The following is a 72,089-nucleotide window of genomic DNA, read 5'->3' on the forward strand; positions in this document are numbered from 1 at the left end:
GCTAATCATCACATTGATTGCTCCTCTATTTTTGCTTACCTGCCTCTCTGAAGCCTCATAACATGTACCTTTTAACTTTAACACCCATTGTTTCTCAATAATACTATCCTATTCTTTTATTTTCTGTCTCCTGAGACTGACTCAATGGTGCCACTTCCTAATGTAAGATGTATATCAGGATATTATTTTCTCCTCTTTCTCTCCATCACTTGGGGTCACACAGTCTTACTTGGGAGATGGGATGAAAATTCCTTGATTTATATTGGAAACATAATAGAAATAGAAGGAAATTTAGATTTTTGTGTATGCCACACACACCCAAACTCTGAGAGAACTTTGAAAATTTTCCTAATACCTTACCAACAGGACTATGACAGTGCTCTTTTTGCAGAGCCTAAAACAATACAACACTATGGCTTGCCAGGATCTCTGGCATAAAGAATCTGTGCTTTGTATACGTAAAGCATGAAGTTCATAGCTCCCAGCTCTAACACTTCCATAGAAGATGGCAGAGTTTTGGTACTCTGCTCACTTGATACTTGGTTCCTGGATAGCTGCACCCAACTCAAACCAGTAAGCAGCACAGAGTGGCCCAAGATATCTTGTCCTGCTGATACAAAGCCAAAGTCATCCTCACATCTGAGCACTCTCTCAGCAAGCATCTGTGGGTATTAAACTCCTCCATCCATCATTAGTGCAACTCTTGCAATTCTGCATCTGGATATTGGCCAACAGTCTCTAAATGCACTCAGATCCTAGATCAAGCACTCACCTCACAGTTCCAGTTGATTTGATATACTGGCTGGGAATCTATCTGCCAGGCACACCCACAACACCAGTAAGGTCTGCTCCCAATACCTAGGAAGCTCATTATAGCAGTCCTGCCCTCAAGAGATGGCTGCAGACCTGCATAACAGGAGTCTCAGTGACTACACTGAGCCACAGGGAAAATGCAGATTCCTGCTATGGCTATGTCAACAATAACAAATAAAAGCATAGGGAGAGTACACCACAAAATCTAACTGAAACTAAATATAAAGCACCCCACCAAACCAATATGTGGAGAAATATCTCCAGAAGTAAAGCTGGCAATGAATAACCCAGACATTCAAAAATCAATGTAGAAATATAGGAAGCATGAACAAGGAAGTCAATACAACACCCAAAAGGAACACAATAATGCATTAATATTGGACCATGAAAAAAGTGAGATAACCAATATGCTTGAAAATAATTCAAAAGACAGAGAAACAATTAAAGGAAATCAGGAATCAATACATGATGCTGATAGATTTACTAGAGGCAGATTTATTGAAAAGAACTAAACATAAATATTAGAAATGAAGTGTATTGAATAACTCAAATAAAAAATACAGTTGAAAGCCTTAAAAGACTAGATGAGGCAGAAGAAAGAATATCTGATCCATGAGATAGGTCTTTTGAAATATTTCAGTGAGACAAAGAAAACAAAAAGAGTTTTCAAGATCTATGGGATACCATCAAATGATCAAATATATCAAATATAAAAGTCTCAAAAATTTCTGAAGAAAGGGGGAAAAGAAAGGCTTGGAAAATCTATTGATAACAGTAGAAGATTTCTGTATTTTGGAGAAATATATAGATATCCAAATACAGTAAATGCATAGAACCTCAAATAGATACAATAAGGAAAGACCCCTGCCCTGACACATTAGAGTCAAATTTTCAAAAGTGAAACATAAGAGGAATATCTTAAAATTTGTAGAGCAAAATGCCAGGCAGCAAGTGTGTAACCTGTGTTACTGACATTACATATGGACATGGGTTTGAGTCTCAACTGCTCCACTTCTAATCCAGCTCCCTGCTAATAGGAACTAGGAAAGCAGCAGAAGATGACCCAGCCCAGCCTGGCTATCATGGCCATCTGCAGAGTGAACCAGCAGATGAATGGCTCTCTCTCTCTCTCTCTGCAACTCTGCCTTTCTAATAAATAAAACAAAATCTTTTAAAAATAAAATTAAAAGGTAAAGATTGGGGCAGGCCTTGTGGTATAGTAGATAAAGCCACTGTTTGGGATACTCACAGCCCATGATGTGGTGCCTGTGTCAGTTCCCACTATTCTGTACTCACAATTCAGCTTTTTATGTTTGTGTGGCAAACAGTGGATGCTAAAGAAAGAACTTAGCTACTTATTACTCATGTGGGAGACTCAGATGGACTTTTTTTCCAGGTAAAAATATGATACTTTATTATAATTTTTTAAATTTCAGAACTGCAGGATGAATATCATTAATGACAGACAGACACAGAAACACAAGCACTTGGACTTTTAAAAATGATCTATTTATTTATTTGAAAGGGAGAGTTACAGAGAAAGAGAGGGAGAAAAAGACAGAGAAACAGAACTTTCGTCCGCTGGTTCATTCCCTAAATGACTGCAATGGCAGGAGTTGGGCCAGTCTGAAGCTAGGATCCAGGAGCTCCTTCTGGGTTTCCCATATGGGTTCAGGGGCCCAAGCACTTGGGCTATCTTCACTTCTTTCCCAGGAGCATTAGCAGATTGGAAGAGGAGCAAATGGGACTCAAACTGGTGCCCATATGAGATGCTAGCATTGCAGGCAGTGGTTTAACTCACTATGTCACAACTACAGTCCCACCTTTGTTACTTAAATCCTTATGAAAACCTTTAACTTTTTAAAATAATTTATTTATTTAAAAGAGAGAGAGACATAGGGAGAGAAAGAGAGAAACCTTTATTTTGCTGTTTCTCTTCTCAAATTTGCATATCTATGGCCAAGGCAGGCTGAAGCCAGAAGCTGGAAGGTCCATCCAAGAGGCCAGCACTATGGTATAGTGGGCAAAGTGTTTGGGCCCCTGCTTTCACTTGTGAGACTCAGATGAACTTTTTTGCTTCAGTCTGGCCCAGCTCCAGCAATTACAGTCCTTTGGGAAGTGAACCACCACATGGAATCTCTCTCTCTTCCCCACCCTTTCTCTGTAACCCTGCCTTTCAAATAAATCATATAAGTATCTAAAAAAATTAAAGATCAAACAATACACTGCTTATATGAGAAAAGAAATTTTAAATTAAAAAATACAAAAAGATAAAAATTAAGAGTTAAAAAAGTATACCCATGCCATGACTCGGATAGGAAGCCTAGGAGACATAATGGTGCCATGACTCAGATAGGAAACCTAGGAGGGTAGAAGCGGGAAGAAGTGGGAAAATGCTGGAAAGAGAGACTAGCAAAGAGCCTAGGGAAAAGCTGGACGGAAAAAGTGCCAGAAGAAGTTAGGATTGAGGGCGAAGGTGAAGGCTGGAGGAAACATAGACTCGGATGCTGACTATGGCAGGGAAGCTAGGAGATTAAAAGCGAAAGTGAAAGCTACAAGAAACTTAGACTCGGATACGGACTGTGGGGATAAGCCAGGAGAAATGGGAGAGAAATATTGTTGGAAGAAAGTTAGGAAATATACCGGGTAGAGAAAAATATGTTAGGGAAAATGGAGCCGTGGGAGCAGGCCGAAGTGGAGACATGGGCTAGGTTGGGATTCGTCAAGTCAGCGCGGGGAACAAAAGGCGAAAATCTAAAACCAGAAGCGGAGACGTAAGCTAGGTTGGAATTCATCAGGTTAGCCCGGGGAACTTAGACTGAAAACTGAGAAGCGGAAACATGAGCTAGGCTGTGATTTGCGGAAGCCGCCACGTGCAGAGAAAGTGTGCGGGGCACAAATGGAGAGAGTGCACGGGGTGCCAGTAGATAGGGAATGTGGGGCTGGCGCGGAGGCCTTGGTGCGGGCACGAAGGGTGCAGAGACCGCGGAGCACGCGCGAAGCCGGGAAGCTGCGCAGATAAGAGAAGTGCAGGCTGAAGCTGCGCAGAGCCGGGAAGCTGCCGTGGGGTGAGGCGCCAAGAAGCCGCCTTGGGGTGGGCGCCGGGAAGCCACGGGGATAAGAGAAATAGAAGTTTAGAAGTAAAATGAGAGAGATAGGAATGCTGGCAGATAAAAGTAAAATGGGAGAAATAGGAATGCCTGGAGATAGAGAAATAGAGAAAAATAAGGCCTCCCCACAACATGGCAATGAGAGAGCTCGGATTCGGTCTGCCTGATTAGTAAGACGATAAGCACCTGCAGGCAGTATGCGCCGCATGTCACTGAAGAAAGGCACGAATCAACATCATCAATAAGTCTCCCCACAATACGACAGTGAGAAGGCTCGGATTCGGTTTGCCTGATTGATAGGACTTGTAAGAACCTGCAGGCAGTTCTAGCAGAGCAGAGCAGAGTGTGTGCCACGGGGCACCGAAGACAGGCACCTGTCAACGCCAAAAAATAAAAAGAAAGGGGGAACTGTGGGGAGCAACTCAGACTAGACTAAGTTACTGGAATTAAGACTTATTCTATGCATCTGCTCTCCCACAATATGGCGCTGGGAGAGGAGTAAACAGCTTCTGCACAGCTGCCTCCAGTTCAACCAATAAACTGTAGGACCTGCTCCTGATTGGAGGAGAGCAGCGTACTCGGCATGTGGGTAGCAGAGTTGGGATTGGCAGAGGAGGACTATAAAGGAGGAGAGAGACAACATGCACCAGGAACACCTGAGGAACATCTGAGCAGCCCCCGAGAGAGCCGGCCGGCGGTGTGCCGCTCCCCCGCGGAAGTTGGGAAAGTGGCAGGGGGAACCGCCCCTCCACGGAGGTGGAGGGAAGGCAGCCAACCAGGGAAGAACCAACAGCAAACCCGGGGAGGGCTGAGCAGACAAAAGAACAGCGCAGGGTCCTGTGTCGTTCCTCCACGAAGAGGGGGAGTGACATACCCACATGTAAGAAAGATGGTTATATTGGCTGGCTATCTAAACAATGAACAGAATAATACTTAAACAAAAGATGTTAAATAGAGATAAATGGGGACATTTCACAGTAATGGAGGCTTCAAGCAATCCGGATAAAACAACTGGTTTTATTTATTTATTTATTTATTTATTTATTTATTTATTTATTTATTTATTTTTTGACAGGCAGAGTGGACAGTGAGAGAGAGAGACAGAGAGAAAGGTCTTCCTTTTGCCGTTGGTTCACCCTCCAATGGCCGCCGCGGCCAGCGCGCTGCGGCTGGCGCACCGCGCTGATCCGATGGCAGGAGCCAGGAGCCAGGTGCTTTTCCCGGTCTCCCATGGGATGCAGGGCCCAAGCACCTGGGCCATCCTCCACTGCACTCCCTGGCCACAGCAGAGGGCTGGCCTGGAAGAGGGGCAACCGGGACAGAATCCGGCGCCCCAACCGGGACTAGAACCCGGTGTGCCGGCGCCGCTTGGTGGAGGATTAGCCTAGTGAGCCGTGGCGCCGGCCATAAACAACTGGTTTTAATAGGGAACTGGATCCAGTCCTGGCTGCTCCACTTCCAGTCTAGCTCAATGCTAATGTACCTAGGAAAACAGTGGAAGATAGCCCAAGCACTTGGGTCCCTGCACCCATGTGAGAGACCTGGAAAAATCTCCTGACTAATGAATTCAGCTTAGTGCAATCCCAGCTATTGCAGCCACTTGGGGAATGAATAGGCAGATGAAAGAGCTCTTTCTGTCTCTCCCTCTCTCTCTATAACTCAGCCTTTCAAATAAATAAAATAAATCTTTTAAAAAAGGAATAACACAATTCTTTTAGAACAACAATTATATACATATTATATATAACATATTTGTTTACCATAATGTTTAGTGTTATATAAAAAAGAAAAAGGTATGCATAGACCATTCAACAACAGCACTTGGAGACTTGAAAATCTTTTTGTTTTGTTTTGTTTTGTAATTTTTTAAAACTTTTATTTAGTAAATATAAATTTCCAAAGTACAGTTTATGAATTACAATGGTTTCCCCCCATAATGTCCCTCCAAGCTGCAACCCTCCCATCTCCCGCTCCCTCTCCCATTCTATTCACATCAAGATTAATTTTCAATTATCTTTATATACAGAAGATCGATTTAGTATATATTAAGTAAAGATTTTATCAGTTTGCACCCACACAGAACATAAAGTGTAAAATACTGTTTGAGTACTATTTATAGCATTAATTCACATTGAACAGCATGTTAAGGACAGAGATCCTACATGAGGAGTAAGTACAGAGTGACTCCTGTTGTTAACTTAACAATTTGACACTCTTGTTTATGGTGTCAGAAATTTCCCTAGGCCCTAGTCCTGAGTTGCCAGGGCTATGGAAGCATTTTGAGTTCATTGACTTCCATCTTATTTAGACAAGGTCATAGTCAAAGTGGAAGTTCTCTCCTTCCATCAGAGAAAGGCACCTCCTTTTTTGATGGCCCGTTCTTTCTACTGGGATTTCACTCACAGAGATCTTTCATTTAGGTCCTCTTTTTTTTTTTTTTTTGAAATGGACACTATGTGAAACAGTGACTTGATCAGCCCTTGTCCTGAATGTTGATGTACAATTTAATACTTTATCCCTTTTAGTATTTTTTTTTCTACTTAATACTATTGGTTGAACTCTGTAATTAACACACAATTATTCTTAGGTGTTTAAAGTTAACTGAAAAGTGATCCCTGTTAAATATAAGAGTGGGAATAAGAGAGGGAGGAGATGTACAATTTGGGACATGCTCAATCGAACTTGCCCCAAATGGTGGAGTTAGAAATGTGCCAGGGGATTCCAATACAATCCCATCAAGGTGGCATGTACCAATGCCATCTCACTAATCCAAGTTATCAATTTCAGTTCACAATTGATCACACTGATAGGTCTAAGAATCAATGGGATCACACAAAGAAGACTAGTGTCTGCAAATACTAACTGATAGAATCAAAAAGGGAGAGAACGATCCAACATGGGAAGTGGGACACACAGCAGACTCATAGAATGGCAGATGTCCTAAATAGCACTCTGGTCTCAGAATAAGCCTTTAATCTTTGGATCTGGCTGAAGAACCCATGAGAATATTTTAGGCCTGGAAAGCCAAGACACTTTGTCAAAGATTTACTTACTTTATTTATTTATCTGAAAGGCAAAGTTATAGAGAGGCAGGGGCAGAGAGATAGAGGTCTTTCATCTGCTGGTTCACTTCCCAAATGGCCACAAGGGCCAGAGCTGAGCTGATCTGAAGCCAGGAGCCAGGAGATTCTTTTTGATCTCCCACATGATTACAGGCGCTCAAGCACTTGAGACATCTTCTACCACTTTCCCAGGCCATAGCAGAGAGCTGGGTCAGGAGTGGAGCAGCTGATTCAAAGGCTATCCTAGAGAAGGTTCCATGTACTGCTGAGAAGAATGTATATTTTGCAACTGTGAGATAAAGTGTTCTATATTACTAATTAGGTCAATTTTGTTCATAGCATTGATTAGCTCTGATGTTTCTTTGTTGATTTTCTGTTTAGTTGATCTGTCCATTGATGAAAGTGGGGTGTTAAAGTCCCCCTTTACTACTGTACAGGAGTTTATATCTCTTTTTAGATCCATTAGCATTAAGTGTATACATTAACTGTATATTCATTTACTATAATCATATCTCCTTATTGAATTTATAGCTTAATCACCTAACCCTGTGAAGGTGTAGGATAGATCATAGGCTAGGCCATAATGCAAGTTTCAACAAATTCAAAAAAATTGAAATCATAGCATATATATTTTCTGGCCACAACAGAATGAAGCTGAAATTTGACAACTTAAGAAACTCTAGAGAATATGCAAATACATAGAGACTGAACAACATGCTCCTAAATGAACTGTGGGTCATAGAAGAAATAAAAAGGAAAATAAAAAAATCTGGAAATGAATGGAGATAATAACACAATATATCAAAACTTATGGGATACAGAAAAAGAAGTGTTAAGAGGGAATTTTATAGCTGTTAGTGCCTACATTAAGAAATTGGAGGGGCTGGCATTGTGACTTAACTGGTAAAGCCACAAACTGCAATGCTGGCATCCTGAATGGGCACTGGTTCAAGTCCTGGCCACTCCACTTCAGATACAGCTTCTTGCTAATATGCTTGGGAAGGCAGTGGAAGATGGTTCAAATCTTCAGCCCCTGCACCATATGGGGCACTTGACTTAGATGGGGCACTTGGCTCCTGGCTTCAGCCTGGCCCAGCCCTGGCCTGTGGTCATTTGGGAAGTGAACCAGCTTATGGAAGATCTCTCTCTCTCTCTCTCCATCCCTCTCTTTCTTTCTCTCCCTGTAACTTTGCAATTCAAATAAATAAAATAAATATTGAAAAAAGAAAGAAATCATAAAGGTGAGATGCGATGAAACTCAGACCCAGGTTTCATAGATAATCAACTAAGCATCACATTATCCATTATCCCCCCAGTAACAAATGTGGCACATATGTGGACACTAATCTGAGCACCTGATTTACAAGCAATGTGCAGTATAGATTATGAGCAAAAAAAGAGAAATGTTTTTAGGATTAAGGTGGGAAAATACCTTTAGCATAATTGGTAGTGAGAAGGATTTTAAGAATAGGGCAAAAAAAGCAAGACAATATGAAGAGGATAAGGACTGAGATCTTCTGAAGGCTACTCTGATGATGACTCAAATATGGAAGATCACATGAACAGCTCCCTACTGTCGCTGTATCAGAAAAGAAATCTTGATTCTGTTTCAAGTGTTCCTGAGATGGAGCAAAGAGGAACCACTGATTCAACACCATGGATAACTTCCAAAAGAGGCTGCATTCCTTTGAAAACACCTGCCTGAGAGTATGAGGATATTGTATTGAAAAAACTGAAGATAGAAAGAAAGACCATTTTTTCATGGATCTTTCCATTAAGAAAAGGGTCATGTTTATGTTTGTTCTTTTTCAGTCACCCCAGATTGCCAGTGTATTCTTTCTTTCCCTCCCTCCCTCCCTCCCTCCCTGAAGAAGAAGAAGAAGAAGAAGAAGAAGAAGAAGAAGAAGAAGAAGAAGAAGAAGAAGAGAAGAAGAAAAGAAGAAGAAAAGAAGGAAGAAGACCTTGGCCTGGAGCTGGAAACTTGGTCTGAGTCTGCAATGAGGATGGAAGGAATCCAAACACCTCAGGTATCATCACTCCTGCCCATGGTCCAAATTAGCAGGGAGCTGGGGTCAAGTCCCAAAGCTGAGAAACAACCCCACATACTCCGATGTCAAACATGTGCATGCTTACTAAATTCCCTGTACTAAATTCCCACTCCTGCATGTGACTTTTGCATGTTATTTTTATATTATGCTAAGGAATTATGTTTTATTCATGTTTTCATCTTCAGAGTCTACTACATTTCCTGATACATAGTTTCTGCTGAATTTTGGGACATGGCCACTGCTTTACCAGGGTCTGATATTAATAATAATGACAGTGGAAGGTTGCAGTTGCAGGGAACTGTTTCTAGCACCAAGTTTAAGTGAAAAAAGAACTAGTTTGGAAGATATATATATATATATATATATATATATATATATATGAGTAGTTGTATATAGAGGGAAAAGAACCAGCAAAATTCAGTAGTCCTTATAATCCTAAATGGAATGAACAGCTAACCCCACAGATTTACATTGGAATTTGGGGTTTGGAGTCACCACAGTTTAAAAGCAGATTGTTCATTAGGAAAAGTAAGGATAGATTTCAAACATGCTCTGTTAATACACAATAGAAAACTGAAAAGAGTGATGGATACTGCTTCCACAATGAGTGTTCCAGCAGTACCTTAAAAAAACCCACATTGTCTTCAGACTGCACTAGCACTACTGTTGAAGATCCTCCCATTCAAGAGGTGCTCAGTTCATCAGAAAACAATGAATGTATAGCATCTACCAGTGCACAGTTGGAATATGAAGCTAGAAACATATTATATCCTGAAAAATCTAACTCTGAAAATAGTTTTGCCTTTGACAAATTGAGGCAGCCAGAGGAGTGTGTGGATCTGTACAGTAGTAGTCTAGAAATGCCAACACAGAGAGTTTGCCATCATGGTGGAAAGAAAGGAAAGATCATGATGCTTTTCCTCAGACTACATTTCACAGATACCCTGAGCAGACTGAGAAATGTATTTTAGACACCAAAAGTCATTCTTCCCAAAAGGATCAACCTAAAGGACCATCCTAACAGACACAAGAAAGCATGTCTTTCTGAATTGTCCTAGCCTGGTGGGCATTCTTGTCTTGGAGCTCATTACCAAGACAGTCTAAATCAAGATCCAAAGACCAAAAGAGATGACATCCTGACAGAGAAGGTGAAGCTGCCTCCTGGGACACGGGCATCCCAAATGAGAGCCAGTTTGAGTCTCAGCTGCCCCACTTCAGATCCAGCTCCATGTTGATACCCCTGGGAAAGTGGTGGAAGGAAGCTAAAGGGTTTAAACCTCAGCTACCTTTGTGGAAGACAATGATGGAGTTCCAGGTTCCTATCTTTGGCCTGGCTCAGCCATGGCTATTGTTATGGCTCTGTAGAAACCATCAACAAGCAAAACCTCCCTGACTAAAGCCATCACCTGCCCTGTCTTGGAGGTAAGATACAAAGTAAATTATCTGCAATCCCTTTCCTATCATTTCAATGCCTCCTTATTAAGCATTTCCCGGTAGCTGGTTGTCTAACCCTTGTACAGTGACCATACAAAGATGTCATGTGACCAGACATCTGTGTGCAACAAGAACACCTTGCTACCATATAGTTGTTTTAGCCCAGGGAATTTAGAATCCACCTAGTGATTAATGACCATTTCAGGCTTATTCAGAGCAAAAGTCTTTTGCAATTGAAGTTGGTCTTTAAATTGTACTTAAAATTAAAAGATCAGAGCATCTTCTGATTTGTATAACTTTCTCCAATGTAATTTTCTCCTATGTACTCAAGGACTGGTCTGGATCATTGCCATCTATTCCCACAGTTTCTCTATGAAGGAAGAGCCACTACTCTTACCCCATCTTACACATGGGGAAACAAAGGCACCAAGAGATCTAGCCACTTGTAAATCACACAGTCAGCAAGCAGCAGTGGTAGAGCCAGGGCTCTAACCCCACAGACCACACCAATCACTATTTTAATTTTACTAATTTTAAAGGTAGAAACAGGCAGGGAGATGTCTCCCATTCAGTGGTTCACTCCCAAAATGCCTGCAATGACCAGGGCTGAGCCAGAACACAGCCAGGATGTGGAGTGCATTCTGCCTCTCCCAAATGAGTGGCAGGGGCCTGATATCTTAAGCCATCACCCACTGCCTGTAAGGATGTGTATTAGCAGAAAGCTGAGGCTCAGAGGCACTCACTCTAGATAAGAGATGTGGGTGTCCCTAGGGGCAACTTAACAACAGCACCATATGCTCACCCTGAAGTAATTTTACTAATATTATGACATTCTGGAAAGCTTCATATGCTTGAGTGAGGTAAATGATTCCCTCAGACACATTGAAAGTTCAGTTTTTCATTTCCATTTTGAAGCTCTACTTACTTAACTAAAATTGATAGAGGAACAGAACTTAGGATAGTTAATCAAGGAAAGTGTACTGGTTTATTGGAAACCATACTGCAGCAGCAAAATTAGCCTTTTCTGTCTCAGATGTTTGGTTTGGATGTTGTTCTCTAAACTCTGCATTGGACACCTCTAGCATTTTCCAGTATCCCAGTTCTGCTTCTTTTTGGATATAGCTGCCTCTTGATCTTTTCATCTCACCATTGCTTCTCCCTGCCACCTTTCTGTTAGCAGGAGAGTCATGGGTTGGAAGTGACAAGCAAGCTGAGAACAGTGAAAGAACTGTGACACTAAATCCTTACACACTTGGGAAAACTGAAACATCCCTGCAGTTCTTCAAGGGGAAGTGAACTCAATGATGATGATGAAGTGAGAAGCCACACCCAGGGCAGGAAGCCACATATCCTGAGGCTGTCATTGCAAAAGGCAAAGAGCTGCAGTCTGGTGGTCATGGCATGGGAATCCCTCCCCATCCCATCCCATCCCATCTCATTCAGAACCTGAATGGCAGGTCATCACTGCCACCACCGCTGCTTGTGTCACACTGTTGCCCTGTGCAGAAACTGCCATTTCTTCCCTCTCCGAAGGATGAGTATTTACTGGTTCTGGGGACACCCAGGTGTAGCAATCCAAGGAGGTAAATGTGATGTTCAGCCACTGTCTGCTGTTCAGACAACAGCAACAGCAAAGAGGAAAGCCTGGGTGGATGGAAACTTGGAAAGATTGCTAAAGAATCTGAAGTGGATAAAGAAGGAATGCAGGGATGTGTTGGAGATAGGTGGTACAGGTAGAGGGGACAAGAAGATCCAGAGTGAACATCATGACAAGGTCTCAGAGCAGTGTAGATACAGAGAAGCAAACTGAGAGGATACCCAGTCAGAATGCTTAACAGGGCTCCATGAAGTGGCCTTGAAAGTAGGAGACTTCCAGATGACAGGACCCAAAGAATGACTGCGGGTGACTCAGGCTGATGGAAGAGAAATGTCCCTGATGGAGAGAAGAGGCCAAGGAAGTGGCAAGTCAATCAAGGTCATGAATGGACCATTTACATTGAAGCCTATAGTTAACCAAAGGATAAAATAGGCCTAGGAGCTAGAGTAGGAAAAGAACTATCAATCAAATGGCACAGTAACCATTTTTCTGTGACAACGTATTTATTTATTTAAAATACAAGATACCAGAGAAGAGAGAGACAGAGAGATCTTCCATCCTCTCACTCATTACTCAAATGGTCACAAAAGGCAGTGCTAAGCCTGGCTGCAGCCAGGACCATGAACTCCACCCCAGGACTCCCAGGTGGCAGGAGCCCAATCACTTGGGCCAACTCTGCTGCTTTCCCAGGCACATTGTAGGGAGCTGAATCAGACAAGGAGCCGACATGACTTGAACCTGTGTCCATACAGGATGACCACATTGCAGGTGAAGGTTTAATCTGCTACACCACAACATGGGTCCAGCAATCAACAGGATATATTTTCCCACAATATTTCTATTCACTCATTCTCTCCTGCTTCTCTCTCTGGACGGCTACTTAGATTTATTCAGAAGTCTAAACTATAGAACTTAAATATGTAAGGTTAACTTATATCGTCTCTTCGCAACTCAAAAATAGCTAATTAAAAAATCTGTGTACACAACAGCATTTCTATTTTAATTTTTATTTATTTGACAGATAAAGTTAGACAGTGAGAGGGAGACAGAAAGGTCTTCCTTCCATTGATTCACCCTACAAATGGCCGCTACACCCGGAGCTACGCCGATTCAAAGCCAGGAGCCAGGAGCTTCTTCCTGGTCTCCCACTTGGGCCATCCTCCACTGCCCTCCCGGGCCACAGCAGAGAGCTGGACTGCAAGAGGAGCAACTGGGACTAGAACCCGGCGCCCATATGGGATGCCGGCTCCGCAGGCAGAGGATTAACCAAGTGAGCCACAGCTCCGGCCCCAAGCATTTCTGATAATACTAACAAGTGCTTGTTGAATAAGGAAATTCTTACTACCACATTCATATTTAATGTAGCAGGCATAACTAGTCCACATGGGAAAGAAAACATACCAAGAAAATAAGAACGCAAAGTCTAGAACCCGACAACCACCACCAACCACGGCTAATTACCCGAGGCTTACACAAAACTGCACACTGCATTCTATACAGCCGAGCTGTTTTACTGTGCTCACACCGGAACGAATCTGCTCTTCCAGGCTGTGAGCAGAAGGCCAGCAGCGCAGACATGGTATCACCCCACACACAGAACTGCTTGGCCGACAGGGAGTCAGAAGCCAAATGCAGAAAACCGGCTCCAGGCCTCGATCGGAGGCTGCGTGAGGCCGACCCCACCCCCCTCCCCGGCCCGCGCAGCGTGCGACGCATGCGCACTAACCCGGGCCACGCCTCCCCCTGTGCGCTCGCGCGCACCCCTCCAGGACTGGCGCTCCGCCCTCCCCCTCCGCGCGTCACAGAGCCCGAGTTCCTCCCTCCGCCGGGATTGGCTGCGGCGGAGCTGACCCGCCCTTTGCGCCAGGCCTCAGGGGCCCTCTGCGAGGTCGCCTCCAGGTGGGCGTCGCGGCGGACTTCGGGGATGGCGCTCCCGGAGCCCGGCTTGGTCGCCCACTCTGCAGCGCTGGTGTGAGAAGAACGCGTCCTGAGGCCAGTCCCAGAAGCTCCTCTGTTTCTCGCGGCCAGAGTCTACTGGTTTGTGCAAGCCCGGAGGTTTGGGCTGGGGAGGCGGGCGCGGCAGTTGCTGTGTTCACCTTGGGGTTCACCCCAGGGTGCAGATCTGGGGTCAGCTCCCCGTCTCCTTTCAACAGTTGGAAAAGAGAACTCGGATTTCTCCTCGAGCGTCCCCACTGATTTCAGCGCGGGGCTCGAGGAACCCCTGCCGCCCAGGTCTTTCAGTCGCTTACTATTTAATTTATTCAGCAGCTCCATTGCCGATCTAATACGTGGTGCGGTTCCCCAAGGGCACGGGGGACCGCAGCTGAGCCCGGGCGCCCCGAGCTTGAAAAGTGTAGAGGTAGTGAGGAAATCCGGAGGACTTGATGTTGAGAGACCTTTGTCAGACGGGGAGGGGCTGGGGCGAAATCCCTGCTTTACTGCAGGAGATCGCCACAGTGCATAGGCGATCTGGGGACTTGTGCGGGGACACGGCGTCTTATTCCTACTTTTATCATGCTTGACTTGGTTTAAATGAGAATTTTTATGGACCTAAACGTGTTAAATTGATGATATATTGGTAGGACTCACATGTCAGCTAACCCTACACATTTATTTCAGCGTTTTAAGTGATTTCTTTGCGATATTAGTAGAGAAAATTATTTTTAGTCCTTACTATGAAAAAATCTCTGTTGTGAAGTTTCCTGTGTTATGGCGTACGTATTTCCAGGGACCAACAATCATTGCATCAGTTCACCTTGGTAAGTGGCCAGTAGGTCAGTTCAAGTGGAGGTGTCTCAGCTGCCTACCTCTGCTTCCCAAACCAAATGCTCTGGTTCCCACATGAGTCACTGAAGTCTCAATCCTCCAAGAAGCATTTTTTGTTGTTCTTATTGTTTGAATTAAATGATCTCTCTTAGGTAAGAAAATGAATTATATTTTTATATATAGTAATGAAAAAATTATTTCAGATGGTGTTATAGTACAAAGAAAAAAAACAATAAGAGCTATCAAAACTTACTAAGAAAAGAATGGACATTTGGGCTAGTGGTTAAGTGAATGGTTGAGATGTCCACATTTCTTTTCAGAGTGCCAGGGTGTATTTTAGGGGTCAAAAGTAGGTCCAGGCTGCCCACCACTAGACAGTTCATCAGAGATGAGAGTCAGTGAAAGGAACCAGGTTCCCTTAAGAACCAGGTTTCTTCAAGAAGCCATCATTCTTGGGAAAGAGCATATTTGGCATCCAAGAGGTCTGCTTTTACTCCAAGAATGCTGGTGTCTTAAATAAAGCAGTGCACTTGCATCAGCAATCATCTCTGGTGAACTGGCTGTTCAGAGGTGAGCAGCCTGTGCCACATATTGACTGGTAACAAATGGCAGTCAGCAGTAGGGGTCTAGTCCTCACATGTTACTGGGGAAAGGCAAGCACTGCTTGTGTTCTCCAGGCTGCTCTTGGGGAGCTGACCCCATGGTTGGGATTTCAGGGATATTCCAGAAGCTGCTGAGTCCATTTTTGTGGACACTTTACTTTCTGTTCTTCTGTGACATCAGCTGCCTATAAGCACTTTGTTGGTACAAGGAAATGGTACTGTTTGGAATCCCAGGGCTCAATAACTAAGTTGAACTCAGTGGACACTGGGAATCCTGTTTCTGTGCCATTTGTTTGGGCTTCCTGCCAGTTGGGCCTCACTAAGGTCATGTGTCTTAGTTCTGGTTGATGTGAGACAAGAATCTTAAGACTCTAGTTAGTCCCAGTCCCTCAGCAAGGAGGATTTGGTTTCCATGAGTACACTGTGTGAGAATTAATCTTTGGTAAAATATGGGCAACTTGCCGGCATCGCGGCTCAATAGGCTAATCCTCCGCCTTGCGGTGCCAGCATACTGGGTTCTAGTCCTGATCAGGGTGCCGGATTCTGTCCCGGTTGCCCCTCTTCCAGGCCAGCTCTCTGCTGTGGCCAGGGAGTGCAGTGGAGGATGGCCCAAGTACTTGGGCCCTGCACCCCATGGAGACCAGGAGAAGCACCTGGCTCCTGCCATCGGATCAGCGTGGTGCGCCGGCTGCAGCATGCTGGCCGCGGTGGCCATTGGAGGGTGAACCAACAGCAAAGGAAAACCTTTCTCTCTGTCTCTCTCTGTCACTGTCCACTCTGCCTGTCAAAAAAAAAAAAAAAAATGGGCAACTCAATTCACCTGAAAGTCCTCTGAGATATCCCAGCTGATTTGTGCACCCTGTAATTATTGTTGTATGAGAACAAAACTGGAAATACTGCATGGTCTTATTATGTATGTAGTAGATTCCAAAGACTCAGGTCTAGGACTCCCTTTGTTCTCTTAAAGCCAGTTGGAGCTCCCCACAGAAGCCCCTGGTGCAGTTGCCAGTGGGGAACAAGACCCATAAGAATATGCCATAGAAAACATCTCTCTATTAGAGTGTCAAAGGCTCGGAAATTCAGGTGTAGTATTCATTGCATGAGAAAATGTTCAGCTCCTTTGCTGGGATTAGGGTTTTTTTTTTTTTTTTGACATAAATATTCAAGTTACATTTTTTCCCTCTGCATATTCCTGTTGAGGTGTTGATGTTATAGTTTAAAATCACTTTGTTTTTTAATTAAACACAATTTTTAGTGAAAAATATCATAACTAAGAGAAAGAAATTAATTTTATTAAAAGAAGAAAGTAATAGATTTTTTAAAAAAGATTATTTATTTGAAAGTCAGAGTTACAGAGAGAGAGAGGTCCTCTGCACGGCTGGAATTGCGCCAATCTGAAGCCGAGAGCCAGGAGACTCCTCTGGGTCTCCCATGTGGGTGAACAGGGCCCAAGGACTTGGGCCATCTTCTACTGCTTTCCCAGACCATAGCACAGAACTGGACCAGAAATGGAGCAGCTGGGACTTGCACCAGCACCTGTATGGGATTCTGGCACTGCAAGCGCAAGCGGTGGCCTTACCTGCTGTACCACAGCGCCAGTCTCAGTAATAGTTTTTTTTTTTTAAGTTGCTACAGAACTGCTTGATTTTTCTTGTGATATATGTTATATATATGTTAAATTATAAACATGTTGTATTTTGTGTCTACTTATTAAAAATCCCTTAAAAATCCCTTAAGAGCTGTATTTTGCTTGGTTTACTGATATTACATATTTACATAAATTTAAAACTATTTAAAACATTTAAATTTAAAACATTAAAATTTAAAACATACATATTTACATACATTTAAAACTATTAAATTAAGCTGTGTGGCACAGGACTTCTATAAATCTGATGAATAGCTAAAGTTTGTTGGTAAAATAAAAAAGATTTCTTCAAGTTTGTTAACATATGTTTGCCTGTGTTTATTGGCCAATTAGGATCAAAGTTATATCTGTTAGATGTTTAAGATTATAAAAATATAAATAAATTATGTCAAAATACAATAGTGTTCTGTGTCTCAAGGATAGCAGTTGAACTAGAATATGCTTGTCTGATATTTCAGTTTCCATAACTAAAGTAAAAAAATTTGTTAAATATAAATTAGATGATGGGACTGGCACTGTGGCTCAGCAGGTTAACGCCCTGGCCTGAAGCACCAGCATTCCATATGGGTGCCAGTTCAAGAACTGGCTGCTCCACTTCCCATCCAGCTCTCTGCTATGGTCTGGGAAAGCAGTAGAAGATGGCTCAAGTCCTTGGGCCCCTGCACCCATTTGGGAGACCCAGAAGAAGCTCCTGGCTTCTGGCTTCAGATCAGCGCAGCTCTGGCTGTTGTGGTCATCTGGGGAGGGAACCATCAGATAGAAGACTTCACTCTCTCTCTGACTCTCTCTCTGTGTAGCTGTGACTTTGAAATAAAGTAAAATAAATCTTTAAAAAAATATAAATTAGATGAATGTAAATGTAATAAATATTTTGATATCAGTTTAATGCCTTGGCTTCTTAAATTGTATAAAATAGTATTTTTGGGTCTGTTACCAAGTATGCTTATATACATTGTTGATATACAGCATATGATGAATTATCTGTAGCCTCATGTTTACAGCAGCTCAATTCAAAATAGCTAAGATATGGAATCAACCCAAATATCCATCAGCTTAGGACTGCATAAAGAAATTGTGTTATATACACATGATGAAATATTACCCAGCCATAAAAAATAGCGAAACCCTGATTTCACAACAGAAGTGGATGCAATTGGAGATCATTATGCTCAATGAAATAAGCCAAATGCTGTTTTCTCTGACTTGCATTAATATACAGAATCCAAAAATGTAATTTATATTAATGAAATTTACAGTTTTGGATTTGATGATTGTTTATATTCTTTACTCCTGAGGAACAGTGGTTTTTCTAACTACTTATTGAATTCTTTATTTAGTGGAAAGTTAATCTTGTGATTATAAAATAAATTAGAAATATGTCATTACAGGAACTCAAATAAGGAAGGAAGAGGGAGGGTAAGAGCAGGGAAGCTTATGAGGGTAGGTGGGAAATATTATTTTCTTAAAAATGTGCATAAGAAATACATGAAATTTGTTCCCTTTATATACATTTTAAAAATTTAATTAAAATTATTCATATATGACAAAGAATTCAAGACTGCTTCAAAGTAACGAAAGGCAAAATTTCTATATGTAACAACAAACAAAAAAGAAAAAGTAAAGCAAAAATGAATTTAAAAAAAAACAAAAAAAATGTAAAAGAAAAAGGAAAAATATATAAATTATAATAAAAAAGCTATCATACTTTTGTTAAAAATGTTTTGCTTTTAGATATTTTTAAGGGAATGTTTCAAATTAAATGGAGAGGCCTGTGTTGTGGGTTAAAGCCCTGGCCTGAAGTGCCAGCATCCCATATGGGCACTGGTTCTAATCACAGCTGCTCCTCTTCCAATCCAGCTTTCAGTATGGCCTGGGATAGCAGTAGAAGATTCCCAAGTCCTTGGGCCCCTGCACGTGGGAGACCCAGAAGAAGCTCCTGGCTCCTGGCTTTGCATCGGCACAGCTCCAGCCATTGAAGCCAACTGGGGAGTGAACCAGCGGAAGGAAGACCTCTCTCTCTATCTCTACCTTTCTCTGTAACTCTGTCTTTAATAATAATAAAAGAAAAATTAAATGGAAGCATATAAAATATAAAAGAAAACTAGGTAAGGAGTTTAAAAAAAATTTTTTATATTTTATTTAATGAACATAAATTTCCAAAGTACAGCTTATGGATTACAATAGCTTCTAAAAATGTTTTAAAATTATAAAAATGTGTTTTTCTTAAGTAAAACTATAGGATAAAAGAGACATATTTTCACTAATGATAATAATTATTGTGGGGAGCAGCCCGGACTGGACTGAGTTACTGGAATTAAGACTTATTCTATGCATCTGCTCTCCCACAATATGGTGCTGGGAGAGAAGTAAACAGCTTCCGCACAGCTGCCTCCAGTTCAATCAATAAACTGTAGGACTTGCTCCTGATTGGAGGAGAGCAGCGTACTTGGCGTGTGGGCAGCCGAGTTGGGATTGGCAGAGGAGGACTATAAAGAAGGAGAGAGACGGCATTCACCAGGAACATCTAAGGGGAACATCTAAGGGAACACCTGTGCAGCCCCTGAGAGAGCCGGCCGGCGGTGTGCCACTCCCCTGCGGAAGTGGGGAATGTGGCCAGGGGGAACTGCCCTTCCACGGAGGTGGAAGGGATAGTAGCCAACCTGGGAAGAACCAGCAGCAAACCCGGGGAGGGCCGAGCAGACAAAAGAACAGCGCAGGGTCCTGTGTCGTTCCTCCACGAAGAGGGGGAGTGACATAATGGTGCCGTGACTCGGATTAGGAAACCTAGGACGGATAGAAAACTTAGGAGGGAAGAAACGGGAAGAAATGGGAAAATATCGGAGAGAGAGACTAGCAAACAGCCTAGGGAAAAGCCGGACGAAAAGGGTGCCGGAGGAAGCTGTTGAAAGCCTAGGCATAGACTCGGATACGGACTACGGGGGGAAGCTGGGAGAAATCTCTAAGGTTGAAAGCGAAAGTGAAATCTAGAACAAACAGACTCAGATGCGGACTGTGGGGAGAGGCCAGGAGAAATGAGGGAGGAGTATTGTTGGAGGAAAGCTTGGGGAAACATACCGGGTAGAGAAAAATGTTAGGGAAATTGAAGCCGTGGGGGGCAGGCCGAGGCGGAAACGAAAGCCACTTTGGGATTCTCAAGTTAGCCTGGGAATAGGGGGCGAAAAAACCAGAAGCAGAAACGTAAGCCAGATTGGGATCCGTCTGATTAGCCCGGGGAGCAAAGGACGGGAAGCCAAATCGTGGGGCGGAGACGTGAGCTGGGTTGAATTCGCCAGGTTAGCCCGGGGAACTTAGATTGAATGCTAGTGGCGGAGACGTAGGCTATGCTGTGTGACTCGCGGAGGCTGCCGTGCGCAGAGAGAGCGTGCGGGGCACAAGTAGATAGGGAACGCTGGGCTAAGTGCGAGACCGCGGAGTGTGCGTGCAAAGCCAAGCCGCGCAGATGAGAGAGAGGCGGGCTGAAGCGGCTCAGCCGGAAAGCCGCCGAGAAACAGCCTCGGGGCGGGCGCCGGGAAGCCGCGGGGATAAGAGAAACAGAAGTTTAGAAGTAAAATGAGAGAAATAGGAATGCTGGAAGATAGAAGTAAAATGGGAGAAATAGGAATGCCCGGAGATAGAGAAATAGAGAAATAGAAAGGCCTCCCCACAATGCCGCAATTAGAAGGCTTGGATTCGGTCTGCCCGATTAGTGAGGCGATGAGCACCTGCGGCGGCTAGCAGCTTATGCGCCGCAGGTCACCGAAGACAGGCACGAATTAACATCAATAAGGCCTCCCCACAACACTGCAATGTGAGAGCTTGGATTCGGTCTGCCTGATTAAGTGAGGCGATGAGCACCTGCGGGCAGCTAGCAGCTTGTGCGCCGCAGGTCACCGAAGACAGGCACGAATTAACATCAGTAAGGCCTCCCCACAATACAGCAATTAGGAGGCTTGGATTCGGTCTGCCTGATTAAGGCGGTAAGCACCAGCAGGCGGCTCGATCAGAGTGTGAGCCGCAGGTCACCGAACACAGGCATGCATCAGCGCCTAAAAACCTCCTCACAACATGGCGAAGAGAGGACCCGGATTCGGTTTGCCTGATTGATAGGACTTGTAAGAACCTGTGGCAACTCTAGCAAGTAGAGCAGAGTGTGTGCCGCGGGACACCGAAGACAGGCGCGTATCAATGCCAAAAAATAAAAAGAAAGGGGGATCTGTGGGGAGCAGCCCGGACTGGACTGAGTTACTGGAATTAAGACTTATTCTATGCATCTGCTCTCCCACAATATGGCGCTGGGAGAGAAGTAAACAGCTTCCGCACAGCTGCCTCCAGTTCAATCAATAAACTGTAGGACTTGCTCCTGATTGGAGGAGAGCGGCGTGCTCGGCGTGTGGGCAGCCGAGTTGGGATTGGCAGAGGAGGACTATAAAGAAGGAGAGAGACGGCATTCACCAGGAACATCTAAGGGGAACATCTAAGGGAACACCTGTGCAGCCCCCGAGAGAGCCGGCCGGCGGTGTGCCGCTCCCCTGCGGAAGTGGGGAATGTGGCCAGGGGGAACTGCCCTTCCACGGAGGTGGAAGGGATAGTAGCCAACCTGGGAAGAACCAGCAGCAAACCCGGGGAGGGCCGAGCAGACGAAAGAACAGCGCAGGGTCCTGTGTCGTTCTTCCATGAAGAGGGGGAGCGACAATTATCCTAAAAATAAGGAAAAATATTTTAAAAGTTTGTAAAAAATGAAATCTTTTGAGAGATTGCATTGACAGAGACTAGATTAAAATGATTTATGTTTATAAAACCTAATATTTAGTAGTATACTGCTACTGTGGTATAGCAGGTTAAATCCCTGGCCTGCATCCCATATGGGTACCGGTTCTAGTCCTGGCTGCTTCTCTTCTGATCTGGCTCTCTGTTGTGGCCTGGGAGAGCAGTGGAAGATGGCCCAAGTCCTTCGGCCCCTGCACCCACATCGGAGCCCTGGGGGAAGCTTGGGGAAGCTCCTGGCTCCTGGCTTCAGCTCTGGCCATTGCAGCCAGTGGGGGGTGAACCAGCGGATGGAAGACATCTCTCTCTGTGTCTCTGCCTCTCTCTGTAACTCTGTCTTTCAGATATACAATTTAAAAAAAAAAACCCTAAAATTTAGTCCCCTGCGTGAAAATAACAAGGTTTTCTTAAAACATTGTTAGTAATGGGGTAGTCCTGGTGTAGCAGGCAAAGCTACTGCCTATAATGCTGGCAACCCATATGTGTGCCAGTTTGAATCCCAGCTGCTTCATTTCAGATCCAGTTCCCTGCTAATGGCCTAAGAAACAGCAGATGACTTAAGTGCTAGAACTCTGCCATCCACATGAGAGACCTGGAGGGAGCTCCTGACTCTGTTATGACCAGACCCTAAAAATGCTTATCTTAAAAGCCTCAGATAGTGGCTTGTGCTATGACACAGTGGGTTAAGCTGAGGCTTGGAAGGCTACATTAGCTTCCTGCTAATTCACTTTAACTTCAAGAGTTAAGATTATTAATATGTATTTTGAAAAATTAGTTGTTTCAAATTAAGTCATTTGACTGTGATTTCCAGCTGGAAGCCCAAGGGTCCTCAAAGAATCTATCTGTCATTCAGTAGAGATGATTGCTAATTAGACACCTAGTGATATATATGGAGCATTGCTGAATTGTAGATTCATGCTAAATTTAAAGTTACTTTCACATAGATACATTATTGATGTAAGTATTCTATAGGTTATATGACAATAATGTCTGGTAGTTCTGATACAATGTTATCTTTCATGATTGTTATCTTCTTAATAAAAGACTGGAGTCTGTAAAAATCCTTGGAGTTGCCCCTCCCTTCACAATAGAGACCTCAAAAATTAAATAGTTTTGAAAATACTATTGTGCTTTAAAAATACTAAATATAATATTTTAATACATAAAAATGGAAAATTGAAAAATTTCTAAATCTGAGATTAATCTTGTAAGAAATAAGCTTTTCTTACTGTACTTATACAGACAGCAATAATATGCCTACAATTATATTGCTTGTTGTGTTTAAGATACAATTTGATTTGTAATACTCTTGTTAGTTTGTTGTGTATTCTTGCTTTTGAGCATTTTGCCTGTCACCTATCAGAATTCTGCAAAAGAAAATTCACACTCAGATTATGCTGGCCTAAAAAAACATAAAAGAGTTTGTAAAAACACTTCTGTCTTTATCAAAATCCTATATACAATACATGTAACTATGTCTCCTTGTTTTCCAGTAAATTGTTACTCAAATTTTAATTATGGTGATTTTAAGTTTTTTTTTTTTTTGCCATCAATAGTGCTGTTTCTTTGCTAAAAACATTTACAAACAGAGAAGATTCTATCAAGTATTTATAAATACAGATTTCTGATGAAATGAACAAACTAAAAAATTCTGATTAAAGAAAGCTGACAGATTTATAAAACTGTTACTTTAGATCATACAAAAGAATAAATTCATAGAGACTTGAACTAGTCAAGTTGTAGGTTTCTGTTTCTTTTACTTAGAGCATTGCTTCTCTACTTAAATGTTGTCTCTCAAGTTTAAAGATTTACTGTGATTTCTAGAGTTTATAACACTCTGGTAGACTATGTTTTTATAAACAAAAGTAAAGATATTTACTTTTTCTTCCCACTAAATTCACCCAACATTCAAAAACAACTTAATGAGAAGTTTTGGTTTACATAACAATGTAATTAGTTTCAAAAATTAATTTAAAAATGTGTTTTTGTAATAAAACATAATTTAAACACTGATTAATCTAAAAATAAACAAAAATGCCAGACTTCAAGTACTGGCATTTCAATGAGTAAATGAAATGATCCCTTCTTAATAGATCTTGGGGCAAGCATTGTGGTGTAGCAAGTAAAGCAGCCATCTGTGGTGCCAACTTCCCATATCATTGCCAATTTGAATCCCAGCTGTACAGTTCTGATTCAGCTCCCTGATAATGTGCCTTAGACAGCAGTGGGAGATGGCTCAAGTGCTTAGGTATTGCACCCATGTGGGATACTCGGAAAAAGCTAAAGCTCCTGGCTTCAACCAAGCTCAGCCATGGCCTTTGTGGCCATCTGGGGAGTGAACCTGCAGATGGAAGATCTCTCTCTCTCTCTGCCATTCAGATAAATAATTCATTTAAAATAGAAAAGTAAATTTTTAAAGATTTATTTACTTATTTGGAAGGTAGAATTACAGAGAGATGGTTGCAGAGAGAGATAGATCTTCCATCTACTGGTTCACTCCCCTAATGGCTGCAACAGCTGGAGCTGGGCCAATCTGAAGCCAGAGCCAGAAGCTTCTTTCATGTCTCCCGCATAGGTGCAGGGACCCAAGCACTTGGGCCAGCTTCTTATGTTTTTCCAGGATGGAACAAAGAGCTGGATCAGAAATGGAGCTTTCAGGACTGGAAATAGCATCCATATGGGATGCTGGCACTGTAGTCAGAGGATTTGTGCAATGAGTTGCCTGCCAGTTGTGTAGCTTAACTACCTTCATTGGTAACTATACCCACTGACCACACTGGGCTTGATTATGAAACTACACCTAGACACATCTAGAGACTTTAGCCCAGGAGCAATATAATGGAACCAAATAGTGTTTGTGAGTATTCTACAATATGATAGGAGTCACTGTGCACCTATTCCCTATGTAGGATCTCTGTCCTTAATTTGTTGTACTATGCCAATTAATGCTAAAACTAGTCTTCAAACAGTACTTTATACTTTGTGTGTCTGTGTGGGTACAGTCTGTTGAAATCTTTACTTAGTATATATACTAAGTTGATCTTCTGTATATAAAGATAATTAAAAATGAATCTTAATGAAGAATGGGATGGGAGAGGGAGTAGGGGATGGGATGGTTTGCAGATGGGAGGGAGGTTATGGGGGGAAAACTGCTATAATCCAATAGTTGTACTTTTGAAATTTATATTTATTAAAAGTTTTCTACAAAAAGAAAACAGTTGAAAAGTTAAAAAAAGAAATTGACTGACAGTACTGACACGGATGCTGGCATTGTTGCACCATTACTCTTATTCCACAGAGGGGATTTCAAAAATACATACTTAGGAGTCAGCATTATGGCACAGCAGGTTAAGCTGCCACTTGCAGCACTGGCATCCCATATCAGTGAGTCAGTTAGGATGCAGGCTGGTGTGCCTCTAATCCAGCTTCCTGCTAATGCACCTGGGAAGGCAGCAGCAGTTGGCTCAAGTGCTTGGGCCCCTGACCCTTATCTAGGAGACACAGATAGAGTTCCAGTGTCCTGGCTTTGTTCTGACCAGAACTGATTTGAGCCATTTTGGAAGTAAAACAGTGAATAGAAGATCTCTTTGTCTATCTCCTTCTTTCTTCCATTCTGCTTTTCAAATAAATATTTAAAAAATATATGTATACATATGTATATATGCATGTACAGACATACACAAAAAATTTTTTAAAAAATTTATTTATTTATTTGAAAGGCAGAGTTACAGAGAGGCAGAAGCAGGGAGAGAGAGCACTTCCATCCACTGGTTCACTTCCCAGGTGCCTGCAATGGTCAGAGTTGTGCCAATCCAGAGCCAGGAGCTTCTTCCAGGTCTCCCATATGGATGCAGGGTCCTAAGAACTTGGAGCATTTTCTACTACTTTCCCAGGCAATAGCAGAGAGCTGGATTAGAATTAGAGAAGCCAGGACTTGAAGCAGTGCCCATATGAGTTGCTGGCACTGCAGGCAGAAGCTTTGCCCGCCACAGCTCTGGACCTTACCTTACACAAAACTTTTAAAAAACACTTTACTGTGGTATGATTAATATAAAAATAGGTATTCACAGCTTGCTCTGTTGGTGATAAGCATATACCTGTGACATTGTTACCAGCATTAAGGCCATCATAGGATTATTTTCTTATTTTATTTTTCAGTTTGTTTTTAATGTATAGAAATAGAAATGACTTTTGTGTGCTGATTTTGTATCCTAAAACTTACCGAACTTGTTTGTAAGTTCTAATATATTTTTGATAGAGTCTTTAGAATTTTCTATGTGTGAAACTGTGATATCAGCACACAGAGATAGCAGTTCTCAAGAGAGATTTGATCATTTGAGTTCAGGCTCTGCCTAACTGTTGTATCTCCCCTTCCTGACAATATATGATGATGCCTCCACATCCATGAGCAATGTCTATCCACGATGTACTATGGAGCCACCAGATCCTGTAGCCTCCAACCATAAGCTGAAACAAATCCTTTCTTTCCAAAGAAACTCTTCTCAGGTATTGTAGTTAAAATAATGTAAAGTAGAATAATGCAAACCCCTAGATATTTGGATTTACTTCTGGAACAGAGTTAAATTCGATGGGGAAAAAATCTCCATGCCCACATGAGAGAAACAGGTATATTAGAAGGTAATATGACATTTCATATAAGTTAAAATTAATTTTTCAACAAAATATATTGAAATAACTGGTTGTGTTTGAGAGAAAATGTGGGTAGTTCTTCCAGGCTTTTTCCCACCAAGTTTTAGGAAATTTCACAAAGATCCACATGACTGACATAAGGACATTCCTGGCATTTCTAATATTTTCAGCTTTGAGACTTTAATAAAAGTATTGAATGCAAGATGATTATTTGTTGTCTTCTGTTTTTTTTTTTTTCTGTCCTCTGAAGTTCAGTTTCAAATTCTGTTCCTGCTGTTCCAGCTTACTTCTCTACCTCATCAACCTCTTCTTACCAACTTTTCTTACTGATGCAGGATAAGTAAGAATACATCTCATTTACATCATGCAGTGCAATGTGTTTTAAGAACACACAAATGTGTTCACACAAATGTGAATTGAGTGCTGGAGTAGAATCCCAGCTTTGTGACCCCCTGCAAAGTACTTAATCTGTGCTTCAGTGTCCCTGTCTATGAAGCTGATAAAGCAGTGATCCTGTCACAGGGTTGTTGTGAAGCCTGAACATTCCTTTTATTGAAGGACCAAGAATCTGTGTCTACTGAGTACATAAAATGGAATGGAAATGTAGTCCATTGTACTTCCAAGGACTGAAGATTTGTGGAATAGAGTATCCTGAACAAATGTAAAAACAATGATAGCATTTCAAGGCAGAGATATTTCTGTATTTGTTTACTAATTTTTAAAGATTTACTTATTTGAAAGGCAGAGTTAGAGAGATACAGAGAGACAGAGAAATATCTTTCATCCTCTGGTTCCTTCCCCAAAGGGATGCAAAATCTGGGACTGGGCCATTCTCAAATCTTGATCCTGGAACTCTGTCCAAGTTTCCCATGTAGGTAGCCCAGGCCCAAGAATTTGGACCATCTTCTGCTGCTTTTCCAGGTACATTATCAGCGAGGTGGATCAGAAATGGAGCTGCCAGGACTTGAGTGGATGCTCTTATGAGATCCTAGCATCACAAGCAGAAATTGAACCTATTGAACCACAATGCTGGCCTCTAAAGCACAGATATTTAAAATAGAAATTATTTTTTATTACAGGAACTTTAGAGGGAAAACACAGAAAGGAAGCCTGGTGCCATTAATTTGGTTTTGGCCACTGTGTTTACTAACAGACTATTTGGACTTCATACAGGGTGCTGGTACCTTCAAGGGGAAAGTTAATACTGAAGTACAGATGGCTTCAGAACTAGCCATTGCTGCACTTGGGGAAAAATGGTGGTGTTGTCACTACACCCTCTGACCCAAAACATCTGGGTAAGCTTCATGTCTATTTCTTTTTCTCCTTTCCCTCTTTGTCTCATATTGCCTGATGCTTTTGAATTAGTTGGTGAATAATAATTATTGGTGGTAATTGCTTGGGCTGCATGTATCACATGGGCTAATAATGAGTAGGGCATGTTGCTGACAGATGGACCAAGGCACAAAGAGCCTCTAAACCTCCTCTGTGTTCTCCAGACACTGCCTGAACCACCTCCCACTGAATACCTCATACAGATCTCAAGCCTAACATTTCTGGAGTATCCATTTTTCTATTTCACCTCAATGTGCTCTTGCAGTATTTTCTATCTAAGTCAGCAACAATTCTATATTTCTGGGTATTTTAGCCCAAAATGTGGTGTCCTCTGGACTTTCTTTAAACCCTGCACCCCCTGTGAGTTCTGTCTTCAGACTTTGCTTATGATCCTCCTGCCTCTCTGGGTGCTGCTCTTCCCCACCCTCTTGCCTGAGTGGTGGTGGTACCTTCTAGCTGACCTCTCTGCTGCACTCCTGCTTACAGTGGAGCAACATAGCTCTGGGTTCTTTCTAAGGCATGGACTGCCACTCTTCTGCACAGAACCTCCAGTGGTGTCCATGCCATTCTATGAGGTTGGATGTAATTTGCACCACCCCATCCCCTTCTATGCTTCCTTTGCTTGTGCAGATCTGTCGCTGGCTGCTTCCCCAGCCTTTCTTCACAGGCTGAGCTCCTTCAGGCCTCTGACCCTGCTGTTCCTTCTAAGTGGTGACTTGTCCACCTGTAATCTTTATGGTTCTGAGCCCCATTTTTCCAGGTCTCTGCTTATTAGGGAGATCTTTCCTGACTATGCTAAACAGAAGAGAACACATAGTTGCACAAGCCCACACATGCACACACACACAGTCACTCTGCTCCCCTTGCTCTGTGTGGTGTTTTCCCTGGGCAGCTATCACAAATGGTCTAAGTATGATTTTCCCTGTCTTCTGTTTGTTCTGTGTCTCTAATCTCATGATGATGGGGATCTTTGCTCACTGCTCTATCTCTAGCTTGGAGAGTGTTGTCTAATGTATAGAAGTGACTCACTTAAAATTTGTTGAATGAATGAACTGGGTTTTTATAAGCTACAGACATGAAAATCAATTGCAGCTTGTTGGCTAAATGCTTTTACCAGGATTTGAGTGCTCTTACATTCAAACATGAGTTAAACATTTCCTGATCAAACCACCCAATTGAAAATTCTTTTTTTAAAGATTTATTTATTTAATTGAAAGAGTTACACATATAGAGAAGGAGAGGCAGGGAGGGAGGGAGAGAGAGAGAGAGAGAAAGAAAGTCTTCCATCCACTGGTTCACTCTCCAATTGGTCACAGTGGCCCAAGCTGTGCCGATCTGAAGCCAGGAGCCAGGCGCTTCTTCCAGGTCCCACGCAGGTACAGGGCCCAAGGACTTGGGCCATCATCTGCTTCTTTCCCAGGACATAGCAGAGAGCTAAAGTGGAACATCTGGGATTCAAATCGGTGCCCATATGGGATGCCAGCACTGCAGGCAGTGGCTTTACCTGCTATGCCACAGTGCCAGACCCTGAATTTTTTTTTAAATTCAATATATAAAAGGTAAAATGGATTGTACTCATTTTCTCTGAAAATCAAGAATTTGAGAAAAATAGCTACTATTTCATTTTCTTCATAATTGGAAGCTTTCTAGAAATATTCACCATATGATTCTCATTTCACTCTAATTTATTATAGAGGAGCTATTTATTATAGAGGAGCTCCATCATTTACCAGTTTCAGAGTGAGCTGCCTCAAATACAAAGATGAATGTTTTACTGTAAAACAGTCACAAGCATTTTGGAATGTCTTGCAATATAGAGTATTTTTGAAGTCATTGTCACCACAGTTTGGTAGTGGTGGTTGTGCAGCAGCCAGAAATCACCTGATGTGACTGGGTGGGAGGCCTGGGCAGAATCAGTATCCTCAGAATCTTGGGCTTGGTCCTGCTGGGCAGCTCTGCAGTCATCCTAGGAGGTATTCATTGAAAAGCAATAAAATAAGCCTTACCACAGGCTGACTGTTAAGTTGTAATTTCACATCTGAATAATTTAGTTGGTTGTACTATAGGTTTCTGAGTTATGGAAGAATTTTTTAAAATACATTTATGTGAAAGTGTGACAATGCAGAGATCTCTCGTCCACCGATTCAGTCCCCAAATTGCAGCAACAGCTGGAGCTGGGCCAGGTCGATGAAGCTAGAGGTTGGGAACTCAATCTGGGTCTCCTGCATGGGTGGCAGGGACCTAACCACTTCCATCATCTGCTGCAACTAGGGTCTACAATAGCTACAAGCTGGGATTGGGAGTTAAGTCAGGACTTGAACCCAGGCACACTGATACATGATTCAGGCATCCAAGCTATGTATTAACCACTACACCATAGGTCCACCCTAGAAAAAATGTTTAGGTCACATTTTTCTTCTCTTTCTTAGAGGGCCAATTTCAGAATAAAAAGAGTTATTTATCTTGGGTGAACTTTATGGAAGAAAGTTTATGCCATCTAATTTTTAAATGCTTGGAATAGTCTATTTTTTTTTTTTGAGGTTTTCTACCTATTGTTTTAATGGGAAGATGTTGATATCAGTAAGTCATTGCCTTATTTTTCAGCATTTATGTAGGATTCAGTAGCCAGAAGCACATTTTTCTCAACTTATTGGAGCTTTGGGTGGCTATAATATCCAGTGTATTTTGGACCTGCTGAATTTGGAGTGAGTTAGTGCATGTGGTTTATTTGGTGGTGGTGGAGTGAAGCACACAAGCCATTTAGCAGTAGAAGAAGGATTCCTCTCAGACTACATTATTCCAGTACACTGCACTTCTTTCTATGCTGCCTATTTTCCTTCAAAAATATTTTAAGAGAAAAAGGTGCTCAACTAAAGTATTTCTCAACCTCTTTTCCTAATACTACTTGATAATAATTTCTTGCTGAGTCAAGAACTGAAATACTGGGGCCAGAACTGTCATGTAGTGGGCCCAGTCTGCCTTCAGAGCCAGCATCCCATAAGAGTGCAGCTTTGAGGCCCAGCTACTCCACTTCTGATCTAGATCCTTGCTAATCTGTCTGAGAAAGCACAGGAGGATGACCCAAGTTATATAGCCCCTGCACCCACATAGGAGACACAGAAGAAGCTTCTGGCTCCTGGCTTCAAATCCACTTAGCTCTGGCCTTTGTGGCCATTTGGACAGTGAGCAAGCAGATTGAAGACCTGTTTCTCTGTCTTTCTCTCTCTCTGTTTCTAACTCTGCCTCTTAAATAAATACATCTTTAAAAAAAGAACTGGAATACTGAGTAGCCCTGTTAAGTGAAATAATATAGGATTGCTTATCCAGAGCCTCTGTTGGCTTTTGCTAGTTTTGTTTCTGTAATTACAAGTCTTGACTCCAGAAGACATTTTCCAGTTCTCATTTCTTTGGGTGGCTGTTTCTCATTTACCCTGTGTTGGCATTCTGCTAGAACATGAAATGTGCTAGAGTAACTATCACATGCTTGCATTTAACAGATATTTAGTCAGTGGTTAGTGTTTGTCAGACACTGATGGTCTGGAGAGAGACTAACTTGAGTTGTGAAGCTTTCCAAAACAGATATTATATTTTGGTGAGTGTTAACATTTACCTTACTGAATTATAGGTACTGTGCATGCATGCATGAATTATATAGATTAAATCAGGTAGATTTCATAATGGCCCCATTAATGTAAGTGCTGTTATATTAAGGTTCTCAGTAAGTTCTTTAGTACTACTTTGATTTCTGTGAGCTCTTTAATATTTCCAGTTGTGTGTAAGTTTGCATTATTTAAAGCACAATAAGTAGGCCATCATTGTACTTATAGAGTTATTTATTTGTGTATTAACCTCAACTAAAGACTCTGTAACATTGGTGGTATTTTGTGCATAGGACTTCTCTTACTACTTAAACTTAAGACATTTCAGGTACTTTAAAAAGTTTAAGGCCAAATCAGGATTGGTCAGCATTCCTCTGTTGGTTGCTGTCACTAAGATATCTTCTCCTGCTTTTTGGTTAAGAGAATTCATTTTTATAACTCGCTTTCTCAGAAATAACAACGCTTCTTCATAATTTCCTTTTTTGAATTATTTATTTATTTATTTAAGAGATATAACTACAGAAGAGAGGGGGAGACAGAGAGAGAGGTCTTCCATCTGCTGGTTCACTCCCTAAATGGCCACAATGGCCAGAGCCAGGCCAATCTGAATCCTGGAACCTGGAGCTTCCTCTAGGTTCCCACATAGGGGCATGGGCCCGAGGTCTTGGACCTTTTACTTCTTCAGGGAGCTGGATTGGAAATGGAGCAGCCAGGACTCAAATCTTTGCCCGTAAGGGATGCTTAACGTACTATGCCACAGTTTCAGCCACATTCCTAATTTCTTTTTTTAAAAATTGATTTATTTATTTATTTGAAAGTCAGAGTTACACAGAGAGAGGAGAGGCAGAGAGAGAGAAGTCTTCCATCCTATGGTTCACTCCCCAGATGGCTGCAATTGTTGGAGCTGTGTCAATCTGAAGCCAGGAGTCAGGAGATTCTTCTGGGTCTCCCACATGGGTGCAGGGGCCCAAAGACTTGGGCCATCTTCTACAGCTGGATCAAAAGTGGAGTGGCCAGGTCTTGAACCGGCACCCATATGGGATGCTGGCTCTTCAGGCCAGGGCATTAACCTGCTGCACCTCAGCGCCAGCCCCTACATTCCTAATTTCTAAACTGGTGAGAAAGATAAGATTTAAAAAGAGTTCTTGTGGTAAATGATTTCACCTGCCACCTATTTGTAATACCATGCTTGAGTTTGTGGTCCCTGGTTTTGGCCCAGCCAGTCCTGGCCATTGTGGGCATTTGGTGGGAGAAACATTGGAAAGGCGTACTCTCTCTCCCCTCTCCTTGATCCCAAATGAATAGAAAGTACATGTATTGGTGTAGAATTCTGTGGGCCTAAACCTCCCATATTGGAGTGCTACAAACAGCAAGTTAGATAATAAGCAATAACTTGGTTAGTTCTCAATCTTAGTATGCAAAATGTTCTCATAGTAGTGTGGTGGTAGAGCACCAGAAACTGATAGAATCCTGGCTAGCCTCCTGTCTCCCACTCTCCCAATCTGGAGAAGAGTCTCAGGACCTGAGAAATGTCAACCAACATGGGGACCACTGTTATGGCATAGCAGGTAATTCTGCCACTTGCAACATCAGCACTTTGCTCCTGATTTGGGCCTGGCTCAGCCCTGGCCATTTTGGCCACCTTGGGCATGAACCAGAAGATGGAATGTATCTTTCACTCTGTCTCACCCTTTTTTTCTGTATCTCCTTCAAATAAGGATTAAAAAAAAAAAAAAGTTCAGAACAACTATTTAAAAACATCAATAGCTGGGTGCTGTGAAGGATGTTGATATCTTGTGCTAGTCCTTGTAATCAAGGTTTTTCTGTGGTGTCATAACTGATTTAGATAATGAGAATTCTACACATCTTGGGGGAAAGTTTCACGCATTTTCTGTTGTGTCTGTTGAGTTTCAAGTGGAGCTTTTCCCCAATTAACCAATCAAAACTGTCCTTCTCCCTGACAGTCAAGAACTTCCCATTTTACAACCTATTAAAAAACAGCTAGAAATCACTCATTAATGGCTGTCTTCTACAGGGAATATTTTGATTTTGATTTCTCTGTGTTTTTTCTTTTCTTCCTTTTTAATTTTTAATTTTTTAAAATTTTTATTTAATGAATATATTTTTACATAGATACAACTTTAGGAATATAGTGGTTCTTCCCCCAAGTCCATTCTCATATTACAATTCAACAGGGACAGAGGTCCCACCTGGGGAGCAAGTGCACAGTGACTACTGTTGTTCCTTTAACAATTAACACTCTTTTTTTTTATGATATCAGTGATCATCCTCTTGCCATGGGCTGCCAAGGCTCTGTAAGCCTTTTGTGACCACAGACTATTGGTATTTGGACACTGCCATAAGCAAAGTGGATGTTCACTTCTCCCTTCAGAGAAGACTGTCTCCTTCTTTGATGACCCTTTCTTTCCTCTGAGGTCTCACAGAGATCCTCCACGTAGGGTAATTTTTGTCACAGAGTCTTGTCTTTCCATGCCTGAAATGCTCTGGCAGGCCTTTCAGCCCAACCAGGAAGCCTTTAAGGGTTGATTCTGAGGTCAGAGTGTTATTTACTCAGAAAGTCATTCTAGGAGTCTGCTGTGTGGTCTGCTTCCCATGTTGGTCCTTCCTTCCTTTTTATTTCTATTATTTTTACTGTGTACTTGATGTTATTTATATTATCCCTTTTAAACTTGGACTGAGCTATCTGTTGCCTTTAACATATAATATGATCATTTTAACAGTGAAGATGGTGTTTATACCATCAATTCTTATGGGTTTGGAGCCCCATGACTAGTTCCTAGGCTTTACCCTGAGAGGGAAGTCTATATGTCTGTATGCAGAACTATACAATTTTATAATTTTATACTACTTCCTCCATCTCTTATTCCCTCCCTTATTTTTAACTGGGATCTTTTTCCAATTGCCTTAAAATACATATAATTAACTCTCTGTTACATAGAGAGTTCAGCATTTAGTATGAAGTAGAGAAGTGAGAGAGAAAGAAATAAAACAGAAAAAACTGACAAAACAAAACAAAAAGGATATACACAGTAAAAGTAACAATGGTAAACTGCCTCTCAACAATCAGGTCAAGGGTTCTTGAAGACATTGGTTCTAAAAGGGACAATTTTGCTTCTACAGCTTTCATTTTATCTGCACTATTAATTCTCCCAATTCAGGGAGAACATATGGTGTTTGTCTCTTTGGGACAAAGATCATACTCACTAAGTATGAGGTTTTCCAGCTTGCTCCATTCTGTTGCAAAGGACCGGATTTCATCCTTTTTTACTGCTGTATAGGATTCCACAGTGTACATATCCCACAATTTCTTTACCCAGTCTTCGTTTGATGGACATTTAGGCTGCTTCCATGTCTTAGCTATTGTGAATTGAGCTGCAATAAACATGGAGGTGCAGATAGTACTTTTATTTACTGATTTCATTTCCCTTGGGTAAATTCCCAGGAGTGGGAAGGCTGGGTCATATGGTAGGTCTATATTCAGATTTTTGAGGTATCTCCATACTGTTTTCTACAGTGGCCTTACCAGTTTACCTTCCCACCAACAGTGGGTTAGGGTGCCCTTTTCCCCACATCTTCTCTAGCATTTGTCGTTTGTTGATTTCTGTATGAGGGCCACTCTAACTCAGGTGAGGTGAAATCTCATTGTGCTTTTGATTTGCATTTCCCTGATGGCTAGAGATCCTGAACATTTTTTCATGTGTCTATTGGCCATTTGGACTTCCTCTTTTGAAAAATGCCTGTTAAAATCCTTGGCCCATCATTTTATTGGGTTGTTTTGTTACTGTGGAGTTTCTTGATCATCTTATAGATTCTGGTTATTAATCCTTTTTCAGTTGTATAGTTTGCAAATAATTTGTGTAGTTGCAAATAAAAAACTCTGTTGGTTGCCTCTTCACTTTCCTAACTTTCTTTTGCTGTAAAGAAACTTCCCAATTTGAGGTAATCCATTTGTTCATTTTGGCTTTGACTACCTATGCCTCTGGGGTCTTTTCCAGGAATTCTTTGCCTGTTCCAATGTCTTGAAGTGTTTCCCCTATGATCTCTATTAATTTGATGGTATTGTGGCATAGATTTAGATCTTTAATCCATGTTGAGTGGCTTTCTGTATATGTTGTAAGGTAGGGGTCTTGCTTCATACTTTGACATGTGGAAATCCAGTTTTCCCAGCACTATTTGTTGAAGAGGCTGTCCCTGTTCCAAGGGTTGGTTTTAGCTCCTTTGTTGAATATGAGTTGGTTGTAGATGTTTGAATTGATTTCCAGTGTTTCTATTCTGTTCCATTTGTCTATCCGTCTGTTTTTGTACCAGTAACAGACTGTTTTGCTTAGAATTGCCCTGTAGTGTGTCTTGAAGCCTGGTATTGTCATGCCTCCAGCTTTATATTTATTGTATAGAATTGTTTTAGCTATGTGAGGTCTCTTGTTCCTCCATATGAATTTCAGCATCATTTTTTCTAGGTCTGTGAGGAATGTCTTTGGTATTTTGATTGGTATAGCATTGAACCTGTAAATTGCTTTTGGAAGAATGGATATTTTGATGATATTGATTCTTCCAATCCATGAACATGGCAGATTTTTCCATTTTTTGTGTCTTCTTCTATTTCTTTCTTTAATATCTTGTAATTTTCATCATACAGATCTTTTGACATCTTTGGTTAAATTTATTCCAAGGTACTTGATTGTTTTGTGGCTATTGTGAATGGGATTGATTTTAGAAGTTCTTTCTCAGCCACAGCATTGTCTGCCTATATTAAGGTTGTGGATTTCTGTGCATTGATTTTGTATCCTGCTGCTTTACACTCATATGAGTTCCAACAGTCTCTTAATGGAGTCCTTTGGGTCCTCTAAATATAGAATCATGTCATCTGCAAATAGGGATAGTTTGACTTCCTCCTTTCCCATTTGTATCTCTTTGATTTCTTTTTCTTTCTTAATAGCTTTGTCTAAAACCACTAAGACTATATTGAATATCAATGGTGAGAGTGGGTACCCCTGTCTGGTGCCAGTTTTCAATGGAAATGCCTCTAACTTTTCCCCATTCAATATAATGCTGGCCATGGGTTTGTCATAAATTGCCTTAATTGTGTTGAGGAATGTTCCTTCTAAACCCAATTTTCTTAGAGTTCTCATTATGAAATGGTGTTGTATTTTGTCAAATGCATTCTCTGCACCTATTGAGATAATCATATGACTTTTGTTTCTCAATTTGTTAATGTAATGTATCACGTTGATTGATTTTTGAATGTTGAACCATCCCGGCATACCAGGGATAAACCCCACTTGTTCTGGGTGAATGGTCTTTCTTTTTTTTTAATTTATTTATTTTTTTGACAGGCAAAGTGGACAGTGAGAGAGAGAGACAGAGAGAAAGGTCTTCCTTTTCCATTGGTTCACCCCCCAATGGCCAGTATGGCCAGCACACTGCACTGATCCAAAGCCAGGAGCTATGCAGTCTCCCATGTGGGTGCAGGGTGTAAAGACTTGGGCCATCCTCCACTGCCTTCCTGGGCCACAGCAGAGAACTGGACTGGAAGAGAGGCAACCAGGACAGAATCTGGTGCCCCAACCGGGACTAGAACCTGGTGTGCTGACGCTGCAGGCAGAGGATTAGCCTATTGAGCCATGGCACCGGCAATCTTTCTGATTTGTAATTGGATTCAGTTGGCCAGGATTTTGTTGATTATTTTTGAGTCTATGTTCATCAGGGAGATAGATCTATATTTTTCTTTCTCTGCTGCATCTTTTCTGGGTTTAGGAAATAAAGTGATATTGGCTTCATAGAAAGAATTTTGGAGAACTCCCTCCCTTTCAATTGTTTTGAATAATTTGAGAAGAACTATGATTAATTGTTCTATAAATGTCTGGTAGAATTCAGCAGTGAAGCTGTCTGGTCCTGGGCTCTATTTTTTCAGTAGCACATTTATTACTGATTCAATTTCTTTCATGGTTATGGGTCTGTTTAGGTTTTCTATGTCTTCATGACTCAATTTATATAACTTGTATGTGTCCAGGAATTTATCCATTTCTTCTAGGTTTCCAAATTTGTTGGCATACAGCTCTTTGTAGTGGTTTCTGATGATTATTTTTATTTCTGTTGTGTCTTTTGTTACATTTCCATAACCATTTTTAATTTTACTGCTTTGAGCCTTTTCTCTCCAATTTTTTGGTTAGTTGGGCCAATCGTGTGTTAATTTTTTTTTTCAAAAAACCAGCTCTTCATTTTGCTGATCTTTTGTATTGTTTTTTTGATTTCAATTGTGTTGATTTCTTCTCTTAGCTTGATAATTTCTTCTCTTCTACTAGATTTGGGTTGGTTTGCTGCTGTTTTTCTAGATCCTTGAGGTGCATAGAGAAATCATTTATTTGGTACCTTTCCAATTTCTTGATTTAGGTACCAGTTGTTATAATCTTTCCTCTTAGCACTGCTTTTGCTGTATCCCACAAATTTTGATAAGCTGCATTGTCATTTTCATTTGTTTCTGTGAATCTTTTGATTTCTCTTTTTGTTTCTTTTATGACTAACTGTTCATTCAGAATCAAATTGTTCATTCTCCATGTGTTTGCCTATGATGAAGAGATTCTTAAGTTGTTGATTTCAAGCTTCATTGTATTGTGCTCTGAAAAGATGCATGGTATAATTTCAAAATTTTTTTTGAATTTGCTGAGGCTCCCTTTATGCCCTGCCTGTGGTCAATCCTAGAGAAAGTTCTGTGCACTGGGAAGAAATATGTGTACTCTGTGGCTGTGGGGCGGAATTCTCTGTAGATATCTACTAGGTCTATTTGATCTTAGTGTCAATTAGCTCTGTTGTTTCCTTGTTGGTTTTCTGTCTGGTTGATCTATCCATTGCTTAAAGTGAGCTATTGAAGTTCCCTGTTACTATTATATTTGAGTCTACATCTCCCTTTAAATCCTTTAATAATATTTTCAAATAGCCAGGTGCCCTGTAATTAGGTGCATATACATTTATAAAAGTAATATATTTGTGTTGGATTGATCCTTTAATCATTACCTAGTATCCTTCTTTGTCTCTTATAATAGCTTTTGTGTTAAAGTCTATTTTGTCTGATATTAGGATGACCACACTGTCTCTTTTTTAGTTTCTGTTAGCTTGGAATATCTTTTTCCATCCTTTCACTTTCAGTTTGTGTGCATCTTTGCTGGTGAGGTGTGATTTCTGAAGGCAACAGATAGATGGGTTTTCTTTTTTAATCCATTCAGCTAGTTTGTGTCTTTTGACTGTAGAGTTGAGACCATTTACATTCAGTGTGACTATTCTTAAATACTGTCTTTTTCCTGCCATGTTTCCTTAAGTAGAGCTGTTTATGTATTTTGGTATTTGTATTTTAGCTGGGTCATTTTCTACATTGGTCTTCTTTTGTAGTAAAGTTCCTGTTTCTGTGTTTCTGCATGAAGCACACCTTTGAGCCAGTGTTGTAGGGCTGGATGCAAAGATACAAATTCTTTCAGTTTCTGTTTGTTGTGAAATATCTTTATTTCCCCTTCATTCATAAATGATAGCTTTGCAGGGTTCAGTGTTCTCTGTTGGCAGTGTTTTTTTAAAACTTGCCTGTAAGGTTTGTGATGAGAAGTCCAGGGTGAGTCTGATTAGATTACCTCTGAATGTGATTTTTCATTTTCCTCTGACACATTTTTCTCTGTGTTTTTCAAATAAACTCAGCTTATGCACTACATATTATTCTTTGTTTATACACCTAATTCTTTGTGGTCAGGAAACACAAATCTAAGTATTTAGAACTGCAGATTTCTTCAATAAACCCCCCTGACAAGAGTCACATATTATTTTTCTGTTTTTTTTAAATATTTATTCTCTTTATTTTTTTATTTGAAATGCAGAGTTACAAAGAAAGGAAAAGGAGGAGAGAGAGATCTTCCATTAACTGGTTTACTTTCCATATGGCCACTACAGGAAGGACTGGGCCAGGCTAAAACCAGGAGCCTGAATCTTTTTCCAACTCTCCCATGCGAGTGCAGAGGTACAAGCACTTAAACCATATTCTTCTGTTTTCCAGGTGCATTAGAATGGAGCTACCTCAGAAATGCAGCTGCTGGGTCTCAAATTGGTGCCCATATGGGAGGACAGCATTGCAGGTGGAGGCCTAACCTGCTATGCCAAAATACTGGTCCCAGTTCTTGCTTTTTCTAAATATTTTGACTCTAAGATAGCTCAGAACTCCTGTTTTAGCTACTTTAAAAGTTACCTGTGGATATAGTATGGAAGAAGAGAGATGATAGGATGTGAAGATGGTTGCAAAAATAATGCCACCATACAGCAAAATGTATTTTTAATTTGTGCACCACTGAGTCAGGAGTAGAATTCTTTCTTTTAAAATTATAACCAAGCAGTATCCCCCAAAACTTTCTATCAGTATAAAAGGAGTCATGCTTCTTTGGGAAATTATGTGATATTGAAATATTTATATAGTTAACATAAGGAAATAATGATTGTAAAAAGTAAAACAAAACTTCAAAGAAGATAGATACTGTTCTGAGGTGTCATATTACATCAAAAAATTTCAATGACTTTTTTTTTTTCTGACAGCTTTCTATTGGCATGTTTGAACTATACTTCCTCACCAAAGCCATTTGAAATGAAATCCATTAGGCAAGTTACTCCACCTCTCTTAAATTGTGTAAAGTACCATGGCAATCTTTGCCACCTACAAGGATATACAATATGACCTCTGAATTCTCTCCCAGTAAGTGGTAATGCCTTGATGATAAATATGTTTTCTTCAGCAGAAGAACACTTATTTTACCTTAGCTTATGTGTAGAGAAATAGGCTTCCTCAAATTTTACAATCTTGTTCTGTATCTGGATCTGCAGCAGGGGAACAAACTGGAGAGAGAACAGTTTTAGTGTATCAGAGTGTGTGCCACCATCACCCTGGAGTTACTGCATCCCCTTATTTGTGCTCACCTTTGTGATTCAGTACTTTTGGAGCAGCTAGTATCACCTCTACATGAAAAATTCACTGGTTCACTCTTCAAATGGACCCAATGGCCAGAGCTGGGCCAGTTTGAATCCAGGATCCAGAAGCTTCTTCATGTTCTCCCATGTGAGTGCAGGTGTCCAAGTATTTGGAATGGCTTCCACTGCTTTCCCCAGTGCATTGGCAGAGAGTTGCATTGGAAGTGGCACAGCAAGAACTTGAACCAGAACCCATATGGGATTCTGCCATCACAGACAGTGGCTTTAGCCACAATGCTACTGAAAATTATTTTTTAGAGATAGCTCAATCACCATAATTAACTCCACTTTTTCCATGTGACACACACACACACACACACACACACATAATGTCTTGAACTGTTTTCAATATCATTCTGGCAAATCTGTCCTCCCTGCCTCTTTCATACCTGTTATTAATTTGTTGTCTGACATATAATATCTCTGGCACTGGATTGTCCATTGTTTTCTAGCTTTCTAATTTTGAAGTGCGTAAGAAGTTTTTTAGTTGTCTAACTTGGCATTATCCTAATCTCAAGTGAACATAAAACTTAACATGTAATTCTTGCCCCTTTAAATATCATCATGTGAAGTTGGAGAAAATGTAGTAACCTACAGGCATCAGTGTACTTTTGAGGGCTCCTTTCAATTACTTTCTCTATCTTCATATCTTAATTGCCCATGGATGGTGTCTTCATGACTCCCTGACAGAGGACCTCTCTGATGCTTAGCATAGACTAGATACCATTGTTAAATACATGTTTTAAATGTAAATGGAAAATAACACATTTATTATCTCAGAATATTAACCTCACTTTATAATTATGTTCTCATTTGTGTCAGTATGTGGATTAATACTTCTGAGAACATGTTTGGGATCTAGTAAGGACTCAGTAAGTATTTTCTGGAAATGATATTCTAATCATATAATGAGGGCTATGCCTCTTCCACATGGATTGGACAAGGTAGCTTATAAGTTTGGGGGCCAAAATGAGCAAGAGATAACATAAAAAAGAGATCTCTGACTTGAATAGACCAGTGGTTTCCCAACAACACTGGAGAAATGCCATAATCTGCTATGAATCATGGATAATAAACTCCAGGAGAATGGGATTGGATTGATTACTTTTTCCTTTACTCTTTTCAAATTTCCTTGTAACACAGATATATAGCAATCTAGTTAGTTATGTCAAGTATCTTCTTGGCCTGGAGAATTCAGAAAATGTTAGAGACAAGTGAAGAGACAAAGTAGACCAGTGAGAACTGAAGCAACACAGAGGGAATTGTGAGATGGTAAGCAGAGATTGGGAGCAGCAGAATAGAGAGATCATACAAGGCTGGCACCACGGCTCAATAGGCTAATCCTCCTCCTGTGGCGCCAGCACACTGGGTTCTAGTCCCGGTCAGGGCACCGGATTCTGTCCCGGTTGCCCCTCTTCCAGGCCAGCTCTCTGCTGTGGCCCAGGAGTGCAGTGGAGGATGGCGCAAGTGCTCGGGCCCTGCACCCCATGGGAGACCAGGAGAAGCACCTGGCTCCTGCCTTCGGATCAGTGTGGTGCACCGACTGCGGCGGCCATTGGAGGGTGAACCAACTGCAAAAGGAAGACCTTTCTCTCTGTCTCTCTCTCACTGTCTACTCTGCCTGTCAAAAAAATAAAAAATAAAAATTAAAAAAAAGAGATCATACAGGAGAAGCAGGAGGAGAAACTCATAAATACCTGAGAGGTGCTGAGTTGTCAATAGTCAGGCCATATCGGACCCATGGAGTATTTTATTTGGTTACTAAAAGGAAAGTATTATCCCAGATTATAAAACTCTGGATAAACACATTACACAGTAGCCTGAGAACAATATGCTCAGGAGTGTTATTCCATTATCAGGATCATTATGAGTACAGAGATAACTGCATCAAACTCTCTTCCCATGATGCCACTAAATATTCAAATCACTTAGCAGTTTCCCTTGATCTGACTTTGGCCTCTCTCAGCAAGCTTATGATCATATTGGGATTTGCACATAGGACTATTTATGGCAGTTCACTTCTTTCTGTGAATTATCAGATTGATGTTCTGAATTTATTCATCAAACTCATTCATGCATGCGTCTTAGATTAAACCACTCTCCATTTGTTTCTGGAAACAGTTTCCAAAACCGAGGAGGTGAACTGCTGCCCTTGATGTAGCAAGCCATGCTCTGAGTCCTGAGTGGGGCTTTCTCCATCATCTCCTCTTTCCTACTTGAGTGTTTTTTCTGTTCCTCCACACCTTACACACATAGATTTGTGTTATAGGAAACATTCATTATGAAGAGAAGTATAAACATGGTCTCTTGTTATTGTTTACAATTTATCTAAGAAGAAGAAATGTCACACGAGATCGGGTGCGTTCAGGGTGGTATGGCCGTAGAAAAGTGATCCCTGTTAGGAATTTGGAAAACATTATGCTGAGTGAAATAAGCCAATCCCAAAGGGACAAATACCACATGTTTTCCCTGATAGGTGACAACTAACTGAGCACCAAAAAGGAAACCTGTTAAAGTGAAATGAACACTATGAGAAATGGTGACTTGATCAGCGCTCACCCTGACTGTTGATGGACAACTTAATATGTTATCCCTCTTAGTATTTTTTTTTGTTCTACTTAATACTTTTGGTTGAATACTGTAATCAATACACAATTCTTCTTAATTGCTGAAACTTAACTGAAAAGTGATCACTGTTAAATATAAGAGTGGGAATAAGAGAGGGAAGAGATGTGCAATTTGGGACATGCTCAAGCTGACTTACCTCAAACGGTAGAGTTAGAAACATACCAGGGGATTCCAATTCAATCCCATCAAGGTGGCATGTACCAATGCCATCTCACTAGTCCCAGTGATCAATTTCTGTTCACAATTGATCATAATGATAGGACTAAGAACCAAAGGGATCACAGAAACAAGAATAGTGTCTGCAAATACTAGCTGATAGAATAAAAAAGGGAAAGAACGATCCAACATGGGAAGTGAGATACACAGCAGACCCATAGAATGGTGGATGTCCTAAACAGCACTCTGGCCTCAGAATCAGCCATTAAGGCATGCGGATCTGGCTGAAAAGCCCATGAAAGTATTTCAGGCATGGAAGGCCAAGACACTCTGGGGGAAAAAAAAAAAAAAAACCTAAATGAAAGATCTCCGCGAGTGAGATCCCAGTGGAAAGAATGGGTCATCAAAGGAGGTACCTTTCTCTGAAGGGAGGAGAGAACTTCCACTTTGACCATGGCCTTGTCTAAATATGATCAGAGTTGGTAAACCCAGGGGGCTTCCATAGCCTTGGCAGCTCATGACAAGAGCCTAGGGTGATTACTGATGCCATAAACAAGAGTGTCAATTTGTTAAGTCAACAACAGGAGTCACTGTGCACTTACTCCTCATGTAGGATCTCTGTCCTTAGTGTGCTGTACATTGAGATTTAATGCTACAACTAGTACTCAAACAGTATTTTTCACTTTATGTTTCTGTGTGGGAGCAAACTGTTGAAATCCTTACTTAATGTATACTAAGCTGATCTTCTGTATATAAAGAGCATCGAAAATGAATCTTGATGTGAATGGAAGGGGAGAGGGAGTGAGAAAGGGGAGGGTTGTCAGTGGGAGGGACGTTATGGGTGGGGAAGCCATTGTAATCCATAAGCTGTACTTTGGAAATTTATATTCATTAAATAAAAGTTAAAAAAAAAAGAAGAAGAAATGCCTTCACCAAACCTTTAAAATATTTAATGACTCAAAAATTGGTACTAAGATAAATAAGAAAGAAAAAAATTGCTGAAATAAAATTAAATAAGAAAATAACTATATTTTGTATTCAAAAATTTATGTCAATTCTAGCTAGACAAGCACAAAAGCTGTGTGGAGTAGGTGAGCATTAAATTAAACTTAAAGGATCATAGAGATTTCAGTTAAATGACGTTTTGGGAGGACAGAGCAACAAGGTGAACGAGAACTTGGTGTATTCTGGCCCTGAAAATAAAACAAGACCCTTTGATATATCAATATCATCATTTTAATCAACAATACTTCACCACAGGACCACTTCGACTCATATTATCACATTCTTGATTCAATCAAGAGTTATCATAGCTTGACCACTTTACAGTTTAGTGTCAGTTCTTAGGCATGGAATGCCCTCAAGATTCCCAAGAGGGGCCCACCTCTCATGAAATCCAACCTGTAAGCTCCATGGGGAGCTGTTCATTCTGCTGTGTTCATCCCCATGGACAGTGTCTGGCACAGATTTTGATAAATGTTGAATGAACAAGTAAACACAGGCTTTACAGGATCTAATTTGGACTTTTGAAGTTGTCTCCAAATAAGTTAATATAGATAAGCATCATAAAAATTTAAGCTTTTATTCCATCATTGAACTGCATCTATACATTTTTCCCCCAAAATATTCTATTTTGTGACTAGCATAACTGTACTAAATTACAATTTTTGGTGTTAAATGTGTTATGATGAACAGATGTATTAAAATATATTCAAAGCAAGCATTTGTCACAGTGGTTAAGATGCTCCATGGGATACCTGAATCTTATATCAGCATGCTTGAGTTTGAGTCTTGGCTCTGCTCTAGATTCTGGCTTTCTGCTAAGGTGCTCCTGAGAAGCAGAAAGTGATTCCTTCAGTTTTTAGGTTCCTGATACACATGTGGGAGACCTGGATTGAGCTGCTGCCTCTTGGCTTCATCCTAGTCAGCCTTAGCTATTGTAGGCATTTGGGGAGTGAACCAGCAGTTAGATGAACTCTCTTTAACTAACTTCATCTTTCACTCTTTCTTTGAAATAAAATAAACAAAAATGTTAAAGAAATCATTGGAATTTTTACAATTCTTTTTAAAGTATCTTTAAAATAATTTTTAAATACACTATGAACCTCAGATAAACAGTTTGGGGATGGTATTGACTGGGGGATGTAAACTGGCTTGAGTTACCCCACTCTAAGAAGTGCTTCAAAATGTTCATGGGAAAAAATTAAAAAGTGAGTTCATCTTACTGCATGAATTCTTTTGAAATCCTTGCTTATGAAAGGATTTCAAAAAGTTCCTGGATGGCTTGCGGTGAAAATAACTATGCATAGATTTATATTTTTCTTGTAACAAAATAAACTTATCTTTAAATTTCAGTTTTTCAAAGGCATTTTGAAGGACACTTGTATATATTCAACAAATAGATTGTTCCAGGTGATTAGTTAAGGAAATTTGAAAACAGTCATTTGCTTCTAGCCTCCCCCCATATATATGTGTGTATGAATGTATGTGCATGTGTGTATGTGTGTAGATTTTTTTCATTTATTTGAAAGGCACAGTTAGAGGGAGCAAGAGAGAAAGAGAGTGAGAGAGTGTGTATGTTTGTGAGTGTGAGAGAGATATCTTCCATCCATTCGTTCACTCCCCAAATGACTGTGATGGCCAGAGATGGATCATTCTGAAGCCAGGAGTCAGGAGATTCTTTTGGATCTCCTATGCAAATGCAAGAGCCCAAGAATTTGGGCAATCTTCCACTGCTTTCCAAGGCAAATTAGCAAAGAGCTGGACAGGGAGCAGAGCAGGTGGGACTCCAGCAGGCACTCATAGGGGATTCCAGCCCTGGAGGCAGTAGCTTTAACCACTATGCCTCAGTGCCAGCCCCTTCTAATTATTTTTCATTATTGACATTTTCTTTTCAAGTAAGAATTTATAGATTTTGTCTTAAAGGACATTTAAGGGAAAGCCCAACTTCAGTGAACTAAAGGAGAATTTTATGTCATTTCCAGCCCAACCGTCTATGACTCACTGATTGCTATGTATAACACAAGGAGCTCATAGCACAAGATGCAATTCAAATAGTTTAGCAGTACAGAGCATAAGACCTGGGTTCATTTAAATATGCCAGCTGTGTTGTTGACTAATGTATGATGTCTAGGACACACCTAACCTCTCCACAACCCAGTTTCCTCATCTCAGCAGTAGACAAGATAATGGTCCTTTCTCAGGGTTAGTGTGAATTTAAGGGTGATTTCTGGGCCTGGTACTGTGGCATAGTGAGTATTGCCAGCATTCCATATGGGCACCAGTTTGATTCTCAGCTGCCCCACTTTTGACCCAGCTCCCTGCTGATGTGCCTGGGAAGGCTGCAGAGGATGGCCCAATTACTTGGGCTTGGGCATCCATGTGGGAGACCAGGAAGAAGCTCATGTCTCCTGGATTTAGGCTGACCTATCCTTGGCCATTGCACCCACTTGGAGAATGAACAAGTGGATGGAAGATTCATCTCAGTGTCTCCCTTTCTGCAATTCTGACTTTCAAATAAATAAATAAATCTTACAAAAGAGTGATTCCCAATGAAGGACTCACCCAGTGCATAGTAAGCACTTATTAAATGCTAAGGTAGGAAATAAAAGTGGGTATGATTCTTTTTTCTGTTAATCTTCATTATAATGTTAATAATGCCATTTCTCTTAAATGGATTAAACTAAAAAATTCTCATATATTGATGGCACGTGCATGAATGGTCCCTGTCCAAATCTAAAGTCAAGGACTAGTGTCAAGTGAACTCTCTCTGTTTAACTATCATACACCTGACAAAATGTATTCCAGACCCAGGAGTGCTATAAGAGTTCAGTAAATGAGGGCCATGGAGCAGGCTGTGTGACTAGATTTCAGGTACCATGGTTTTCCTCAGCACCAAGTTTTCCAACTGGATTGGCCATGGCTTCCCTGCTCACACCAGAATTAAGCAATAATACATCATATGTCACCATTTTTAAATCTTATAGTGCCTGGGATTAAATAAATGACAGAAACATTTATCATTTCTAAAAAGACACAGTATCAGACTAGCATGGACTTTAATGCTACATCTGTAACAAACACACAGGATATTTATTTTCTAAAAGTCAGTTTTTCATCCCCAGCTTCACAGATAAACCCTGCAGGCACTGGGTGTCCCTTGCAGGTGAAGGGTGAGGATGATGACTGCATGGTGGAAGAATAGGGGGAATTACACAAGAAAGGAGAATATCATGCAATCATTTCAAAAGAATGGATCTACAAATTTAAAGAGTCAATTCAACAGGTATTCAAGGTTCTTACTTAAAAAGAGAAATATTGACTTTTTTTAAACTTTTATTTAATGAATATAAATTTCCAAAGTACGGCTTATGGATTACAATGGCTTCCCCCCCATAACGTCCCTCCCACCTGCAACCCTCCCCTTTTCCACTCCCTCTCCCCTTCCATTCATATCAAGATTCATTTTCAATTCTCTTTATATACAGAAGATCAGTTTAGCATACATTAAGTAAAGATTTCAACAGTTTGCTCCCACACAGAAACATAAAGTGAAAAATAATAGACGATTTTTTAAATGATGATGAAATCAGATCAGACCTATTGTCATGTTTAATCCCAGTGAGAGTCAAGTTGGGAATTGATAATTTCTTTTTTTTTTTTTACAGAAGATCAGTTTAGTATACATTAAGTAAAGATTTCAACAGTTTTCACCCCCATAGAAACACAAAGTGAAATATACTGTTTGAGTACTCGTTATAGCATTAAATCTCAATGTACAGCACATTAAGGACAGAGATCCTACTTGAGGAGTAACTGCACAGTGACTCCTGTTGTTGACTTTACAAATTGACACTCTTGTTTATGGCATCAGTAACCTCCCTATGCTCCAGTCATGAGTTTCCAAGGCTATGGAAGCCCTCTGAGTTCTCCGACTCTTATCTTGTTTAGACAAGGTCATAGTCAAAGTGGAGGTTATCTCCTCCCTTCAGAGAAAGGTACCGCCTTCTTTGAAGACCTGCTCTTTCCACTGGGATCTCACAGAGATCTTTCATTTAGTTGTGGTGGTGTTTTTTTTTTTTTTTTTTTTTTTTTTTGTTTTTTTTGTTTTTTTTTTTTTTTTTTTTTGCCAGAGTGTTTTGGCTTTCCATGCCTGAAATACTCTCATGGGCTATTCAGCCAGATCCGAATGCCTTTAGGGCTGATTCTGAGGCCAGAGTGCTGTTTAGGACATCTGCCATTCTATGAGTCTGCTGAGTATCTCACTTCCCATGTTGGATCACTCTCCCCTTTATTTATTCTATCGGTAGTATTAGCAGGTACTAGACTTGTTTATGTGCTCCCTTTGACTCTTAGTCCTTTCATTATGATCAATTGTGAACTGAAATTGATCTCTTGGAATAGTGAGATGGCATTGGTACATGCCACCTTGATGGGATTGAATTGGAATCCCCTGGTATGTTTCTAACTCTACCATTTGGGGTAAGTCAGCTTGAACATGTCCCAAATTGTACATCTCTTCCCTCTCTTATTCCCACTCTTATGTTTAACAGGGATCACATTTCAGTTAAATTTCAACACTTAAGAATAACTGTGTATTAATTACAGAATTAAACCAGTCATATTAAGTAGAACAGACAAAAAAAACTACTAAGAAGGATAATGTATTAAGTTGTTCATTAACAGGGCTATGCTGATCAAGTCACCGTTTCTCATAGTGTCCATTTCACTTCAACAGGTTTCCTTTTTGGTGTTCAGTCAGTTGTCACCTATCAGGGAGAACATACGGTATTTGTCCCTTTGGGATTGGCTTATTTCACTCAGCATAATGTTTTCCAAATTCCTCCATTTTGTTGCAAATGACTGGATTTCATTGTTTCTTACTGCAGTATAGTATTCTAAAGAGTACATATCCCATAATTTCTTTATCCAGTCTAACGTTGATGGGCATTTAGGTTGGTTCCAGGTCTTGGCTATTGTGAATTGAGCTGCAATAAACATTAGGGTGCAGACCGCTTTTTTGTTTGCCAATTTAAATTCCTTTGGGTAAATTCCAGGGAGTGGGATGGCTGGGTCGAATGGTAGGGTTATATTCAGGTTTCTAAGGAATCTCCAGACTGACTTCCATAGTGGCTTGACCAGTTTGCATTCCCACCAACAGTGGGTTAGTGTCCCTTTTTCCCCACATCCTCGCCAGCATCTGTTGTTGGTAGATTTCTGTATGTGAGCCATTCTAACCAGGGTGAGGTGAAACCTCATTGTGGTTTTGATTTGCATTTCCCTGATTGCTAGTGACCTTGAACATTTTTCCATTTGCCTGTTGGCCATTTGGATTTCTCTTTTGAAAAATGTCTATTGAGGTCCTTGGCCCATCTCTTAAGTGGGTTGTTTGTTTTGTTTTTGTGGAGTTTCTTGCTCTCTTTGTAGATTCTGGTTATTAACCCTTTATCTGTTGCATAGTTTGCAAATATTTTTCCCATTCTGTCGGTTGTGTCTTCACTCTCCTGTTTCTTTTGCAGCCAAAATTAATAATTGGGATTACATCAAATTGAGAAGTTTCTGTACTTCTAAAGAAACAGTCTGGAAGATGAAGAGGCAACCAACAGAATGGGAGAAAATATTTTCAAATTATGCAAACATAAAGAATTAATAAGGAGATCTACAAAGAGATCAAGAAACTCCACAACAACAAAAGAAACAACCCACTTAAGAGATGGGCCAACTACCTCAATAGGCATTTTTCAAAAGAGGAAATCCAAATGGCCAACAGACACATGAAAAAATGTTCAGGATCACTAGTCATCAGGGAAATGCAAATGAAAACCACAATGAGGTTTCACCTCACCCCGGTTAGAATGGCTCACATTCAGAAATCTACCAACAACAGATGCTGGCGAGGATGTGGGGAAAAAGGGACACTAACCCACTGTTGGTGGGAATGCAAACTGGTAAAGCAACTATGGAAGTCAGTTTGAAGACTGCTCACAAACCTGAATATAGAACTACCACATCACACAGCCATCCCACTTTTTGGAATTTACCCAATGGAAATTAAATTGGCAAATAAAAGAGCTATCTCTTTTATATCTCAATGTTTATTGCAGCTCAATTCACAATATCTAAGACATGGAATCAATTTAAATGGCCATCAACAAAAGATTGGATAAAGATATTATAGGATATGTAAACTATAGAATACTGCACAGTGGTAAAAATAATGAAATCCGATCATTTGCAACAAAATGGAGGAATCTGGAAAACATCATGCTGAGTGAAATAAGCCAGTCCCAAAGGGCAAATATCATATATTCTCCCTGGTCAGTGACAACTAACTGAGCACCTAAAAGGAAACATGTAGAAGTGAAATGGACACTAAGAGAAGCAACATCTTGATCAGCACTTGTCCAGACTGTTCGAGGACCAAGTGACTATTTTATTCCTTTTAGTATTTTTGTTGTACTTAATACAATTGTTTGAACTCTTTAATTAACACACAATTATTCTTAGTCATTTAAATTCAACTGAAAAGTGATCCCTGTTAAATATAGGAGTGTGAATAAGAGAGGGAAGAGATGTACAATTTGTCACATGCTCACTTGGACTTACCCTTAATGGTAGAGTTAGAAATGTGCCAGGGGATTCCAATTCAGTCCTATAAAGGTGGCATGTACCAATGCCATCTTACTTGTTAAGGTGATCAGTTTAAGTTCATAATTGATCAAAAAGTTAGGATTAAGTGTCAAAGGGATTACATAAATAAGACCAATGCCTGCAAATAATAATTGATAGAATTAAAAGGGAGATAATAATCCTACATGGGAAGCAGGATACACAGAATGGCATATGCCCTAAACAGCACTCTGGCCTCCAAGTCAACACTTAAGGCATTCAGATCTGACTAAAAAGCCCATGAGAGTTTTGTAGGCATGGAAAGCCAAGACACTGTGGCAAAAAATAAAATGACCTAAAAGAAAGATCTCTGTTAGTGAGATCCCAGCAGAAGGAACGGACCATCAAAGAAGACAGTACCTTTCTCTGAAGGGAGGAGAGAACTTCTACTTTGAATATGGCCTTGTCTAAATAAGATCAGAGTTGGTGAACTCAAGAGGCTCCCATAGCTTTGGCTGCTCATGACAAGAGCCTCAGGTGATTACTGACATCATAAATAAGAGTTTCAGTTGTTAAACCAACAATGGGAGTCACTGTGCACATGCTCCCCATGTAGGACTCTGTCCTTAATGTGTTGTATTATGCAAATTAATGGTAAAACTGATACTCAAACAGTACTCTATACTTTGTGTGTCTTTGTGGGTGCAGTGTGTTGAAATTTATGTAATATATACTAATTTGAATTTGAATCATGATGAAGAATGGGATGGGAGAGGGATGGGAGATGGGATGGTTGCAGGTGGGAGGGAGGTTAAGGGGGGAAAAGCCCACTATAATTCAAAAGTTGTAATTTGGAAATTTAAATTTATTAAATAAAAGTTGAAAAAAATCCAAATAATAGGAGTATTTATGGAAAATGTCAGGACAAAGTTGTTACTTATCAGCAGTAACCTTGAATGTTAATCACCTTGACAATCCAGTCTCTACAGTTAACAGATATGGGTTGGCTGAATGGATTAAAAACAATCTATTCCATCTATTTGCTGCATAAAAGAAAAACATCTCACTAGCAAACATACACACAGATGGAAAGTGAAATGTTTGAAAAATATATTCCATGATAACAGAACATAAAAGAGCAGCTGTAGTCATATTAATATCAGTCAAAATAGACTTTAACACAAATACTGTTGAAAGAGATAAAGAAAGACACTTTGTAATCACTACAGGATCAACTCAGTGGGAAGATGTGACTATAATAAATGTATGTGCACCTAATGGCAGGGTACTTGGCTATTTAAACAAATGTTAATGGATCTAAAAGGAGCCATACACTCTAATACAGTAGCAGTGGAGAACTTCAACACCCCTCCTTCAGAAATGGACAGATCAAATAGAGAGAATCTCAGCAAAGATGCAACAGAATTAATTTACACTATGAATCAAATGGATTTAACTGATAATTACAAAACTTTTCATTCCACAAATGAAGACAATACATTGTACCAAATATATGGGCCACAGCAGAAACATTAAGAAGGAGGTCTGTAAATTCACCTCCATTTGTCCTATTTTGCTGGCAAGCTATATATGAATTGACAAAAATCTCTTGTTCCCTTTTGTTTTATTTCTGTTTAGGTGACAAAGCTGTAAACTGGTACTTGTATTCAGTACTTCCGTGGTCTCTGCAGGCATTGACTGGGTTCTGTTCTGGGTTTAAACTTCAGCCTCAAAGAGAAAGACATACTTGGAAGGAAATATGGCTTTCTAAAATCAGAAGGGGAAACACTTCTTACAATGAAACCAGTGTTTCTTCCATCTCCTGGTCATTGTACTTGGAGAATTAACTGTTTTCAACTGAGATTCTTTTCTGAATATCATGGTAAAGGATCCTAGTTGGGGGGTAAAGAGAAATGTTGAAAAATTTATTGAGTACTAGTTATAACTTTAATTCACATAGTACAACATATTAAGGACAGAGATCCTACATGGGGAGTAAGTGCACAGCGACTCCTGTTGCTGATTTGGCAGATAATGCTTAATCTGCACAGGGTCTGAACCTGTGAGACAGGCAGAAATGAATACTCTATCCCCAGTCTAGAAATTGAAGTTTAAACTAGCTTTTGACTAACAAACAGAAATAGAAAATTAAATATACTCTGTGGATAGGAAAATATAGGCCTTTGTGAGAAACAAGACCAAAGATTAGTGCTGTACCATGCTGATAAATCTGTTCCATAGGTGGAGAAGAGCCACTGGGATACAACACCAGACCATTACTTTGGTGTAAATATCCCCACCCAAGGCCAATTTCAAGCTGCCAATATGATCTCCAAGAACAAATTTGCAAACAGTGACACCAAATCTACTATTGAGTGCCCAGATGAGCCAAGCTCAGCCACTAATGGAAGTAGCTACAGGAAGGAATTAAAAAAAGAATCACAGGACCTCTCATAATCAATTGTTATGTTATAGACATATATTATGATGTGATCAATTGTGATATCATAAATCAATTATGATGTCATAAACCAATATTTTGATTATTTTGAAAACCATTGTGTTCTTATAAATCTATCATTTTCATGTCATAATCAATTGTGATGTTGTAAACACTTGTGATGTCATAATCAACTGGGATAATAAAAAACACAATTGTATCAAAAACCTATATTTCTGATGTAATAATCAATTGAAAAATATATTAAAACCTTGTGATATCATAAATATATCATTACAAAGTAATTTTGATTTCATAAACCACCATTGTGATATCATACTCAATAGTAATATCATAAAAATCCATTGTGATTTCATAAACTGTTATTGTGACACCATAAACCAACCACTGTGATGTCATGAGAGTAGGCTTATGACATCACAATCAAAATCTTAAGTCTACTGTGACATAATCAATTGTGATGCATAAACCACCATTGTGAGGTCATAATCAGTTGAATGTCAAAAACCATCATTATGAATTTATAATCAATTTGTGATCCCTTGAAAGCCATTGTGACATCATATACCCATATTGTGATGTAATTAGTGTACTATTGTGATGTCATAAACCAATAATTGTGATGGCAAAAGCAACTGTGCTTTGAAAATATACTATGATGTCATAAACCAATAATGATGTTGTCATAAATCTATCATTATGATGTTGTAATTGTGGTCTCAACAACTACAGTAATTTAAAAACATATTATGCTGCCATAAAGCATTGTTTTGTCATAAGCTATCCTTTTTCTTAGTCAATTGTGATGCAAAACCATTTGTGATATCATAATCAATTGGGATGTGATAAAGTGTGATTGTGATTTAAATCCACAATTGTGATTTCATAATTACAGTGAAGTCAACCAAATCACTGTGACATCAGAAACACACTATTGTGAATTCATAGAATTGTAAATTCATAAAACCATTATAAGTTCATAAACTTGGCATTGAACATCATATTCAATTATAATATCATAAACTATAATGATGTATGTTGTAATGATGTATGATGTAATGTATGCTGTAATGATGTATGATGTTATAATGATGTATGTTGTATGTTGAAATTATGAATTTATAAACCAGTATTATGATGTAATAATCAATTCTGATGCCTTACAGATATTATAAGGCCTTAAAGTACTAAAACAATGTCATAAACTATTGTGCTGTCATAATGGATTACAAAGTTATACAACTATTATGACAACATAACCAACAACTCTAAAATTACAATCAACTGTCACATCATAGACTTCAATTGTGATGTAATAAAGCAGCCATTATGATGTTATTATGAACTGTGATTTCATGAAAATGATTGAGGTCAAAAATAAATTGTTATAATGCAAAAAACATGGTGGCATCATAGGCTGTTATTTCCATGTTATAATCAATTGTGATATATTGACAAACATTTGTGATATCAAAATTAACTCAGATGTGATAACCAACCATTTTATTGTCATAACCAATTGTGAAGTTATAAGTCAATTATTACACCATAAATCCCTCATTGTGATGCAATAACCAATTCTGATGTCATAAGCCACAAATAGGGTTTTGTAATTATGTTAGCATAAAATCCATTGTGATTTCATAAACATTATGACATAAAAGCAATTGTGATATCACAAAGCTCCAATTGTAACATCACAATCAATTTTGATGTCATAACAATAATTGTGGTGACATAAACCAATAATTGACCATTGTGATGTCATATATGTAAATTGATATCACTCAATCAAGGACTCATTAAATTTGTTATATCATAACTTATGATTTCATGAATCACTATTGTAATTCCATAGTTAATTGCGATACCATAAAACTATTTTGATATTATAAAGCCACCATAGTTATATCATAATCAGTTGTCATCTCATAAGCCACCATTATGATTTTTTTTTAAATTTATTTGACAGGTATATTTATAAACAGTGACAGAGAGAGACAGAGAGAAAGGTCTTCCTTCTGTTGGTTCACTCCCCAAGTGGCCGCTACGGCTGGCTCTGCACTGATCCGAAGCCAGCAGCCAGGTGCTTCCTCCTGGTCTCCCATGTGGGTGCAAGGGCCCAAGCACTTGGGCCATCCTCCACTGCCCTCCCAGGCCACAGCAGAGAGCTGGACTGGAAGAGGAGCAACCAGGACTAGAACCGGTGCCCATATGGGATCTTGGCACCACAGGCAGAGGATTAACCAAGTGAGCCATAGCACAGGCCCCATGCCACCACTATGATTTTAAAATGAATTGTGACATCTTGGCTGGTGCCATGGCTCACTAGGCTAATCCTCCACCTTGCGGCGCTGGCACACCGGGTTCTAGTCCCAGTCGGGGCACCGGATTCTGTCCCGGTTGCCCCTCTTCCAGGCCAGCTCTCTGCTGTGGCCAGGGAGTGCAGTGGAGGATGGCCCAAGTGCTTGGGCCCTGCACCCCATGGGAGACCAGGAGAAGCACCTGGCTCCTGCCTTCAGATCAGTGCGGTGCGCCGGCCGCAGCACGCTGGCCACGGAGGCCATTGGAGGGTGAACCAACGGCAAAGGAAGACCTTTCTCTCTGTCTCTCTCTCACTGTCCACTTTGCCTGTCAAAAAAAGAAAAAAGAAAAAAAACAAATTGTGACATCTTAACATTGACATCTAATTGTTATCCCAAAGTCTACAGTGAGGTTATAAAATCCATTGTGATATCATAAAGCTACCATTGTTATGTTACAGTAATTTATAATGTAAGGATCCTCTTCATGCCATAACTTTTTGGAATGCAACAAATAACCATTGTGAAATAATAAGTCTGACATTGTAATATCATAATTGTGGTGCTATCAAAACCATGGTGAAGTCAAAATCTATTGGGATATAAAAATCATGATAACTTTAAAATTAATTGTGAAGTCATCAAAACCATTAGTGTATCATTAACCTACCAGTTGTAATAGATTTGGATGTCATAATAAATTATGATGTCATAAAACACAATTATTATATTATATTCTGATGTGATGTCATTAATCCCACTAATTTCATAAAACAATAGTATGACATAAATAAAGCTACCATTCTTATTTATTAATAAATTATTAGGTTGAAAACTCCTTGTGATATCTTATCTTTGGATGTGATAAACCACAATTCTCTTATCATTAAACTATCATTGTGATGTCATAATCAATTGTGAAATCATAAATAAACTGTGACATTATAACCATGGCATTATGAAGTCATAATGAATTGTGATGCCATAAGCCACTATTATGATGCCCAAAACTGTGACAATGTCTGCTATTGTGATGTCATAATCAACAGAGAATTTGTAAAATCCATTGTGTGTCATCAATCTACCATTGTGATGTAATATTGAATCATGATGTCATGAGCAACTATTGTTGTCTCATGATGATCATTATGATGCTATAAAACTACCATTGTGTTCTCATAATAAATTGTGAAAACATTGAACTGGGCATCAAAACTTACCATTGTGACATTATAATTGATTGTGAAGTTATGAACCTCCATGCAATATCAAAATCAATAATGATGTCAAAAATTATTATATCAAAAACCAATATTGTGCTGTCATGAGCATTCTGATGTCATATTAAATTTTCATGTCAGTAACCAATATTATCATATCGTAGTCAATTTCAATGTTGTAAAATGGTAAGAATGATTGTGAATTTTAAATATATAGTTGTGACATGTAAAATCATTGTGATTTTACAAAATTACCGTTGTTATGATATAATCAATTGGGACATTGTCAAAACCCTGGTGATATCATTATAAACCAAGAGTTAACAAACCATTATTGTCAGATCATAAACCAATAACTGATGTCATAATCTATTGTCAAGTCATGAAAGCCTTTCTGACATCACAATTCAGATGTGGCATCATAATAGATTGAGATGTTATAGGCTAACAGTGAGCTGCTATAATCAACAGTGATATCATACAAACATTATACAAAAACAACATATAAAAATATCAGTTTTGTGATGTCATAAAAACAATGTACTGCAAAAAACTTACCATTTTTATGTCATAATAAAATGTGATATCATAAAATACTCATGATGACATAAACCAATCATACTGGTGTCACAAACCTATCATTGTTATATTATGATCAATTGTGATGCCATAAATGACCTTTGGGATGTCATAATGACCACTGTGACATCATAAACAGTCATTGTTGTATTATGATCAATTGTGAAGTCATTGAAATAATTGGGACTTAATAAATTACAATTGTAGTATCATAATTAATTTTGAATCCATAAACTAATAATTATTATTTCATATTCAATTGTGAATTCATAAAAAGCATTGTGATGTTATAAACCTATAATTATGATGTCTTAGTCAATTACTATATCATAAACCATTGTTGTTTTGGCATAATAAAATGTGATGTTGTAAGCCATAATACTGATGTTATAAGCAATTCTGATATTGTGAAAATCTTTTTGATGCCTTGCACTAATATTGTGCTGCCATAAATATATAATTGTGATGTCATAGACCAAACATTGTATATTCATGATGAAAATATATGTGTATTCATGATTCCAAAAATGACCACTGTGTGGACATGAAATTTCATTGTGGTGTTATCATCAATTCTGAAATGATGAATCAATAATTTTATATCATAAGCCTCCATGTGATTCATAAAGCTACTAATATGATGCTATAATCAAATATTATATAACTGAAACCATTTTAAAGTCAACAATTATTATGAAATAAAAAGTAATTTTATAAATGACATAAAACTATCATTGCTATGTCTTAATTAATTGTGATTTCATAAAAATCTTTGTAATTTCTCAATCAACTAGGATTGATAACCCATATACCTATCATTGTGATGTCATAATCAATTAACAAAAAAATAACCAATGGGATGTCATACATATAAAGTCACAATCAGTTTGTGGTACCATAAACTGTCATTGTGATATCATAAGCAATTCTTATGCCATATAAACTATTGTGATGTTGTACCAATTGTTATGCCATAAACCACCATTATCATGTTACAACCAATTGTGTTGTCATAAAATATATTGTGATGCTATAAAACAATAATGTGATGATATAATATACCATTGTGTTTCCAGGAAGCACATAACCATTGTTATGTCATAATCAATTGTGGTATTATAAACATCCCTGTGATGGCATAATCGATTGGGATATGTCAAATGATCATTGTTATGTCATAAATCTACCATATGATTTCATGATAATTTATATAATGAAAATATTGTTTTTGCCAGTGCCATGGCTCAATAGGCTGATCCTCCACCTTGTGGCGCGGGCACACTGGGTTCTAGTCCCGGTCGGGGCGCCGGATTCTATCCCAGTTGCCCCTCTTCCAGGCCAGCTCTCTGCTATGGTCTGGGAGTGAAGTGGAGGATGGCCCAGGTTCTTGGGCCCTGCACCCACATGGGAGACCAGGAGAAGCACCTGGCTCCTGGCTTCAGATCTGTGTGGCGCTGGCTGCGGCAGCCATTGGAGGGTGAACCAATGGCAAAAGGAAGACCATTCTCTCTCTCTCTCACTCTCCACTCTGCCTGTCAAAAAAAACATTGTTTTTTCATAAACCAATATTGTGATGCAATAAACAAGCAATTGTCATATCACAAACCAATCATTGTTATGTCATAATCAAGCATTATGCCATAAATACCACTGTGACATCATAAACCTAACACTGTGATGTCACAATTTTGATTCCATAAATCACCATTGTGATTTTATAATCGGGTGTTATGTCATAATCAATTTTGATGTTATAAAATCACTGTGATGACATATACCAATACTATGATTTCTACTGTGATAAATGGAAAATGTGATTTCACAAACCAGGTATTGTGTTGTTATTATTGATTGAATTTTTAAGCCATAAAAGCCATTGTGGCATTACAAATCTACCATTGTGATGTAGTATTCAATTGCAATATCATAAGTCACTATTACGATGTTATAAACTGCTATTGTGATGCCATGAACTATTATTGTGTTATAATCAATAAAATCAGAGAAATCATTGTGAAATCAAAATCTATTTTGATGTTATAAAGCACTGTGATGTCCTAAGCTACCATTTTTGTCTCATAATCAATTGTGATGTCATAAACACCATGATGATGTAATATTAGATCAGAATTGATAAACTACCATTGTGATATGATAAACCTCAGTATTTTAATGTTACCATGGAATTAATGTTACTTTTTTGGGCAATTTATATATGAATGTGAACTTTAAGGAACATAACAACAGCAATGCTCCAGAATACTTGAATGTAAATGATATTTAAAATAACATCCAATTTTCAAGACTTTGATGGGTTTCTGGATCTTTTAATGGACACTTATTGCAAATCTTTTCAAAGAATGAACATCAATTTGAAATGTAAAAATACTATCTCTTTTTTCTCCCAAATAAGTTTTTTTAACTTAAGTTATGCTAACACAAGATATCCTAGTATATATCTGAGGGTATTCTAGGAAGGAGTGTGTCTATGTGAACTTCCAAAGTAAATAGGCAACATGTCTCTGCATTCCCAGACACTGCAGCCTAAGATTACTGGAGTTATAAGGTTCAAACTGACTAGCAAGTTATTTCTGGACTTTATGCTAGTAACATTCAGAATGCCTGGGATGAGGTTCTGAAATCTGCTAATTGGAAATTTCTGTGGATGAATCCTAAGCACACTAAAACTTGGGAGTCACTATCCTTAAAGACTATGAATAAATGGCTGATAATTACCCAACTAAGTAAAAACACTGTTTATGTCATTTAGAAATGAGTGTATTTGTGGCATGAATGTTAACATTTGTCTATGTTACTGACTGAAACAGGAGTGAGTTGAGTTACATAGTTTAACTTCATCTGTCAACGACACAGTAATCTTGTGATTGAATCATATAATACCATGCAAATATTGACAAAGCATGACCTCAAGAAGCAATTCAACATGTAATGGCTACAGCACAACACATTTTAAGTTTTAAAGTTTCATTTGCATGATTAATATCACTTCATTACTCTAAGACAATCAACAAAATAATAAATCAAGCCATGACTTTTAGTATTTGCCAATTCCCTGGTGTGAATACAGCTCCTGTGACCAATTTCAAACTACCAGAATGGAAAGATGGGAAGAGAAATGGGATAACACCTTACTCTATGGTATTTCCACAAAAGAAACACAAGGAACAATCCACACACCTTGTGAGAATGGGCCAATCATCTGCTCTCTGACATTAGTATGAGAGAGCCTAGCACAGCAGAGATTGCATTTTATTTTTCCAGGGCTGATTCCTGCAGCTTAGAAGCTACCTTGCTAAAACAAGAACAGATTTCATGTACCTTTCTGTAAAGTCAGCTATGGAAATATGTGTACTCTAAGTTACTGTCTTAACAAAATGTTCACACTCTCAAAACTTAGCTCAAAATGTATTGTAAAACATTCTTAGGCTCAAACATCTAGAGTCCATGATTAAGTTCTCAGAAGTAATATGGCCCTCACAGCATGTTCTCTATTGTGTTCAAATTAATGTATGACATTGATAATGGCGTATAATTGAATGCTACAGCAGGAAGAAATCTCAGAAAGGAGCTAATCTCAGCTTTTTTATCTTACAAATGAAGTTACTAACATCCAGGGAGATTCATTTACATACAACAGAGAAGCAAAGCTGGTATACAAATCCAGACTTTTATTCATAGGACTAAGTGCTAAGCTTTCCTCCACACTGTATTAGAGTGAGAGAACTGTGGCAAGTTCATCCCATCTTTCTCAGTTTGGTGATAAATAGGTACATTCAGCAACACTTTTGGGGAGAGGCTCAATCATGCATGGAAAAGGACTAGCATACATATTCACATCACTTATGTTTCTACTTTATTACACTGTTCACCACACTTCTTTTAATGGCCAGACTTGTTGCTTCCATGAGCAATCAATTACAAGTTATGAACAGTTTACCTTAGCAAGTCTTTTGTTACCCAATCAACTCTCAGTGAAAATTTAGAGTGGAGAATATACTTTATAGCTTGATCTGATAGTGAAATATCTTGGATACTTGTGAACTACTAAAGGCAGAAAATCCCCTTGATTGGTTGTTGGCCAGTCTCAGTGGGTTGTTAAACATATCCTTTTGAGAATACTGTTTTCTATCTACTCAAATGATACATCTGCAACATCATATTTTCTCTTTCTTTTGAAGATAATATCAGCCTATAATCTCTTTGAAATTCTTAAGACAGTGATTCTGGTATTCAGATTGTTTCAGTTTTAGAAAGGTAGTAAATATGTCTCTCCCCAAGTGGAAACACAGTTAATTTTCCATAGCCAAGCACATTGACCTTTGCAGCAAAGCCTAAATATTCACATGAAATGGGGTCAAAAGAACTACATGAATATGGCTCCTGTGACCAATTCCAAACTACCAGAATGGAAAGATGGGAAGAGAAATGGGATAACACCTTACTCTATGGTATTTCCACAAAAGAAACACAAGGAACAATCCACACACCTTGTGAGAATGGGCCAATCATCTGCTCTCTGACATTAGTATGAGAGAGCCTACACAGCAGAGATTGCATTTTATTTTTCTAGGGCTTAACTGTCTAAAAAAAACTGTCAAAATCTATTGTCAATCAATTGCCTTGATCAATCACAATTAATTAAGACATAACAATGATAGCTTTGTCATTTATAAAATTACTTTTTATTTCATAATAATTGTTGACTTTAAAATGGTTTCAGTTATATAATATTTGATTATAGCATCATATTAGTAGCTTTATGAATCACATGGAGGCTCATATCAGGTCATTTGGGGTGCAATTTAATCACTGAAAGTTATTTGACAAACCAGATTTTCAGGGCTTTAAATGTTTATTTGTTTTCATTTTATGAGAGAGAGAGAGATCTACAGAGATCTTTTATCTTCTACTTTACTCTCTGGCTGCTTGGCAGATGGAAATGGGCTGGGCTAAGCTGAAGCCAGGAACTAGGAACTCAATCTGAGTCTCATGTATAGTAGGCAAGAGCCAAACACTTAAGCCATCAGATAAAGGATGTTAGAAGGAAGCTGAAACTGAAGGCAGGACTTGAGCTCAGAAATTCCACATATGAGATGTGGGTTCCCAAGTGACATGTTAACCACTGTGCCAAAGGCCCACACTCTCAGGGTCTTTCAGATTTAAACAGCATGGACAAGGGATTATGGGCCTATAACAACACTATCAGCATGTTCCTCCTTGATCTTTGTATTCAAATGAATGTAGTCATAATGTCTTCTTGATCCATATCCAACTTTAATTGTTACACTGAGGACTAAACTCAGTCTAGGCATATTAACTGAAGAAATCATTTGTTGTTTTGTTCTGATATGGCTTTAATGCTGGTATATTGCTTAGAAAATTTTTGAAGTAGCATTTTTCTGACATACCTTTGTCATCTTTATATGTTTAACCTGATGCTCTTACCACTGCTACATTATTCTCTTATTCAAATCTCATTATCATATTTTGAATCTAGAAAAGAAGAGACAATCTATAATACAGGCAATTACATTCATAGAGGAAGATACAGAAATAAGAAGGTTTATGAAGGATTGAAATAGAGAGTTTCTTACTGGTGGGGTTATGAATGCCTTATTTTTTCTACTTATTTGCATTTTCCATTTTCCTAATGTAGACACACTATTTTATTACCTTATTACAAAAATAATAAAATATTTAGAACAGAAAAGAATAGTTTCTTCACTTTAAAATACTTTATTTCACCATATCCTTAATAATGAGTACTCACAATTCACTTTGGCATTTTTCTAAAGTTTACTAACAGGAAAAATTTATTTTTATTATTAGCAGTCAAATAAGTTAAACTCAAGAAAACAAATTCTTAAATTTTAATTTTAATTAATTAATCTCACACTTGTAAAAGGTACACATTTTCATTTTGTTATTTAATTTTCAAATTTGTATAATGTTAAGTAGAATATTAGTTTATATATGGACAAAATAAAATATAGATACTGAGAAGGGTAATAATAAACAGATCAGTAATGGCAAAGCAGTGGGTAGGCAGGAAAGGAATAAGAAGTAGAGTTGGACAGAATATAGATTTTAAAAACATAACACATAATGTTTCATGCTTCAAAGTTAAGGTTTTAAATAATCGCTAATGGTCATATTTTCATTGAGAATATATTATTCTAAATTCTGAATGAGGGCCAAGGATAGATGCAGTGAGATGAATAAGAAGACTAGAATGGAAAATAAGCAAAACACAGGCCTTAACTGAGGAAAAATAACCAGAAATATTGTCAGTACCTACTACTGAATGAATTATTAAAGAAAAATGCACATGGAGCCAGAGTTGCAGTGAAATGTCTCTTCTACATTTCTCTATAACTAGGCCTTTCAAATTAATTGTAAGACTATAAAAACCTAAAAAAAGAGAAAGATGAATCAAAAGGCTTCCATAGCCTTGGCAACTCCTGACAAGAGCCTAGGGTGATTACTGATGCCATAAACAAGAGTGTCAATTTGTTAAGTCAACAACAGGAGTCACTGTGCACTTACTCCTCATGTAGGATCTCTGTCCTTAGTGTGCTGTACATTGTGATTTAATGCTATGACTAGTACTCAAACAGTATTTTTCACTTTGTGTTTCTATGTGGGTGCAAACTGTTGAAATCTTTACTTAATATATGCTAAACTGATCTTCTGTATATAAAGAGAAACGAAAATGAATCTTGATGTGAATGGAAGGGGGTAGGAAGAGGGAAAAGGGAGGGTTGCGGGTGGGAGGGAAGTTATGGGGGGGGAGTCATTGTAATCCATAAGCTGTACTTTGGAAATTTATATTCATTAAATAAAAGTTAAAAAAATTTATAAATCAAAAAAAATCTACAAAATCAACTGGCTTCAAAGGTATTCAGAATAACTAAGTACTGGTTACCATATAGACAATTTCTTACCATATAATAAAAATCTGTTCAGTAAGAAATCAGTTATATGTTGAAATCTTTACTTAATATATGCTAAATTGACCTTCTGTATATAAAGATAATAGAAAATGAATCTTGATGTGAACGGAAGTGGAAAGGGAGAGGGAGAGGGGAGTGTTGCGGGTTGGAGGGAAGTTATGGGGGGAAAAAGCCATTGTAATCCATAAGCTTCACTTTGGAAATTTATATTCATTAAATAAAAGTTAAAAAAAAAGAAATCAGTTATAAAAAGAGAAAGATGAACAAATATGAGTCATTGGAAGACTAACATCTGATCACTGTATTATAAATCTCCCCGTTGTCAAAACTTAAATGAGCTGTTTAAGTTGCTTGTGTTTACATTTTTTTTCCCTTTTCACACCTTCCTGTGAAAATTTGAGAAAATTTGTTTAGGTATTTGATTTGAAATGTCCTTCTCCTTTAGTTCTAGTTTAGTTTGGATCTCCCAGATAAGAGAAACCACTGCTTTGGATAGTTAAATCCTTCCAGAGTTATGGCTACAGTCACTACTATAAAATGCAATTGAAATTTTCTATGAAATATAATGTTAGTAGTAAGAGAAAAGATAGTAAGAGAAATTATAAGAGGGATGAAAATATGTGGTTTATCACTGACCAAAACAATATGATTGATGATGCCGTGTTAAAATAGAACACATAGAATAGATGCCATTGATAAACCTAGAGTGTCCTAGAACTAAAACATCAAATTTTATGTTATTATGAAATGATACATAACTCTGTATTTCTACTATTTCTTATGAATATTATTCACTGAAATACAGTGAAAGACTGTGTAGATACAGCATTTTAGATATTATATGAGAGTTCTCAGACCCATTAATAGGAGAGTCATACTCATTAATGCTAGGAAAAACATAATTTAATATTGTCATTAAAGTTAGCTTTTAAAATATCATTGCATATTGTTCAAATTAGTACTTGTAAAATCCAATCTATAAAAATAGAGTAAAAGCATTCCACATTGTGTTTGTGTAGGCAATTGTTAAATTTATACCCAGTTTTCTTATGCAGTCAGAATTTGAAACATAATCTTTTTTTTAACTTTTATTTAATGAATATAAATTTCCAAAGTACGGCTTATGGATTACAATGGTTTCCCCCCCATAACATCCCTCCCACCTGCAACCCTCCCCTTTCCCACTCCCTCTCCCCTTCCATTCATATCAAGATTCATTTTCAATTCTCTTTATATACAGAAGATCAGTTTAGCATACATTAAGTAAAGATTTCAACAGTTTGCTCCCACACAGAAACATAAAGTGAAAAATAATAGATGATTTTTTAAATGATGATGAAATCAGATCAGACCTATTGTCATGTTTAATCCCAGTGAGAGTCAAGTTGGGAATTAATAATTTCTTCTCTTTTTTTTTTTTTTACAGAAGATCAGTTTAGTATACATTAAGTAAAGATTTCAACAGTTTGCACCCCCATAGAAACACAAAGTGAAATATACTGTTTGAGTACTCGTTATAGCATTAACTCTCAATGTGCAGCACATTAAGGACAGAGATCCTACATGAGGAGTAAGTGCACAGTGACTCCTGTTGTTGACTTTACCAATTGACACTCTTGTTTATGGCATCAGTAATCTCCCTATGCACCAGTCATGAGTTTCCAAGGCTATGGAAGCCCCTTGAGCTCTCTGACTCTTATCTTGTTTAGACAAGATCATTGTCAAAGTGGAGGTTCTCTCCTCCCTTCAGAGAAAGGTACCTCCTTCTTTGAAGACCTGTTCTTTCCACTGGGATCTCACTCACAGAGATCATTCATTTAGTTGTTTTTTTTTTAACTTTTATTTAATGAATATACGTTTCCAAGGTACGAATAATGGATTACTATGGCTTCCCCCCCATACCGTCCCTCCCACCCACAACCCTCCCCTTTCCCACTCCCTCTCCCCTTCCATTCACATCAAGATTCATTTTCGATTATCTTAATATACAGAAGATCAGCTTAGTATACATTAATTAAGGATTTCAACAGTTTGCTCCCACACAGAAACATAAAGTGAAAAATAATAGATGATTTTTTTTAATGATGATGAAATCAGATCAGACCTATTGTCATGTTTAATCCCAGTGAGAGTCAAGTTGGGAGTTGATAGTTTCTTTTCTTTTCTTTTTTTTTTTTTTACAGAGGATCAGTTTAGTATGCATTAAGTAAAGATTTCAACAGTTTGCACCCCCATAGAAACACAAAGTGAAATATATTATTTGAGTACTCATTATAGCATTAAATCTCAATGCACAGCACATTAAGGACAGAGATCCTACATGAGGAGTAAGTGCACAGTGACTCCTGTTGTTGACTTTACCAATTGACACTCCTGTCTATGGCATCAGTAATCTCCCTATGCTCCAGTCATGAGTTTCCAAGGCTATGGAAGCCCTCTGAGTTCTCCGACTCTTATCTTGTTTAGACAAGGTCATAGTCAAAGTGGAGGTTCTCTCCTCCCTTCAGAGAAAGGTACCTCCTTCTTTGAAGACCTGTTCTTTCCACTGGGATCTCACTCACAGAGATCTTTTGCCAGAGTGTCTTGGCTTTCCATGCCTGAAATACTCTCATGGGCTTTTCAGCCAGATCCGAATGCCTTTAGGGCTGATTCTGAGGCCAGAGTGCTATTTAGGACATCTGCCATTCTATGAGTCTGCTGAGTATCTCACTTCCCATGTTGGATCACTCTCCCCTTTATTTATTCTATCGGTTAGTATTAGCAGGTACTAGACTTGTTTATGTGCTTCCTTTGACTCTTACTCCTTTCATTATGATCAATTGTGAACTGAAATTGATCACTTGGACTAGTGAGATGGCATTGGTACATGCCACCTTGATGGGATTGAATTGGAGTCCCCTGGTATGTTTCTAACTCTACCATTTGGGGCAAGTCAGCTTGAGCATGTCCCAAATTGTACATCTCTTCCTTCTCTTATTCCCACTCTTATGTTTAACAGGGATCACATTTCAGTTAAATTTCAACACTTAAGAATAACTGTGTATTGATTACAGAATGAAACCAGTCGTATTAAGTAGAACAGACAAAAAAAAAAAACTACTAAAAGGGATAATGTATTAAGTTTTTCATTAACAAAATACTGGTACAGAAACAGATGGATAGACCAATGGAACAGAATTGAAACACCAGAAATCAACCCAAACATCTATAGCTGACTTATATTTGATCAAGGATCTAAAACCAATTCCTGGAGCAAGGACAGTCTATTCAATAAATGGTGCTGGGAAAACTGGATTTCCATGTGCAGAAGCATGAAGCAAGACCCCTACCTTACACCTTTCACAAAAATCCACTCAACATGGATTAAGGACCTAAATCTACGACCTGACACCATCAAGTTACTAGAGAACATTGGAGAAACCCTTCAAGATATTGGCACAGGCAAAGAGTTTCTGGAAAAGACCCGGGAGGCACAGGCAGTCAAAGCCAAAATCAGCTATTGGGATTGCATCAAATTGAGAAGTTTCTGTACTGCAAAAGAAACAGTCAGGAGAGTGAAGAGACAACCGACAGAATGGGAAAAAATATTTGCAAACTATGCAACAGATAAAGAGTTAATAACCAGAATCTACAAAGAGATCAAGAAATGTCGCTCCCCCTCTTCGTGGAGGAACGACACAGGACCCTGCGCTGTTCTTTCGTCTGCTCGGCCCTCCCCGGGTTTGCTGCTGGTTCTTCCCGGGTTGGCTACTATCCCTTCCACCTCCGTGGAAGGGCGGTTCCCCCTGGCCGCTTTCCCCACTTCCGCAGGGGAGCGGCACACCGCCGGCCGGCTCTCTCAGGGGCTGCACAGGTGTTATTCGGATAGATGTTCCCCTTAGATGTTCCCCATGAATGTTCCTCATGCATGCCGTCTCTCTCCTCCTTTATAGTCCTCCTCTGCCAATCCTAACTTGGCTGCCCACACACCGAGTACGCTGCTCTCCTCCAATCAGGAGCAAGTCCTACAGTTTATTAGCTGAACTGGAGGCAGCTGTGTAGAAGCTGTTTACTTCTCTCCCAGCGCCATATTGTGGGAGAGCAGATGCATAGAATAAGTCTTAATTCCAGTAACTTAGTCCAGTCCGGATTGCTCCCCACAGATCCCCCTTTCTTTTTATTTTTGGCGTTGATACGCGCCTGTCTTCGGTGTCCCGCGGCACACACTCTGCTCTACTTGCTAGAGTTGCCACAGGCTCTTACAAGTCCTATCAATCAGGCAAACCGAATCCGGGTCCTCTCTTCGCCATGTTGTGAGGAGGTTTTTTGGCGCTGATGCGTGCCTGTGTTTGGTGCCCTGCAGCGCATGCTCTGCCAGAACTGCCTGCAGGTGCTTACAAAACCTATCAGGCAAACCGAACCCAAGCTCTCACATTGCAGTGTTGTAGGGAGGCCTTTCTATTTCTCTATTTCTCTATCTCCGGGCATTCCTATTTCTCCCATTTTACTTCTGTCTGCCAACATTCCTATTTCTCTCACTTTGCTTCTAAACTTCTATTTCTCTTATCCGCGCGGCTTCCCGGCGCCTCGCCCCGCCGGCGGGTTCCTGGCTCTGCACCGCTTCAGCCCGTGCCTCTCTCATCTGCGCGGCTCGGCTTTGCGCGCACACTCCGCGGTCTCGCACTTAACCCTTTCGCGTCTGAACCACGGCCTCGCGCCAGCCCCGTTCCCTATCTACTTGTGCCCCGCACGCTCTCTCTGTGCACGGCAGCCTCCGCGAGTCACACAGCGTAGCTTACGTGTCCGCCACTAGCATTCAATCTAAGTTCCCCGGGCTAGCCTGGCGAATTCAACCCAGCTTACATCTCCGCCCCATGGTTTGGCTTCCCGTCCTTTGCTCCCCGGGCTAATCAGACGGATCCCAATCTGGCTTACGTTTCAGCTTCTGGTTTCAACTTTTCGCCCCCTATTCCCGGGCTAACTTGAGAATCCCAAAGTGGCTTTCGTTTCAGCCTCAGCCTGCCCCCCGCGGCTTCAATTTCCCTAACTTTTCTCTACCCGGTATGTTTCCCTAAGTTTTCTTCCAACAATAATCCTCCCTCATTTCTCCTGGCCTCTCCCCACAGTCCGCATCCGAGTCTGTTTGTTCCAGCTTTCACTTTCGCTTTCGACCTTAGAGATTTCTCCCAGCTTTCCCCCGTAGTCCGTATCTGAGTCTATGCCTAGGCTTTCAATAGCTTCTTCCGGCACCTTTTTCGTCCGGCTTTTCCCTAGGCTGTTTGCTAGTCTCTCTCTCCGGTATTTTCCCAGTTCCTCCCGGTTGTTCCCTCCTAAGTTTCATATCCGTTCTAGGTTTCCTATCCGAGCTAGGTTTCCTATCCAAGTCATGGCACCATTATGTCGCTCCCCGTCTTCATGGGGGAACGACACTAAGCCCTGCCTAGGCTTCATATCCGAGTCACGGCACCATTATGTCGCTCCCCCTCTTCGTGGAGGAACGACACAGGACCCTGCGCTGTTCTTTCGTCTGCTAGGCCCTCCCCGGGTTTGCTGCTGGTTCTTCCCGGGTTGGCTACTATCCCTTCCACCTCCGTGGAAGGGCGGTTCCCCCTGGCCGCTTTCCCCACTTCCGCAGGGGAGCGGCACACCGCCGGCCGGCTCTCTCGGGGGCTGCACAGGTGTTATTCGGATAGATGTTCCCCTTAGATGTTCCCCATGAATGTTCCTCGTGCATGCCGTCTCTCTCCTCCTTTATAGTCCTCCTCCGCCAATCCTAACTCGGCTGCCCACACGCCGAGTACGCTGCTCTCCTCCAATCAGGAGCAAGTCCTACAGTTTATTAGCTGAACTGGAGGCAGCTGTGTAGAAGCTGTTTACTTCTCTCCCAGCGCCATATTGTGGGAGAGCAGATGCATAGAATAAGTCTTAATTCCAGTAACTTAGTCCAGTCCGGATTGCTCCCCACAAAGAAACTCCACAAAAAAAAAACCAACAACCCACTTAAGAGATGGGCCAAGGACCTCAATAGACATTTTTCAAAAGAGGAAATCCAAATGGCCAACAGGCACATGAAAAAATGTTCAAGGTCACTAGCAATCAGGGAGATGCAAATCAAAACCACAATGAGGTTTCACCTCACCCTGGTTAGAATGGCTCACATACAGAAATCTACCAACAATAGATGCTGGCGAGGATGTGGGGAAAAAGGGACACTAACCCACTGTTGGTGGGAATGCAAACTGGTCAAGCCACTATGGAAGTCAGTCTGGAGATCCCTCAGAAACCTGAAGATAACCCTACCATTCGACCCAGCCATCCCACTCCTTGGAATTTACCCAAAGGAATTTAAATTGGCAAACAAAAAAGCGGTCTGCACCCTAATGTTTATTGCAGCACAATTCACAATAGCTAAGACCTGGAACCAACCTAAATGCCCATCAACGTTAGACTGGATAAAGAAATTATGGGATATGTACTCTTTAGAATACTATACTGTAGTAAGAAACAATGAAATCCAGTCATTTGCAACAAAATGGAGGAATCTGGAACACATCATGCTGAGTGAAATAAGCCAGTCCCAAAGGGACAAATACCATATGTTCTCCCTGATTGGTGACAACTGACTGAACACCAAAAAGGAAACCTGTTGAAGTGAAACATAATCTTATTATGTGCCATCAAATTAATGCTAATATAAGCATAAATTCAACTAGCATTTTCCTGATTTCTGTTTGTTATTTACATATAGTTTTGTTAGAAGAATACAGGTAACGTAAGAGAAATAAACTAGAGTAATTTTGCCACAGCATGACTTTTGAAAAGCCCAGAACTATCATATTAAGAAGTCATGTGGAGGTACTCTATATTTGTATTCTCAATCCTCTGTAATCTTTTCTTGTTCTCTTAGTTTTCTAGTAGAATTTCCTAATAATCCCACAACTGTAATGTTCAAATTTCTTAATATATCAAGCTCATCTCTCCAAATTTTTTGGATGTTGACTGATTTTTGATCATTCCTTTGGTATACAAATGTATATGCATAGACTTTCAAATTACCATATCTTAGACAAATCTTTTTTTAAAATTTATTTAGTTATTTGAAAGAGTTAAACAGAGAAAGGAGAGGCAGAGAGAGAGAGAGAGGTCTTCCATCTGCTGGTTCACACCTCAGATGGCTACAATGGCTGGGGCTGTGCTGATTCAAAGCCAGGAGCCAGGATATTCTGGGGATTCCCACTCAGTTGCAGGGACCCAAGGACCTGGGCCAGCTTCTACTGCTTTCCCAGTCCATAGCAGAGAGCTGGATTGGAAGTGGAGTAGCTGGATCTCCAAGTGGCACCCATATGGGGTGCTGGCACTGCAGGTGGCAGCTTTACCTGCTATGCCACAGCGTCGGCCCCAGACAAGTCTTAATATAGAAGGTCATACTGTCTGAATCATAAACTAAAAATGTCACAATAAGAGTTTTCAATTATTATAATTCATATTTTATAAATTATATATATTTATAAATTATAATTATATATAACTAAATATATTTATAAATGTATATAATTTATATTTTATAATAATATAAATCTGAGTCAATTATATATACCCTTTCATCAGAAAAGTAGTCCCACATCTTCCCTTTTTTCTCACACTACTGATAAATAGCTTATTGTATATTACATGTCTTATACTTATCATTCACCAAGGTAAGTTAAACTAATATCTCTCCTGTGCATTTTCATTTTTTTGGTAT

The 72,089-nt window shown here is 39.6% G+C and overlaps 1 long non-coding RNA gene across 2 annotated transcripts; it reads left to right on the forward strand.

Annotated features, from left to right (window-relative positions):
• Positions 1 to 13,842: 13,842 nt before the first annotated feature.
• Positions 13,843 to 27,791, forward strand: LOC138848536 (uncharacterized). Of its 2 annotated transcripts, none has more exons than XR_016229644.1 (3): positions 13,843 to 14,101; positions 14,763 to 14,823; positions 18,938 to 19,318. It is a non-coding gene; the product is annotated as an uncharacterized LOC138848536 (long non-coding RNA). The 2 variants fall into 2 exon arrangements; XR_011386406.2 differs by lacking the exon at positions 14,763 to 14,823 and adding an exon at positions 27,668 to 27,791 and having other exon boundaries at positions 13,846 to 14,101; positions 18,938 to 19,185.
• Positions 27,792 to 72,089: the final 44,298 nt, after the last annotated feature.

This window comes from Oryctolagus cuniculus, chromosome 2 (genome assembly GCF_051225735.1).
Source record: "Oryctolagus cuniculus isolate XC-2025 breed Fujian yellow rabbit chromosome 2, ASM5122573v1, whole genome shotgun sequence".
NCBI classification, from domain to species: Eukaryota; Metazoa; Chordata; class Mammalia; order Lagomorpha; family Leporidae; genus Oryctolagus; species Oryctolagus cuniculus.